We start from the raw sequence: 71,265 nt of genomic DNA on the forward strand, positions 1-71,265 counted from the left end.
TTCCACTGCCTCAGGGCTTGCTGATCATCTCACCACGGAAAGGCTGGGTCTCTGAAAGGTAAAAGAGGGGGTGCGATTTCTAGAGCTAAGAGTTAAAACTAAATGCAATCAAAGTCATAAGGACCCTTGGTTTCACATTCTATTCTTTATTCCTGGAATGCTCTTCCCAGCTCAACTTTCTGGCAGAATCTGACCTGTCTGTTCCACAAGCTGCAACTGAAATGTGATCTCTTTTGTGAAGGCTTCCTTGATCTTCCATGTTTTCTTGGCTCCAGCCTTCTAGTCAACTGCGCAGCACCCTCCTCATCCTCCCTGGCCAGTTGTTGTTTATCCCCACCCCTTTCCCGACTTTTCTTCAGTTGACCCTTATTCTATAACTGACACTCTGCTAATATACACACATTATCCCACTGAATCTTCACGTCACCCTATGAGTTTGGTATCATTATTATCCCCATTTTACAGCCCAGAAAACTAAGCCTTAAAGAATCTAGGTCAATAACCAACATCACCCAGGATACAGGGTTGATGAGCTGTACAGTGGAGAGCCAATCGCAGGCCAACTAAAAAGACTTTTAAACCCAGTACTTAAGTACTTAGTATGTACCAGTTTAAGGGTTATAGTAACTCTGGGAGAGGCTTACTGAAGCTAGGCAGAGTAGAGATGAAATCTCTTTAGGTCTACGTGCCCTGATGTCCTAGAGGATGCGGTGACCTTAGGACAGCCCAATGGCAAATATCTGTGGCTTCTTCCATCTGAGACAGATCAGGGTAGGGCAGGAAAAAAACTCATACCTTTCTAAGTAGAAAGCAAAGCAAAGTTTCAGGTACTGACACTGCCTACTTCAACAATTCACACAAAATCCCTCGGCCATGCCTAGACAGAGGTCAAAGAGTCCTGGGCAAGAGTGACAGGCAGCAGGGAGAAAGCAGAGGGGGAGCAAATGAGGCCAGAGTTTAATCTCCAACTGCCACCTGGTGGTCAGCCTTAGAGAAGCAAGTGGATGAGGCTATGGTCCTGTCTTGGCACAAGCGGAGGGGCAGCTTTTAGCTACTCAAGGGAACTGGGTCTTGGCTCACTCATTCACTCATTCATCCATCTATCCATTCATTTCTTAATTTATTCAATAAAGGTTTATTATACTAGGTACAGTCTAGGCACTGAGAATGCAGCAGTGAAAACCCCAAAAATGTGTGTTGTCATTGAGCTTATATTCTAGTGGTGGGAGACAGAAAAAAATAAATATATGATATGGTTAAAGGGTGATGAATGTTATAGAGAAAAAGCTGGGAAAGCGGAGAGGTGGAGGCTTTGCCATTTTAAATAAAGCCTCACTGAGAAGGCAAAATTTGAGAAGACTTAAAGGAGGTAAGGGAGGTAGCCGGGAAGATGTCTGTGGGAGGACAGTCCCGGGATAAGAAAATAGCCAGGAAAGACCTTAAGGTGGGAGTATATGTGGTATGATTGAGGAGCAGTCAGGAAGCCCGTGTAGCTGAAGCAGAGTGAATAAGGGGAGGAGTAATAGGAGATAAGCACACAGCAGTAGGCAGGGATCACATCATGTGGGGCTCTGAAGACCTGTTTTATGTACTGAGTGAGCTGGGAAGCCTTGGGAGGATAACTTGCCCAGAATCACCCAAGCTAGCAAGTGGCAGTAGGCATTCTGTCTCAAAAGTCTATATTCTGCAGTACTGATAGGGATAGACACATAGACCAGTGGATCGCAAAATAGAACCCAAAAACAGACCCATACAAATCCATCCAATTGAGTCTGGACAAAGGTACAAAATGATGCAATGGAGGAAAGATGGTCTTTCCAACAAATTATGCTGGAGTAGTTGACCAACCAAACAAACGAATGAATGAACGAACGGACAGACGGACGGACGAACGGATGGATGGATGAATAAACAAATGAACAAATCTTGCCCTAAACTTGACATCTTATACAAAAATGAACTCAAAATGGATCAGAGACTTATATGTAAAACATAAAATTATAATAAACAATAAACTTAGAGTTTGTGATCAACAGTTTGAAGGGAAAAAAAGTTTAGATACCCCCACTGTGTCACTTAACAAAAAAAAAAAAAACCTTAACAAATTTATGCTAGCATTCGTACCTGAAAAATCAGTTCCTTAATGAGAAGATCGGAACCACTTATGATCTGACATTAAAAGGGGACATTCAGGGTGACAATTAGTCTAACACTTTATTTTACAAATGGAAAAAAGGAGGCTCAGAGACAAGAGGCCATTTGGCCAAAGTCATACAGCAAAGGAGGATACTAGAAATAGAATTCTCTTGGTTCCCAGGTTCAGGGAGGATGATAAGGGGCTCAGCAGGGGAATCAAGACCAAGTTCCTTCATCTCTCTGAGCCTCTGTTCTTTAAATTCTGTAAAATGGCTAGTTATGAGTTCAAGTATGCGAACTACCTAGCCCAGTGCCTAGCACATAATTGGTAATCGATAAACTGTAGTTTCCCCTTTGTTGACAGAGGGGTCGCCATGCCTTCAAAGCCAAGAGGAACAGAGACAAAGACTGCAGCCACAGCATGGGGTCACCCTCACTTTCCTTCCAGCTCTCCCTGAGTTCTAGACTTCGAGTAGAGATTGATCCTGGTGTTATGCTACGGTAGGGCTGAGGGTCACCATGGAGATGACTGGGGAGGGGGATGAGACTTTCAGTTTCTATGGTGACAGCCTGAGAAGCAGGATATGATGTGGAAGAAAAGTTGCGGAGCGTGGAATTCTTTCCATGGAGATGGGGAGGGGGCTCTCTGAGGTGCACCCAGGGGTGGAGATAGAGGTATGGGAGACATGAAGCCAGTGATCCCCATGGTGAGGGTGGAGTCATCTAGGGAACAGCAAGAGGTGAAGCTTTCTATCTCTGATGCTAGGGGTTCGCTTAGACCAATTCACATGTTCCCCCACCTACCACCTGAATTCATCTCTCATGTCACCAGCACGCCTCCATACTTTGGGAAAGGCTGGGCCAGCATGTCTACCACAGCCAGTCCTCGAAGAATGTGGTGTCCTTCAATGTCGTCCCATTTCCCTATAATCTTGACAAGGTGCCATAAGAACTTAACTTTTGTTTATATCAACTAGCTTATGGGAAAACAGGTTTTATTATATGTAGTTTGGCTCAAAGTTGCAGAACCTATCAACAACATTAAATGAGGACTCACTGTATAATCTCTCTCAGAGCTACCATGGGGTGCAATTAAGAAGTTGTTTATCGAAGTTCTTCAGAAGCAATTGCTACACAAATGGGCATGTGGTAGGCCCTGCTTGCCTTTCATGATCCACGAGGGCAAAACTTTTGTCCATCTCATTCACTCTAGTGCCTAGAACAGTGTCTCGCACATAGCGGGCATTCAATAAACACATGTTGAATGAATTAATCACCTACATCTTGTTGCCTCCAACTCTAACTTCCAATATCGAAGAGCTTCAAGTTCTCTACATATGCTATCACCATTCACGACTCACTTTCAGCATCATCTCCTTTGAGAGGACTTCTATAAACCTGCAAGAGAGGCTCCCCTCCTGGGTGTTCCCATCATACCCTCCCTGTATCACTATAACGTTTGTTGTTAGAGCCTTTGGAACAAAGACTCTATATTTATATCCCAGCAGCTAGCATAGCAGCTGGCACATAATAGGTCCTCAAGAAATATTTAATCAAACCAAATACCTCCCCATTGCTTATGTCACATCCAGTCTACACCCTTCTGGCTAATTGCACATCCTCCATAATGTAAGCCAGCCTACTGATCCAATCTTAACTTCTTTTTACTTTTTTAGCACAAGTCTGTTACATGTTCATTTCCTATTTTGTTCTTCACTAGGTCTGCAATTTCCCCCTCTTTGGTAGTATTGTGCTCGCTGGAAAATGACTGCTTGGCTATTGCCCATGGGAACATAACATTCCAACAATACGCTTTCTGTGTCTATACTCCCGCTTGCACAACTGACCTGTGCGTTGACAGTTAGTAAAAAGAAGAAAAATAGACTTTTGTGTTCAGACAGAATGAAGAATGGGGTTTAGGGCTTAAAACCCCTGTACCTCTACATTTCGGGGCTGCTTAATTTGGGGTCTGCATACCCCTGGCAGACCCGGCTAGCTGAATAAAGAGCGTTTCCTATAACTCACTGGTTTCTGGTGGTCCATGTGTCTATCAGGGGCTGGAGGCTACAATAGTATAGCTTAGTGGTTAAGAGCATGGGCTCTGGATTCAGAGCTGGATTCAATGGATTTGGGTTCAAATCTCAGTATAAGGGAAGACTTTGGGGCCAGTTACTTTAACCTGTGATCCACAATTTCTTATCTGTAAAACACAACCAAATGGAGGAAAGGATCAGTGATATCAAAGACAGAAATCTAGAAATAAATCAAAAGGAAGAAGAGAGAAAGCAAAGAATGAAAAATAATGAAAGAGAAATACAAGAACTAGCTGATACCGTCAGGAGACAAAACATAAGAATAATGGGCATCCTCGAAGGGGAGGAAAAGGAGCAGGGATTAGAAAGCATTTTCAGACAACTAGTTGATGAGAATTTCCTAAATCTAAGGAATGAGCTGGAGCTTGGAATTCAAGAATTCAATAGAACACCCAGTTCTGTCAACCCAAGTCAACCCAAAAAGTCCTTCTCTTATCTGTAAAACAAGGGTATAGCAACACCTATTTCTTATGGCAGCTGTGAGGATTGAGAAAATACACATAAAGTACTTAACATAGTCACCTGGCAGGAAGTGAGCATTCGGAGAAGTTTAGGTATTATTATTATTTATTATTATTATTATGCAACATTATTCATTTAACTTTGAGTTCCTACCTAACAGGTGTCAGGTGCTATGCTGAGGTAAATACAGACATTTATGATACTCTCCCTGGTCTCAAGCAGCCCTCAGTCTATTTATAGACAGTTGTGAATAAAGAAAAGCATAGTTCAGTAGTGTCACAGGGAAATGGGTAAAGTGCTCTAAGAGCTAAGAGGAGGGCACCTACCTGCAGGCGAAAGATCAAGAAATGCTTCCTGGAGGATGTGATCCTTGAGTCAGGTTAGAAGTAATTAACAGAAATTATCCAGGCAGACAAGGGAGAGGATAGTCCAAGCAGAAGGCACGACCCATCTAAATGCATGAAGACCCAAGACAATATGACAGGTTCGGAGAACTAGGAGAGTTTGCTAAAAGTAGAGCTTAGGATCCATGGGGGAAGGGCAGAGGAAGGGTGTCAGTATCAGATCAAAAAGGCTCTTATAAGTCAGATATGGAGTTTGGTCTTTAATAGAATGCCTGCTCAGTGCCAAAGTTATTCCCCCCATTCTTAGCAAAACGTACCATTTGATTGTGTGTTTACCTCTTTCTTCCATTGAACTATGGGCTCCTTAAGGGCTCAAACCCTGGGTCATGTTCTTTTAATTCCCAGCACCTAGCATTCAGATAGCGCACAACGAATGTGGAAAGAGGGAAGGAAGGGACTTCTGCAGAGTCACGAGGGAACTCAGTAGCAGATGTAGGGCTCAAATTCAGGTCTCCAGAGTATTTTTAAGTGCCGTGCCACATTCCTCAGAGTTGGATATAGAAGTAGGGATCAAAGTCTTTCATTTAATGCAATCTTCCTTGTATCGGCATTTTTCCTTTCATGGTCTAATGAATTTCTTGACACTAGTCAGGCAAATTCAGATATCAAAAACACTTAGTAAAGATAGTTTGAACGCTAATGATTAAGTAATTATTCCACAAATAATTTTTGGTAAATTACAGCCTGCTCTTGGCTTTACACTACACAAAATTTGATTTCATTCAATGCTACTTGATGGTATTACAGGTGTAAATAACAGAATATTACTCGCTCAAGTAAAAAAACAGCGGTAGATCATCTAAAGCTGACCAAAGGTCTAAACTGCCAAGCACCTCACTTCAGACAGGCAGGAAAAAGTCTACTTAAACATTTCTCTGATAAATCGTACCATATGTTATCCAAAGTAACAAATCCGTGTTCAGATCAGTAGGGGACAGAAGAACACCTATCACCTCTATCAGAATCATATAAAGAAATACTTAAAAGGTCGTGTCAGTTCTACAGTTATAATACATTATTTAAAATGCTTTCACTATTCTCCTGAAGTCTAGTTTCTCTCCATCCCAACTCACTCTATATTGTTGCCCAGTCAATCTTAGCTGTGTGACCTTGGGCAGGCCACCTAACTTCTCAGGGTTTCAGTTTCCTCAACTGCTAAATGAAGGAGCTGTGCTAGATGAATGCTTTATATACTGTTACTTAGAGCCCTTGAGTCTCTCAGAGGTGTCTTGGTGTCTACAGTGCCACTAAGCAGGGAAAAGATGGGCCGAGTTGGCAGGCTTCCGTGTACCCACTTCAAACACAGGAGCCCTTGTAGAAAGTAAAATTTGGTTTGGAACAGGAGTTCTGCTACTACACAAAGCTTAAGTACTATTATATTTCCGAGATTTCTAAGGGCCCTCCTAGTTTCTCTAAACTAAGATTTCATAAAACTCTTCTATACACAACTAAGATTTAATATGATAAAGAGTTTACATGCAGAAACACAATAAAAGACATTTTGATTATTACTTTTCTCTAATCACTTTTTAATCTTGGTATCATCTCTAAACAAGATGCAATGCAATAATTCAAATGACCATTCAAATGCATAATATACACTCTGAAAGTAATTGGAAACTCCCGTAAAGACTGCCATTTTGAAAGCCATAGAAAAAATGGCTTACAAAGTTCAAGACCAAATTCAAACTGTGTGGTTTTTTTTTTCCTCTTAGGCAACCGTAAAACTATGTCTCAGTCCAAGCAAATGCACGGGAACAAATTCTCTTTAGTGTCACAATCGCTAAATTTCCAAGTCTCTTGCACAAGTACTATCTTCGTCCTTTGTATTCCTGGCCAAAGATGACCCTGAAAGTTGAGTTTATTGGAGTAGGTGCTAGAGCCTCAGTCCCTCCTCAGCTTCTGAAGTGCGATGTCGCAAGGGGAGGTTTATTAGCATCATCTGGGAAGCTTCTCCAGCCCACACTTAAACCCTGCTCTGCTCTCCCTCCCGCGAAGCCCCGTTTTAGCTCAGGGCTTCATTCCATGCCACATAAAAGGTCCTATGTGTCTTCTAAAATCTTGCTCAATTTGAGGTCGATGAAGTAGAAAACACCCGAATTTAGGAGACGCTGGCTTTGTCACAACTGGTTGGGCGAGTCACTTCTGTGGTGTCCTTTATTGTCTTGTACTTGGTTTTACATAAAAAAAAAATTCTTCTCAACTATAGTTTAAAATATATTTAGTTTGAAAGCTTATTTTCTAGGGCAGGCAGTATGCATTCTACTGAAATGTCCTAGGACAGCTCGGAGTGTGTCCTAAGGTAATCAGTATATATTTATATCGATTTATTCAAAGCAACGACGAGCCTTCTTTCAAGGTTCTGGAATTATATTTTTACATCAGCACTGTCCAGTAGAAATATGTGAGCCAAAAATGTGAGACTAATATGTCAAGTTCTCTAGTAAGCACAGTAAAAAAAAGGGAAGACGCAAATGGAATTAATTTTAATAATATATTTAACGCAATTTATAGAAAAGATCTGCATTTCAGCAATGTAGTCAGTGTCAGAAGGATTGAGCTATTTCATATCCTTTTTTTCGTAGTAGGTCGTGAGAACCCGGTAGGTTGCACATTTCGACCTCGCGTCCATTCACAACAGCCACATTGGAGCGCTCGGCAGCTCCGTGTGGCCGGTGGCTACATAGTGAACAGTGCGAGCTCCGCACAGCCGGGCTGCTTTCCAAAGGCATCACTTGCTTTTCTACTCCTGTAACGACACCGAGCACCTAAGAAGTCGCAGGCACGGGGCTAGCCCGGCCGGAGGGGCGAACAAAGTCATCGGACGCCTTTGTGTAAGGCGGGGGGAGGGGATGTGTAAGTCTCTCCCGGTAACTGGGGGTCGTAGGGGCCCCGATGGGGGTGCACGGACAATGACTCGGCGGGGGGAGCGGGGCAAGGCAGGCGTCACCGAGGAAGCGACGAGGAAGGAGAGTGAGTGTGAGTGTGTGAGTGTGAGCGTGACGGGAAGGGGGCGCCGGGGAGCACCCCGAGCTGCAGCCGCGGACGGGAGCCGCGAGGGGGGCGCCACGCGCACGTGGCGCTCAGGTCCCCGAGCCCGCGGAGCGCGTCGCGGCTCCGGCGCCGTCACAGCCGCGGAGCCCGCCAGCCCGGGGCGGCGACGAGGGCCGGGGCGCGCGGTGACGCCCCGCCGTTGGCCGCCGCGCCCCGCCTGTGACGGGTGAGTCCCCGGAAACGGTTGCCGGGGCGGCCGCCGGCGCCCCGAACTCCTCCGGCGCCTGGGTAACAAAGGGCCGGCGCGGCCTGCGCCGCGGCCCTTCCGGCCGCCCGTCCCCGCCGCGCGTCCCCGCCGGGGCCTCGGGGCAGCCGGCCGCCGCGGGCGCCGGAAGTGAGCGCTCCCGGGCCCCGCCTCCGCCAAGATGGCAGCCGCCGAGGACGACGAGCTGCTGCCGCGGCTCCCCGACCTGTTCGAGACCGGCCAGCAGCTTCTGGACGAAGTGGAAGTGGCGGCGGAGCCCACCGGCTCCCGGGCTGTGCAGGACAAGGTGTCGAAGGGGCTGGACCTCCTGAAGACGGCCGCCGAGATGCTGTCGCAGCTCGACCTGTTCAGGTACGGGGGGCGGGCGGGAAGGGCCCCGAGGGTGCAGCCCCCGGGCCCGGGGTGCGGGGCGGGGGGGGCCTTTGTGACGGGGCCGCCGCCGCCGCCTTCACCGCCCGCGCTCCCCTTCCTCGCCCCCGCGGAGTCGCTGTCCCGCGACTCTGCTCCCCAGGGACCCCTCCTGCGCAGCCCCCGGCGTGGAAGAGCGTTGAGGGAGGTGGCCGCCGCCCCCCGCGCCCCCCGCGCCCGGAGCGAGGCCCGCGGTGTGCACACCCGGCCGGGCTTCACCGCCTCCCCTCCCGCTCCCCGCAGCCGAAACGAAGATTTGGAGGAGATCGCTTCCACGGACCTGAAGTACCTGATGTTGCCAGCGTTTCAGGGAGCGCTCGCCATGAAGCAAGTGAACCCCAGCAAGCGTCTGGATCATCTGCAGCAGGCGCGAGAACACTTTTCAAACTACTTAACCCAGTGCCAGCACTATCACGTGGCGGAGTTTCAGCTGCCCAAAGCCAAGGACAACTCCGCTGAAAATAACACGGCCAGTTCCTCCGTGGCCTATCCTAACCTCTTTGCTATGGCAGCTCAGAGACAGGCTAAAATAGAGAGGTGGGTCGGAAGCTGTCATTTCAAGACTGTCCGATGAACGGCAGTGCTTTTGGGCGGTGGGTGCATGTTCGCTTTTGGGGGAGGACAGTGCTCTGTGTCACTCTTAGTTCTTAATGATCATAGCCCCTGGTGAGAGCAAGCCCTCCTGAGTTTTTCGAGAAGCCTCTGCCTTTGTCATGATGATAGTCCCTAATGCTCAGACCCCTACTACCTTACAATGGGGAGCAAAGTGTCTCCCCGTCCCACATCACAGCTGTCATATGGCACAGCAGGCAGATGGCTGAAGGGCGCAGTATCTTGTAGCGATAGCCCATTTACGGTCCTTTGATTGAGAAGCTCTGCTGTCCCAGTACTGGATCAAACGTCCTGTCACAGCTCCACCGCGTGACCGCGAACAACTTGCTTATTCTCAGTTTAGTTTAAGGAAGCAGTCAGTGAATGTGCCTAGGAGCTGCACTAGACACGGGGGGTACAACGCGAGCGTCAGTATGGGTGGTCTCTGCCTTGCAGGAGCCTCCTGTTTGGTGGTTTGGTGAGGAAATGAGACACAGAAACAGTATCAATATAAAATGTGATAGATGTTACAAAGTACCGTGAGGACAGACGGAGGCAGCATCTAACGGAACAGGGAGCAGGAGAGAAGACAAGGCTCCCTAGAACAGGTGACTCCTGTGTAAGGATGACTTGTGTAAGGATGAACAGGAATATAATCTAGAAGAGGAAGGGGGAGCATTAGCCAGCAGTGAGCGTAGCATCAGTAAGGGATGGCACTGGGGAGCCATGCTGGGGTGAGGAGCAGCTGTAGGCGATCAGGTGATGTTTGAACGCAAAGGGGTGGCATGACGATGCTGACGACTGTCATAGCGTGCAGACCTGGGGGACAGCCTCGTTGCCGAGACGGCGGGAGGGGCTTGCACCCCAGCTCTACCATTCAGTGACTCTGACTTTGGTTAAGTTGCTTCATCTCTCGTTGCCCTCATTTCCCCAGCTGTACAATTGGATAATAGGTCCTTTCCGATACAGAAAAAGCTTAGCACAATGTCCGAGTCAGGAAGCACTAGAGTCAGCTACTGCTACATCTTTGCGATCGATGTAGGTTGTGGAGTCAGAGAGCTGGGTTTGAGACCCAGCTTTGATTATAAGCGGTCAGACTTCGGGTAACTTATTTAATCTATCTGGCCTCAGATTTCCTCATAAGTGAAATCTAAGTAATGGTAATTATCTCAGGGTTAAGAGGCATCATCAATAAGATAAAGCATACAGTACAGCTAAGCACAGTATCTGGCACTCAGTAAATATTTTATAAATTTTACTGTTAGGCCGTGCTAAAGAGCCTAAACTTTAGCTGATGATCGCGGTCCACCGGAGTTTTTCTTTTTCACAAAGAGCAACATTTCATGTTGCATTTCAGTAGCATCCTGTGGCAGCTAGGAAGCACTGTGAGGGACAGGATTAGATCCCATTCGGTCACGGAGGTGATGAGGCCTCACTCCGTCAGTGGCAGAGGGACGGGGGGATGTGTTTATTTAGGAGCGTTGACTCTGCAGAAAACCTGATGATCAATTGCTTGTGGGAGCTGGGGTATCAGGAAGGAGCAAAGGAGATGGCCGTGTTCCTGACTCAGCTGGGCGGCGGTGGAAATCGCTAAGGTGGGGAATGGAGGAAGAAGATTATATCTGGGTCGGGGAGAGCACGACTTTGGGACCGAGGCTTGGCGCCTTTGCGAGGTGCCTAGGAGACATCCACGTAGACGTATCTGGTAGCGTGAAACTTGGGAGACGCCTGATCTGAAAAGCTCCAAATGTATTTGTTCACTTGACAAATGTTTATGGAGCCTTTCCTGTGTGCCAGGGACTGTGCTAGGTCATGGAGAACCAGATTAAGTCTGCGTCTTCATGGAGCTTTTATTTTGGTGAGGAGACAGGCAGTAAGATAGTAAATAATGGCGTGAGTTTAGGTGGTGAGGGCTATAAAGAACAGTAAAGGACGCTTAGGGGCTAGTGAGTGACTAGTAAAGTAGAAGCTAGGTAAGTAATGAGTCTCGTTGTAGATTTGCCGAATGATTTCGGAGGAAACGGCGTAGACTGACAGGGAGTGGAGCACTAGCAGAAACCCACGGCAGGAGCGTGAGCTACGCACAGGGAATGGGGGACGGTTGGCTGCGGTGGGCGGAGGGCTGCGTGAGGAAGCGATGCGTGTGGAAAACCGAAAGGGGAGAGGCAGAAGGCCACGTCCACGTGTCGCAGCAGTACTTCAGCTGGGAAGACGTGATCAAAATGAAGTGACGGCTCTCAGAGGTACCGCTTTTGAAAGAAGCATTTACGTAGAAAGCAGATTGTTCGCACCCTTATTTCCTTCTCGTAAGTCTTCCCTCCCCCACATCATGACTACGTACTGAGGCCATCCTGCATCAGACACGCAAGCGGTGCATCCCCTCTCTCTCTCAAAACCTGTTTCTCCTTGCATCTTCTCTGACCCCATCTGTGAGGAGTAGGTATAAGTCTAGTTGATTAACGTCACCTCCATGCTTTTGAAAGAAGTAGAGAAGTAGAAGATAGGTAAGTCAGGAGTCTCATTTTTGATTTGCTGAATTTAGTCCCCAAAATGACAACTGGATAGCCAGGCCCATAGACAGATGGAGATGTGTAACTAAAACCTGGGAGACAGTTTTGCGGCTAGCGCTCAAAATTTAGGAGCTCTGGTGGGTGTGGATAGTTGCCCAAGGAAAAACGGGTAGAAAGAAAACAGCCAAGGATAAAACCTTTGCGGGCAAGTTAAGGGAGGAGGATGGGGAAGGAAGGGACAGTCAAAAGCTATAAGAGACTTGACAAGGTACAGGAAGAAGTGCCTATAGGAGCCTGGGGAGGAGGGACAGCAGAAGTCGTGTCCCGTGGAGGCTTCTGCCTACCCCACTCCAGGAGCTGTCATACAACTTTGTGCTACTCATAGCTGCGTAATTCTCGAGAGCTGGAATTCCCGAAGGTCAGGGACCTCGACCAGTTGCATCCTTCGTATCCTGACTGTGTTACCGCATCCTTGGTGCCCATTCCAGACCCGGGCTCACGGTAGCTACTCGAGATGTTGTGCGGGGGCAGACAGAGTACTCACCAGGAAGATGGGAGCAAAATGGGGGAGCAGAAAGGGCCTGGATTTTGGAGTCCAATCTGGGGCAACCAGTCCAATTTCTACCACTTAATTGGTGAGGTGTCATCTAGCCCCCCAGCCTCAATTTTCTTATCAGCTATCAATATGTGTATTATATCGCTGCTTACAAAGCACTTTCATGCTCCATTTGACCCTCTTAACAATCGCACAAAGCAAATGTTACCCCACTTTAAAGATAAGGAAATGGGCTTTGAGAATTGACTTGTCCAAAGTTCCATAGCTGGTTAGGTGGCCAGGCTGGGATGGAAACCCAGGTCTTCAGACTTTCAGGGAGTTCGAGGATGCTCACACACACACACCCCGAAAAAAAATCAAGCACCTCTGTCCGTGGGCCTCGGGTGAAGAACCCCAGGCATCCGATTCCAAAGGCCCGGAGGGGGCGGTCAGGAAGCACTATTGCAGGACACTTGGGGACCACGGACATTCCCCTTGAGTCCTCTCTTTCCTTTGAGCCTTTGCGTCCATCAAACTGGCAAATCCTGTCTGTCGCAGATTTTAAATACATCCATCTCTCGCCACATCCCTGTTTCAAGTCACTTGTCTCCCCTGGATTGCGGTCGCCTCTACTTCCACCTGTGCTTCCCAGTGCCCACAGGCCACAGGCCACACAGAGCAGCCGGAGGGGCCCATATAAAAAAATGCGTTCATGTCACTGTTCCTCTCCTGTATTCTAGTCCAGCCTCCAACGGCTTTTCCATGTCACTCGGAATATGGCATTTGTTCTCTCTAGCCTTCTACAAATTCTGGATGTGGCTACCTGTCTGACCTCTTTCCCATCATTCTTCACTGCACGCCACCCGTCCATGCACTTGACCTTGCTCTTTGCTTCTTCCCAGCACTGACCACCATCTGTCTCCTTATCTGTTCCGTTTCGTCCACTCCCGCTAGAATGAAAGCTTCGGGAGAGCAGGGACTTTGTTGTATACACAGCAGTGTCGCCAGCACTAACAGTGCCTGTGACATACTAGGTACTCAGTAAATATTTGTTGAGTGAATGATAGATGATAGAATGCGTCCTGCCAAGGGCAGGCGGGGCTCTCATGAGTCTGAAAGCAGAATGACTCAGAGAGCTGGGAGCGTTTTGCCCAGCAGAAGAGATGATTATTTGTCAGGCTGTTTCACAAGGAATTCCTACATTAATGGCGGGTCATTGACCCCTAAGATTCTGTGATTCTCTGAAACCATAATTCCCAAATGGCCATAGTGCGATGACAGTGAGTGCCCAACCTAGGAAAGGCTTATGGAACAAAATTGCTGAGGCACTCCCATCTCTAGAGACGCCGGGAGGACTTGCTCAGACCAGGTTCTTTCTATATTTTTTTCTGGCTTCGGAATGTATTTCTCAGCCCCTGTTGATCCCATCCTTGCCTCGTTGCCTTGAGAGAATGGCCTCGGCGGCACGTTCTGAGGCCCAGACTGTGTATTTTTGCCAAGGCAGCAGTCGGCATGCTGACTGGTCACTTACAGAGTGAAAACCTTATCGCGACCGTTCAAAAGAGCATCTGCGTTTCTGTGGAACAGGTACAAGCAGAGGAAGGAGCTGGAGCGGAGGCTGGCCGCCCAGAAGGCCGCCGTGGAAAGTGGCCAGGCAGACGACGAGCAAGTGCGCGAGTACTACCTCCTTCACCTGCGAAGGTGGGTCGTTGTCAGCCTAGAGGAGCTCGAGAGCATCGACCAAGAGATGAAGATCCTGAGGGAGAAGGACTTGTCAAAGGAGGTAAGCCTGGTGCTGCGCCGCCTGGCGGGGTCCGCAGGAGAGTCGTGGAGTTCAGGGCGCTGCCAGGCGTCTGGGAGACCCCCATTCCCATGGAGACCAGCGAGGCAGGCCGCAGGCACGCCGGGGTAGCGCTCTGTCTAGCGGGCAGCCGTGGGCCCCAGCGCCTACCTCCCAGAGCCGCACCCGCAGCCGTTTGTGATTTTGTGACATGCCACGGGGGAGGGAGACGTCCGAAGCGCAAATGGCATTCGGCCGCGGAGAGGCATGAGGAGCAGAGTGCAGCTGGGCGGGAGAGAGGAAAGCGTAGGGAGAAGACGGAACGAGCAGGCCGAGGTCGAGCTTACAGCGCGATGCATTCTGGGCACCTTTAGGTCACCCAGGTATGACACCCGGCAAGGACAGCTGCGTGCACACACGCAGAAACCCGGGGTACACAGCTTTGGCTGTCCGTGGGTCATAACCCAGAAGTCTGGGCTCAGTTGTGTTCCGCCCCCTAATTCCATTTGCACCAATGAGCCCAGGCAATGTCACCTCCTCTGGGTAGCATCAGCCCGGTGCCCCGTGTCCAAAGTAAAAGACCGAATGTTAGCATTCGAGGGCCGTGTGAGCTTGAGCTCTCTGCATGAGTGGTTTTCACACATGGTGAGGCTGGACTCTTCCAGGTCCTCCCCTGCTCTCTCCTCTGTCACTGCTGTTTTTTTAATGCCCTCTCATGTGGTGACATTGCTGAGATGGCCCTAGAACCTAACGAACAGCTTTTCTTCGAGCACACTGTTTCATGTTTCATCATGCCCCTGGACAGCCAAGGCTCCTTGCAACATTTGTTCGCGCCTGTGTGTGAAAACTGTGAACCCAGTGTCTCCTCCTCGCACTTGGGAATCCCTCTTCAGACGTACCGCAGGGGGTTCTCGGCTGCTAATAGCATAATCATGTTGGAACGGGGGGTGTAGAAGAAGGCTCTTAATTCAACTTCAGCACTGCAGGCCAGGCCGAGGAGAGGGGCCCCAAATTAGCTCAGGGGGTTTCGATGGAACATGGAAGAAGGCTTTGGAACCTGCTTTGGAGGGGAGGATTTTAAAGCCGAGTAGTTCTTTAGTCACAGTGACATGAGTCCTGGGAGGGCTTCCGCTTCCTCTCTCTTCACCAAGGTCCTCGGGCATCCTCAGAAGAGCCACACAAGCTCCAGCATCGGTATTCTGCCGCCATAGCTCAGAGACTGATGTGTAGGGAGGGAGTGAAGTTTGAATCCGGGGCTTTTCGAGCACCAGAAGCCTGAAGAGCCTGCGTAGTGGGGTGGGCCAAAGGCAAACGCACTTCTAACGTTCATCTCCTTTTTAGGCAACACCTTCTCCCTCATCTCGTCAGGACAGGCCTCCAATGAAACCCTTCATTCTCACTCGGAATGCGGCCCAAGCCAAGTAGGTAACACCAAAAAAGGGGGTTGCCTTTGCAGGCCCCTTGCTTTTGCAGTCCCTTGGTAGTGTGGGACAGCAGATGGCTTGGGCATTGTTAAAAGGGCTTGGCTTCACCTGGGAGGCTGTTCTTTCACAAAGGGCTGTTACGATCTCTCTTAATTCCTTCTTTCTTCCTTCAGCATATTTCTCTCACAAACTTGAGCTTAAAAAGACACTCAAGAGAGAGGCAACAAAAATAGCGAATTAGCTAATTAGCTGAAAACAGAAAGAAGGAATCTGATGGAGAATTCTTTCCTATTACTGCCTATAGCTACAGTTCTCAAAAGTACAGAGTCACCTGTCTGGCTTCGCAAGATGCTTTTACATAGGATGGCCGGAGAGAGTCCTTCCTCTGCGTGCCTTTTAGACCCACCAACTATAAACACCCCTATCAGAGTCACCAGTGCTCTGTGGGACATTGGCCTCTGGGACCCCTTATTGGGAGGTGATCCTGGGCTATTTATCTTGTCTTGAAAGCGCTTGACTTCAGCGCCCCTTCCTGGACGCCTTTTTTACACATCCTCACAGGAATTTGCACAACTCAGAAGACAGCTGGTTAGGGGAGGAAGGATGAAATAGACACAGGCTTTGTCACTGAAAGGAAGAGGCTTTTTAATAGTGCTATTTATGTTGCGTTTTCTAAATGCACTGTGATCTTGCAGAGTATTTGGAGCTGGCTATCCAAGTCTGGCGACCATGACGGTGCATGACTGGTACGATCAGCATCAGAAACGTGGCGTGCTACCAGATCAGGGGATAGCCAAGACATCGTCAGGTATGGGGGGGGGGTACCTACGCTCCCGGCCCCTTACTCCCTAGTGCTTAAATGCAGGCTGAGCATTATGGTCCTTTAGGAGCAGAAGTAACCTGGACAAAGATTCGGAGCAGCAGAAAGATTCCAGGCAGGATTTTATTTCATTTATTATTAAAATAAACAGCAGGTGATTCCGGGAAGACAGGGGTGGAGGGGCAGCGTAGTTTTTGAATCTCCAGATATCACGGCATAAAAACAGACCGAGCAGCTAGATGGCAACACCAGAAAGCCGTGGGTAGCAGGGCCACGTCTGGCAGGGGCAGAGCAGCTCCTGCAGATGACAATGGCAGACTGGGCAGACCGTAGCAGGCACTGAGAGCGATCAAAAGCAGACAGAGACCAGAGGGCAGTCAGCACGCAGAGGAAGGAGTGGTACTTGCAGCTTCTTGATGGCGGGCACTTTGACTTCCCGTCGTGTTGGTGCCCAGCTTGGTGATCAGATCATGGTAGATACGCGGAGGTGTCTGGGGGAGAGAAGGTTGGAGAAGGAGGTCGTGAGAAAGATGGAAGTAATATGGCATTAGCAGAAAAAGCACAGACGGACCCGAGGTGGCCGGGTACTCCCGCCAGCTGGCGGGACGTCATCTAGCCCCTCTGAGCCTCATTAGGGAATTGCAAATGAAAATAAGAGTGATACCATGACACCCCTGTAAGAGCGGCCAAAATCCAAACACTGACAACACCAATCGCTGGCGATGACATAGAACCACAGGGCCCCTCAGTCATTGCTGGCGGGATTACAAAATGGCACAGCCACTTTGTAAGACAGTCTGGCCGTTTCCCACAAAACTAAACATACTTGTAACATATAATCCAGCAGTTGTGTTCCTTGGTATTTACCCAGATGAGCTGAAAAGTCCATGTAAAAACCTGCACACAAGCGGGTATAGCAGCTTCATTCCTAATTGCCAAAACCTGGAAGCACCCAAGCTGTCCCCAGTGGGTGAGTGGAGAAACAAAGCGTGGTCCACCCAGACAGCGGACTAGGATCCGTTGCTAAAAGGAAATGAGCTCTCAAGCCATGAAAAGTTGTGGAGGAACCTCAAATGCATATTCCAAAGGGAAAGAAGCCAATCCGAAAAGGCTACATACTGTATGGTTCCAACTCTGTGACATTCTGGAAAAGGCAAAACTATGGAGACAGTGAGAGGATCCGTGGGTGGCAGGGGTCAGAGGAGAAGGGAGGAGGAAGACGGGAGCACGGAGGGCTTGCAGGGCAGTGCAAGTAATCGATCTGACACTGCGATGCTGGACACACGTCATTAGACATTGGTCCAGACCTGTAGATCCTACACCACCAAGCGGGAACCCTGATGTCAGCCAGGGGCTCGGGGCGAGGACGTTGCATCCATGTAGGTTCATTGGTTATAACAAACGTGTCGTCCCATGGGGGACGGTGATGGTGGGGGAGGCTGTGCGTGCGTGGGGGGGAGCAGGGGGTGTATGGGAACTCCATGCGCTCTCCACTCAATGTTGCTGTGAGCCCAAAGCTGCTCTAAAAGTATTTTTACAAAATAATGCAAAGAGACAAAACTCAACCATCAGGAGGGAAATTAGGAAGGAGGCAAAAAAGAAGGAGCAGAGGAAGCGAGAACAGGTGAACAGGAAACCGGCAGCAGAGCAGTGGGGCCCAGGCCAGCCACACCAGGAACGACTTCAAACCTAAGCGCGATAAACCTCCAAACTAGAAACCAGAGATGATCACACTCAACTGCGTGCTGTCTGTAAGAGATGCATTTTAATGATAAAGATGCAGATCGATCGACAGTCAAAAAGTTGAACAAGGTATACTATGCTAAAAGGAAGCGTAAGGAAGCAGCAGCAGCTATCGAGATGCCACGTAGACTTCAGACAAAAGGTGTTACTGGACATTAAAAGGGCATTTTATACTAATAAAAGGCAATTTATCAGGAAGATAGCAATCAAACATGTTCACGCCTAATAACGAGCTTCACATTACACGAAGGAAAAAATTGGCGCAGTTTAAATGCAGAAATGGACAGATCTGCAATCATGCTTGATTTTAGTACTTTTCTTTCAGTACAGGATAGAATTATGACACAGAAAGCGAGGAAGGACACAGAAGACCTGGACGACACTAGCGACCGACCACCTTAAGCTACTTGACATGGAACAGTATGTCCAGAACTGCAAAATCGACTTCTCTTCAACCTCACATGGCAAATTCACGAAGGTAGACCATATTCTGGGCCATGAAAGAGGTCTCCGTAAATTTAAATTTTCAAAGTTTAAGATCACACCGAATGTGTCCTTTGATCACAAATGGAATTAAATTAGCAATCCATAACAACATACTTAGGAAATCCCCAAATATTTTTTAAATCAAACAACATACTTCTAAGTAACCTATGGGTCAAAGGAATCACAAGGAAAATTAGGAAAGATTTTAAACCGAAAGACGATAAAAATACAAGATCAGAATTCATGGGGTACAACTGCAGCAGTGATGAGAGGGACATGTGTAACTCTCAATACTTATATTAGAAAAAAAAAGATAAAATCAACAACCTAAGGTCCTACCTTAAGAAGCTGAGGAAAACAAAAACAAAAGAAGCCCAAAGTCCACAGAAGAAAGGAAACAATAAAAATAGAGAATCTGGGGGCATCGTGGCGATAATGGCACCCGAGAGGTGAGCACGTGCGTACCCCAGGACCTGGTCATCTCCCTCCGCGTCCACGAAAGGCTCACGCGGGAATATTCATAGCAGCAGCATCTGTAATAGCACAGACTGGACGCTGCGCAAACCACATACCCAGTACGATGGGTAAACTCATTTCGGGATATCCACACAACGAAATCCTGCTTAGCAAACAGGTTGAACTACCGTTCTTCCGCCAAAAGTGACAAATACAGCTGAATTTTATAAACATAATGCCGAATGAAAAAAAGCCAGACACAAAAGAGTATATTCTGTATGAGACCATTCCTATGAAGTTCGAACACAAATGAAACTAGTATTTGTTAGTTAAAAGCCTGTATGATGTTCGCCTTTACTGGGGAGGGAGGGGGTTGTGAATGGAATTGGCCCTGAGAGGGACTTCTGAGGAGTTACTCCTGTTTTATATCTTGATCTAGGGACTGATTTCATAGATGTGTTCAGATGTGAAAATTCCCCGAGCTGTACTATGGTTTTTTCCCACATGTATGTCATACTTTAATAGCAAAAGAAAAAACTCGTGGGCAGTATTTACAATGAAACTGGGTGACAGTGTATTCCCATGAACCTCAAGATAAAAACAGGTAAATGGTCCAGAGCCACAAGATCAACTAGTGATTGGTATCTCTGTAAAGAAAGCAGAAAGCGTTGACAGACTGTGTCAAAGATCTGACACCCAGGAGAATTCCAGAACAACAAGCAGGTGTTCACTATGAAACGTAGCCGTCCAGTTTCAGAACAAAACTGTCCAGGTCATCAAAAACGAGGAAAGTGAGAAATTGTCACAGCCAAGAGGAGACAAGGAGACATGGTGACTGAATGCAATGTGGTGTCGTGGGTGGAATCCTGAAACCGGAAAAGGACATTAGGTAAAACCCAAGGAAATGTAAATAAAGTGTGGGCTTTAGCTGTTCGTAACATGTGACTGTTGGTTCCTTAGTTGTGACACAAACCATAGTAATGGAAGAGGTCCACAGGACAGGGTAGGGACGGATGTGTAAGGACTCTGCACTGTCGTCTCAAGTTTCCTGTAAATCTAAAACTATTCTGAAATTTAAAAGTTTAAGTATCCTTTTAGAAATCATTGCAATTGGTTGAACCCCATCAACTGTTTAATTTCGTGAGTTCATAATTATATTTGAAAACAAAAACTGTTCAATTTCAGAGGATAAGGAACCCACTGATTATCTTGGAAAGCAGTAAAGTAAGGGAGCCGAGCACTTCTCTTTTCTCCTGGGTAACTAAGTAGCAGAAGGTGAGGGGAGGCCTCTTTTTAGAAAAGCATTCTACGTCATAAAAGCGAAAATAGGAGTATCGCCTCTCTGAAAAGTCCAGAAAATTCATGAATCTAGGCGTTGAACATCAACAGCTGCTAACATCACAACACACGAGACACCAACCTTATGTGCCACCCGATGAGAGAACACAGCAGCACCTACACCCACACCGCCGGCGTCAGCCCAGACTCAGACCAGGCCTCGGGGTGAAACTTGCCGAGCTGCGGAAATACAGGAAAACACGTGCAGACAGCAAAATCCAAATTCGGGGAAGCTGCAGTTCAAGCGCCCCAGTTTCTCCAAGAGATATAAGCTGTGAGGACAGGGATGGAACAGGGCCCTTTAGATTAGAAAGACATCACCGTATCTTAAGTGGGCAACACTAATGTCAAGAACGTCACGCTGAATGAAAAGTCAGACACAAAAGACAGTGCCGGATTCCGTTTCTGTGAAACGTCCAGAACAGGCAGCTTTGCAGAGAAAGAAGGCCGATTAGTGGTTGCTAGGGGCTGGGGACAGACGGAATGGGGGCTGACTGTAAATGGGCACAGGGGACATTTGCGGGGGGAGGGGGGTTGACAGAAAACCCTTTGATGGGATGCTGGTGATGGTTACACAGGTCTACTTAAAGTCATTAAGACGTGACTGTACAGAGGGACAGCTGGTGTCTCGGGTTGCACACCCAGGTCTCGAAGCTGTAGAAACTCCAGGAAGTTCTAGTACAAAATGTGGTGCAGGGTCCCCTGTGGGCCAGAGGGACTGTGAGTTGGAAGATGCTCAGGGAGGAGGTTTTGGGACAGGCGCAGATAGTCAGTCCATTTGTAGACCCAGGTAGAGGCTATAAAGGGTGGGTGGGTGTGTGTTTCCCAGTAGTCTTTATTTTTCCAATAAAAGCACCTTTTGAAAAGAAGAGCAGACTCCTAACATGCTAGCAACGGGCAGGGCCCCAGACGTCATTCCGTGCCATAGTAATGAGACCGTTTCCTGTGGGCAAACTCAGGGCCACCAGGAAATGCTCCTTCACCTCAGGAAAGAGAAAATGAATGCAAAAGAGGCTCAGCAGTTGGTTCAGCCTCTTTTGGGTGTGTAGCTGTAACGGGACACGGCTGGAGAGAAAGTCGCCCGCAGTCCCCACTCTCTGGCACATGGTGAACTATAAATTCAGAAATGCGCTCTACTTGGGTGTTTTGGTATGCTGGAGTTTTTTGTGGTTGGGTTGGGTTGGTGGGGGTGGGGTGCTGGCCGCTTTAGCATGAGTTCTTACCCAAAATTGAATGCATCCTGGGGGGGCAACTTTTTTGGTTTTGCTTCTTAAGAAAACCCCCCGGAGCAGCCGTCCTCCCTGGCGTTGGCCATGTCCCCACTGCGTGCGTGAGCACTGTTCCCGCCGCGGCGGAGTTCCCTGTGCTCACCGTATGTGAATGTCCCTCGGGTTCTCACCTCCGTTGTCTTCTTTTGCTACCTGGGCAGAGGTCAGAAAAGCAGCTCGGCGACAAGAAGAGCTGGACATCAAGGAGGACGAGGAGGACGAGGAAACACTCCAGCGGGCTCGGGAGTGGGATGACTGGAAGGACACCCACCCTAGGGGCTATGGCAACCGGCAGAACATGGGCTAGCCCCCCAGGAGACGGGGCCGGGGGGCAGCCTTCCCCCACCTGGGCTTCCGCTTCGGCACCCCCGCGAAGGCAGAGACGCCGAATCTGCCTCACGCTCAATAAAGTGTCAAGCAATTACGAGTGTGTGCGCACCCTGGTTTTAGCATTATCATGCTCATCGTGGTGTATTCTGATTTCTTAAGTGGAAAGAAAAGAGCACTAAGAAATGACTGTATAATTACTGGCTATGATGAATTCCTAAAAATAAAAGTCCCTTCGATGGCACGAGTCTACAGAAACAGGCATGGGATATCGGCTGTGTTTTCATGGGAAAGGGGGTTGGCTGTGGGTCCCCAGGCTGACAGAGACAGCCTGCTTGTCGCCCTTTGACACTAGCCGGGCTCACACTCTTCCTGCCCTGGCACTGAAATAGCCCAACACAACTTGGCGAGGGGCCAGCACAAAAAAGCCAGGACGTTTCCTGCCACCCAGCACAATTTTCAGGAATTAGAGCTGTCAACGAGTGGGCCATAACAACCCTACCCACTGGTCCTTGGCCAGGAGGAGCAAGCGATCGGGCGCTGCGAGGGCCATACTGGGTGTGGCTCTGAGGCCAGGGCCTTTGCTCATAGGACACGCAGCTCGGGCCGGAGCGCAGCTCGTAACTGGGCCACGTGAGCCCAGCTGGCCCTCCCTGCCTGTGCTGGGCAGTGCCTGGCACAGCCCAAGGTGCTGAATCAATGCAGGGAGCAGGCGAGAGAACCCACATTCACAGCGCAGCCAGGCCACTGGGCCATCTGTGGAACAAAGGAGCATTCCTGCTGAGGTTGCTAAGGACCCGCTTGCCCACACACAGAAGGGAAAAGAGTCTTTAAGTGGCGCCTACACTAAATATTGTTCATTCCCTGTGGCTGAGACTGGGAACCGCCAGGGGCGGTTCACACGCATGCCCACCTTCCCCTCCTTCCTGTGCCCCAGAGCAGAGGACACAGGTAAACGGTGTAGGCTGTGACCCGGGAGCTAAGGCACGACACATGCTGACTTCCCAAATGCTCAGGTCGCTCAGCTCTTTACTGTCGGTGCCTTTACTCCATCTCTCACCACCCTCGTCCCTCACTGTCCCTCTCACCCCCTGCCTCTGAGAGGAGACCACACTGTGGCGTGTCGCCCCTTTCCTAATTCTTTACTTTCAACTAACTTCAGTGTGTGTGTGGGATTCTAGAATTCTTTCCGCACTCTCCGCCAAACCCTCTTCTCAGTGCAGGCCTTGGTCTCCCCCAACTTGGGGGTATTCGCCCTGTTCTGCATCAGAATGTGCCATGACCGTCACTTTGCTGGTCACTTGCAGTCATGCCAGGCACTGGATGTGGAGGACGGGGTGGCACAGATGCCATTGAAAGGTGCCTACTTTCTACAGTAGAGACATGTCCTCAGCTCTTGGGTTGACACCCTAAAATAGCAGAAATGATGTGTATAAAGTGCATGCTTTTGTTCTCTGCCTTCGGTACACTTAGACTTTCTTTTGAGAGGAAGATGACTCAGCCTTCCTGTTCTAGCTTCTGCCAGCTAGCTTAGGAGAGGGGCTGGGGGAGACTTTGTCCCCTGCTGGTTATGGGATTGTAAGTGTGATGAGCAGGAGGCAGAAGACCCAACAATACACTGGTGCGCTGTTCAAAAAGGACCTTTGACCTGGCGACTTCCGCTCCTGCCCTTGAAGCTCCACTGTGAGCTCATTCTCAAAGTGGGCCAGGCTGGGGTCACCCCTGTGGTCCCTGTCTGTTTAATGGTGGGACTAGCAGAAGATTCGGGTTGTTTCAGCCCCGTTACACATTCTGGTGTCTACAAAGCAAACTAGATGAGCTGGGTCTGAATCCTGGCTCTAAAAGTTGCAAGCTCTGTGCCCTTGGGCAATAAAGCTTCTCTGAAATGTTCCTGGTTCCTCCATGTCTGTAGATGAGCTGTCTCATGAGGGTCGTGAGAATTCAATGCATAATGCAGCCATGATAAAAGAACCAAGCAACTGAATAACTCCTTTCTGGTCATCTGAGCTCTGTGCCTACAGTCTGTCCACCAGGAAGCAGGGCAAATTGACAGGTCTGAGGCCTCTCCTGTGTACCAGGCACTGGACCCGGCACTTTCACATACTATGAATACGATGACCCTAAGAACGGGGTAGCATTGTTCCATGATACAGGTGAGAAGACAGGCGCAGAGAAGCTGGGCGATTTCCCGAAGTTCACGCTAGTAAGAGGCTGTGCTTCGCTCATCATGTGTGTGCTTCCCAGTTCCTTGTGCTTTTAGTTATATCTTAAAGATGCTGTAAAAGAGGCAGAAGCTTTAAAGATCCAAACCCAAACCACCACTTATACATCATCTGAGCTCTAGAAACTCCTTCTTAGCTGACTCACCAAAGCAAAGGTTATTCCAGCTCCCCCTCCATTTCCCCCTCAGCTGGGGAATAAGAAGACAGAGATGGTGAGCAAGCCCGTCTTCCTGTCTTCCTCCGTTCTCCTCCCCAGTTCACTGTGCCTGACTGCCTGAAACTGAAAAAGAACCAGCTTCTGTACGCCCACCAGAGCAGGGCCTCACAGGGTCCTAGAGTGAGCTGGGTTTGATGGACACAGATGTGAGGACTCGGAAGCTTTCACCAGATAATACTGCTTCATCGTTCACAAAATGCTTTCGCATATGGCACTTATTTCCTTCTCACAGCCCGTCGGGCAGGTGATGATGTCTTCATTTGACAGAGAGGTAAACTGGCTCTGGGAAACGAAGAGAGGCACTTACCTCAGTCACACAGCCACTAGGTAGAACACACACGCATACCAGTGTGGCCAAAGTGGCTGCCCTCGATAGTTCTCACCTGGAGGCCAGTTTGATCGGGCAAAGGTGAACACTGAGCACTGTTTCTTTTCATTTATCCTTCGCACTCTTGTTCCTCTCCACTCCCCCTGTGAGAAAGATAGGGCAGGGGACTAAATTTGTTGATTTCAGGCCCAAGAAGTATACTTAAGAGGCCTGAGTAGAGTCTCAATTATCGGGGTTCTGCTACTCCCTAGCTGTGCGATCCTGGGCCACCAAGGTCACCTGCATCTCTCCTGTCATTTAAAATAACTTGAAAAGAGAGAAGCATTTGATATAAACCCATGTCTCGGTGCCAACGAAACTCCAAAGTCCCCCTCTGCTTACTCTGGGCCTCCAGTTTGCTGATCGGAACCACAGACACATTGCTACCCAGTTCTGGGACACCCTACAACAAGCTGCTATTGTCCTCGTTCTCTCCTTGCCAAATAGTCCTCTGGAACACCTGCACAGCATTTCGTCACAGGTAGCTTTTAGCCCATTCATCCAAGGTCCAGTTTAAGGGGGCAGAGTGCACTCGCATTCCAGAACAAGGACATGTGGCCTCTAACCCCAGCTGTGTCATGACGTTGGTCTCTCACAGGCACAGGAGACAAATGTCCTACTTACACCACAGGCCAGAGTGTGGAGCAAATGAAATCAAATATCTTATAATACAGGGCACAGGAGTGAAGAGTAAGAGTAGCTGTTGGGAAGCTGCGGAGACAGAGGGCATGCATCGTTTATCTTTTTCAGCGTTTCTCAACTCTATTTTTATCCCTGCCCATCTAACGTTTTCTCAGTCTATCTTCTATACATCACCACAGCGAAAACGTTTGTGAAGTGCTTTTCTTTCTGTGCTGAGATGCCCCACGAAGGAGAACTAAGAACCAGTTTTCACTTATCTGCCCACCAGGCCACCTTTGACAAATGTACATGACTTAGGCCAGCCTATCCCATGATGGAACCAATAAAAATAATAGCCATATAGGTCCAGGGTAGGCGCTGTGCATTGAGCACCTACTATAATCTAGGAGCTTTATGTTACTTCTAATTCTCATCACAACAGGTAGATAGTATTATAGCCTCAGTTTGTAAACGAGGAAATTGAGACTCAGAGAAGTGCTTTCCCAAAGATCACTCAGCCCTAAGTGGTCGAGCTGAGCCTGCATTCGGGTCTGCGCGACTCCCAAGGCCGCTCCGGTCCACCACACTGCCTCCCTGGGAAGCACAAAGCACAGCGGACACAGGAACTTGGGCAATACACCCCAGTGGCACACTGCTCTGGGGACAACCTCTCCCCCAGTCTGACTGGGGGAGAGGTTGTCCCCAGAGCAATCCCTCAACCCACGCGTCCCTCTTCCCAGTGCCAGTCCCGCCCTGACTGGTCCTTGTCCATGTAAATATTTTAAACCCTGCACTTTGACCTCTCACTTAGGGGTTCCTACATATTTTCTAAGCCAGTCGAAGCTCCCCTGTGTCCACCAGGCCTGGCCAGACGACTAAGACCAGACCCAGGCTATGAGTGCGTGAGGCTCGGCGGCCAGGGGCTGAAAGAAGGGTCTCTCCCTTCAACACTCAGCAACAGACACCAACCACCTCTGCTCCCCTGGTGCCCTTGGCCCTGGCAGAAGGACTTCTCACCAGCTTTATGTAACGTGCCTTTTCCTTTCCTTGTCTACCTTCTCTCTGGGCAAGCTACACCCACCTCCAGCTTCCTGAGCACATGTGCGCTGTCGACTAGCGCTAGCTCTTGATGAAAAAACGGAACTCGATGGTCCTGAAATGAGCTCATCGCATTCCCCACCCCACCCCCCACTCCATCGCAGTTTCTTAGATCCCCATCGCCTACTTAGTGCTTCATCCTGAGAATCTCAGCATTGTTTCTGGCTTTTTCCTCCTGACAAAGCCAGCATTCAATGTTTGTGGAATGAATTACTGAATGAATGAGTGCCATCATGAATCACTCTTCTTCATCAGGCAGATTCATAATAATCCAGCCTCTTTCTTTTCATATTCAAACAACTTTACATGAAAGAAAACCCAGAATCTCTCACCTTAAAGCAGCCATCGTTTCTCTCTCAGACCTTTCATCCTAACACTGAAGAAGAGATCACATTTTTACAAAGTGTACTCAGTGTAGGGGTCTGCTTTATATTCTGCCCTTAACGTATCATATACTGCCTTCTAATCACTTTAATGACTTTTAATGAGTGTAGATTAGTTTATAATGTTGCTATATAATACCTTACTTAGCCAGCCTCAGATTTTGAACATTTGGATTCTTTCCAGGTTTTTACTGTTTGTTCCTTTATTCATTTAAGTAAAAGACATCATTTGCTGTGCGTGCTGAAAATATCTCTGGAGGGGGTGGGCTGTTGTGTTGTTAGAGGCCAGGAGTGGGAAAGAGACTTTTCACTGAATTCCCTAGCATCCCTTTCCAATTTTGAATTATGTGAATATTCTGACTGTTCGAAAACTACACACACACACACACACACACACACACACACACACCATAAGCTTACCAAGCATTGCCATGGAAGCTGGGTGTACAGGTGGGAACCCAGAGGAGAAAGCGGCAGAGAGTCTCAGGGAATGATATTTTTACTAAACCTTGAAGCCTGGGCTGGAGTTGGTCAGGCTGGTAACAGACCATTACGGGCAGAGGCCCGGAATAGGAAAAGGTGCTTCCTGTTTGGGGAAGGAGGCTGTATCTGGTGTGCTGCGAAAGTGGTAGGCAACTGTGAGTTTCTTGAGATTTTCAAAGAGGGCAGAAACCAGTGTGGACACAGTTCTGGATGCCAGGCTCTGAGCTCTGAACTTGACCCCAGAGGCAATGGGGGATGTTGAAGAGTTTGAATCGGGGTGCATGCTAAGAGCTATGTGCGACCGTAATCCTATAGCAACAGCAATGAAGACCAAAGGAAGGGAGACCAGTGGGGAACGGCCTGCTGACATCCAGGAGACAGTGGCAAGGGCCCAGATAAGGGGACCAGCTGTCCCTGTCTGCCTGAGAACATCCATCTTTCTCTTCCATTCTTCTCCTTCCTTTGTTTTTCTGTCGCTCCTTAGAAACTTCACAGCTTTCCAGCTTATCTCAGACCCTCGCCCCCCTCTATTCCTTCTGGTCTTTCCTGGATTGCCTTTTGTGCCTTTTGTGCCTACTCTATTTCTCCTTACTGCATATCCCACAGTACCCCATATGGGTAGCCAGGATTACGTCTACCTCACACACTGGACTGTGAGTTTCTTGAGGGTTAGAATCACGTCGGCCTTAAATGTTTGTGAATGAAATTGGCAGACCTTTTGGGCTTTTTGGCTACCTTTTCTCTGGCACTGCTTACTCTGAGGCAGCTAAGCTTTTGCTTGTTGGTCGGTTAAATTGTAATTGGGAAATCACAAGTGCTGGCTGTCCATGGTTTGTCTGCTGGCCTACTTCTCTTCTTCCCGCTTTTTCTATATTCCTTGGTATTTACACTTGTCCATTTGGCTCAAGAGAGCTGCAGCTCAGACAGCATGCTCTCTATTTGGGGGAGAAAGGGATAACCAATCAGGGTCTCGGCCCAGCCCTGCCAGTCCACCTTGCTTGAGGAACCAAGAGATCTGACCTCCTTCATTTGTCACACAAGAATTCACTTGAGTGCCTACTCTGCAGGCCCTGAGCTGAACATTAGGGAAACAAAAATGAAAACTGGTCTGTTTTTGCCTTGCCTCTGACACTCCGTGTGATACTGGGTCCTTTCTAGGCCTCTTCCATTTACCAACATATCCAAAAAGTTCCTTAAGCTCAACTCTGAAGAGTCATATTAGTCAGTCTAATATGGGGGATGGAGAGGAAGGCAGAATTCTGATACTCTCCCTGGAGAAGGCTAAGGAATCAATATTTCCTTACATTTATGGGACACAATGCTATTTGTGTATTTGATTTTCCTAGCAACCCTTTTGATTACATTCAAAAGACTTTTTTTTGAGCACCTTGTATACCCTCAAGGTCTTGTGCTGAGAATACTGGCCTTTTCTTTTAGGGCCATTAATCACAAGTTCAGATGTTTAGACTTTTTTTTTTGCGTAGACATTTTTGGTGATTTGTTTGTTTAATCTGTCTCTTTTGCTAGACTGTAAGTTTAATAAAGTCACAAGTCATGTCCATCCTCTTCCCCACTAAATCCTCAACACCTACAACAACACTGACTGGCAAACAGTAGTTACTCAATAGATAATTACAGAAAGAAATACGGAAGTCTGAGTCCTGGGGACAGTTTTTAACTTTGCAGCCTCTTACCCTGAAACCTAGATGTTCAATAGACATTAATTGAACTAAACAAATAATAACAGGAAACACAGAATGCCTACTGTGTGCCAGGCCCTCTGCCAAGCACTTTACATTTACTCACTCATTTACCCCTCAGAGCAACCCTATGAAGTAGGTACTGTTATTATTGCCATTTTACAGATGGATTAAACCAACGTAAAGAAGTTAACTAACTTATAACTAGCAGAGCTGAGATCTGAACCCAAGCTACCTCTAAACTCCATGCTCCTGACCAGTCCACTGCCTTCCAACAGTGAATGCTCAAACTGAGATCCAGAAAGAAAGAGCAATTTCCAAAAGTGTCACAGGAAGAACATGGTGAAGCTAGGACTAAAACCCAGGTCTGCTCCCTGTGCAATGCTTTTCCCGCACTATATCATACGGAATCGGGCCGCTGATACAGAGCCCCTGGGAATACAGGCACAAGGAGAGATTTGAAAGGTCTAGATATTCATGCAAAAAAAAAAGACCATAGTCACCTACGTGGCAGCCAGCAGAAGACAGGAGGAAACAGAGAGCAGCCACTAGGGCAGAAACAAATGTGGTCACCAGGTCCCCTTTCTTAAGCAGTGAAAGGTAGCAGGTTGCTTTCGGAGGTCCTTTTTGAGGCCTAAGCCCTTCTCTTTTCCTGCCTTAATTTATCAGGGAATCTCCTCCACATACACACACAGCTAGAGCCACCCCAAGACCATTTCTGCTTCTTTGCAATTGAGCATGCATATAGAAAAAATAATATATATTAGGGAGATTGGATAGTACTATCTGAAACCTGATGTATATGCAGGAAGCTGGGGCGGAGCACAGAAACAAGGAATACTGGAGGAAAGGTTAGGTCAACCCTAAAACCTCCAACAGCTAAAAGGACTCAGTGATAAGAGATTAGAGCAAAGCACCTGTAAGCAGCTCAGCTTTAGAGGCACTGGCCTTCTGTTTGGGCTTCTTGCCACAACGGAACAGCACCATGGTCATGGCCTTCGTCTCCAGACTAGATGTTCAGGAGATCCTCCAAACCCTCTCTGTTATGCTGTGGATACCAGTCTACGTATTTCTAGGTGAGTGAACCCAAGGAGCTGGAGAGCACATGGCAATAGGCCAAGAAAGAGTCCAGGAATCCCCAGATAAGGACTGTGCCTCCTCATCCAAGAAGTGGCTACTGTTGAGTTCACTAGATTTCTCTCCTCCCATTTGAGGGGCATGAAGGCCAGGGGTGAGGCTATGGTGGATCTGGTTTAAAGATCACCCCAGCATTCTCAGGTCTGCCCCCTCTAGTTCAGAGTCATATTCGGGGTCTGGGGCAGAGGTGGTGGTGGCTTCTAGAGCTGGTGTTACTAGGTAGATATAAGATTATTTTCCAGGATAAGACAATGGTAGGAGAATTCTAGGAAATCTGAGGGCTGCCTGAGTGACTCATAGACAGAATTTTGAGAAAGGCCATTTGTCCGGTGGATTCAGGTCATGGCAGCCATCGGTGCTGAACAAATGGGCTGAGAGCTTCAAGCTTTTCCCAACCAGAAAGCAGGGCTTTGTGAGAAGCCAATTACAGGGGCAAATTTGGAAGCTGGACTGGGAGAAATGTCATCCTCAGGGGTGAGACATGTAGGAGGCAGCCTATTCTGATCCACAGAAGGCTGTATGACCGACCCCTTAAAGCAGAAGTTGTTGTTTTTTGTTTTTTGTTTTTTTTTACCAGGGGCCCATGGACCTCGAATTCATGGTGGGGGAGGGGTGGGCAACTTCAAATTTGAATAGAAAAAAATACCTCATTATTTTCACTAATTTCAGATGGAAATATGAGTATAGGCAACAAACCACAGAAGTGTTAGCAGTACCTGTGAACTCGTCAGTAGTAGACATCACATAGATTTGTATATCATATGCCAGTTGATGCAGGCATCTTAACATTTCATTTATACTTGCGACTGCTTCAAAATTCGTACAGTTATTAGAATACCATTCAGTCTGGTTATCAATTCATAAATCAAGAATCCCATGTTACTATATCACATTTTTGTAATGTTTTGATAACTGTGTTTTAAAGTGATGAGGTTTCTACATGTAAGTCTGTGTTTTATCTTGTGCATTTAAAAATATTACTCAGAGGAGGGTCCATAGGATTCACCAGATTGCCAAAGGACTCCATGGACCCCAAAAGATGAAAACTTATTGAGCCTTATTGAAATCAAATCATGCCAAGCTCTTAGTCCATCAATGGCTTGACTCTAGCTATAGTAAGAGAAGGAGGTAATTTTTCTATAAACATATTTGTTTCTAGACTTTCATATTTTCTTCATTTTCCTTTGCGTTTATCTTAACTTCCTCATAAAGACCCCCTTTGAAAAATTCCAGCCCCTATCTAGGAAAGTGAGGGGAACAGGAATGTCTTCTACTCTCCAATCTACTCCACTGCCTTCTCCCAGAAGAATCTTTCAAAAGCATCTTTGATTATAGCTCTTGGGCTCAAAAATAGTTGCTGGTTTCCATTGCCTACTTGATGAAACACAAATGTGTTAGTCTGGGCATTCAAGGCCCTCCTCCACTCTCTGGTTCTAATCCTTTTCCAGCTCACCTCCCTACTCTTCCCCTATGTGAAGCTTGTATTCCAGGCAATCTATTCACAAAACAAACAGGAAGGGTACTCCCCGACTCCTTCACCTCTGCTCAGGCTATTTCCTCGACTGGAAATGGCCCTGATTGCTCTTCCTGGACAATCCAGGGACAACTCCCCTTTTGAGATATTGCTCAAGTCACAGCTTCTATGCAACGTTTTCCACACAACCTGTGACAACATCACCTCTGAAAGTTGTGAAAATAAGTTGGATAGCAGCCCTTATATTCTTTGTCTCCTGTACCCAATAAGCTCCACTACTGTGTTAACCATTGAAGAAAGAAAAAACACATGATCATATCAATTGATGTTGAAAAATCATTTGACAAACATCAACTTCAATCATGATAAAACTTCTCAGAAAACTAAGAATAGAAAGAAACTTCCTGAACTTGATAAAGAGCATCTACAAAAAAAAACACAGCTAATACCATACTAATGGTGGAAGCTTTATCCTTAAGATTGGGAGCAAAAACAAGGATGTCCACACCTACAATTTGTATTCAACGTCATACTAAAAGTTCTAGCAAGGGCAAAAAGGCAAGAAGAAAAAAAGAAAAGCATATAGATTGAAAAATGAAATATAAAACTGTCCTAATTCACAGATGACATGATTGTGTACAAAATCCTGAGGAATGTATTTTTAAAAAATCCAAGAACTAACAAATGAGGTTAACAAAGTCATGAGATAACATATAAAAATCAACCACATTTCTCTAAACTAAGAGAGAACAATTGAAAATAGAAATTTAAAAAACAATACCATTTCAACATTTCCAAAAAAAATGAAATGAATATGAATAGATTTAACAAAACCTTTATAGTATCTGTAGGCTGAAAACTATAAAGTGCTAATGAATAAAACTAAAGACCTAAAATTAGAGACATACTGTATTCATGAAGACTCAACATAATAAAAATGTCAATTCTCCCCAAATCAATCTATAAATGTAATGCAATTCAGATAAAATTCCCAGCAGAATATATTAGATAAGAATTTTACATAAATATTGAATTCCCCAAAGTGCTATTTCTTTTGAAAACACACACTTAGGTATTTCGGAGCAAAGGGTTGGTATCTCTGCAGTATATTCCCAAATACAAACATATATTTTTATATTTAGAGATAAATAAAACATAAAATGTTAACAATTGGTAGATCTAAGTGACAGTTACATGGGATTTTATTTAAAAATATTGCAATTTTTCTGTTGCTGTAAAGTTTCTTTCATAATAAAAAGCTTAATTTAAAAACTCCTACCAGGAATTTTTATAGACATAGACAAGCTAATTTTAAAATGTATATAGAAAATCAAAGGAAGTGAAACAGCTAAAACAATTATGAAAAAGAATAAAGCTGGAGGAATCACACCTGATTTTAAGACTTAATATAAAACTACAGTAATCAAGACAGTGATGTATTGGTGAATGAATAGACATAGTGATCAATGGAACAGAATAGAGAGTCCAGAAATAGATCCATACAAATATGGTCAATTGATTTTTGACAAAGATGCAAAGCAATTCAGTGGAAAAAGATAGTCTCTTCAACAAATGATGTTGGAGCACTTCAAAATCCATATTTTGTAAATAAATCTTGATCAAAACTTCACATTTTATTTAAAAAGTAGCTCAAAATGGATCACAAATCTAAATGTGAAACATAAAACTGTAAAACTTTAGTAAAAAACATAGGAGAAACCCTTCATGATCCTAGGTTAGGTAAAGAGTTGTTAAATTTGACATCAAAAGCACAATCTGTAAAATAAAATTGAAAGCTTTTGCTCTATGAAAGACCCTGTTGAAAGAATGAAAAGATAAATACAGACAGGATAAAATGTTTGCAAACTTCATCTCTGATAAAAGACTTGTAACCAGAATATATAAAGAACTCTCAAAACTCAATGATGAGAAAGCAAAAAATTGAAAAATGAGCCAAATATCTGAACAGACAGTTCACCACAGAGGATATACAGAAGGCAGATAAGCACACGAAAAGCAAATTAAAATTATGATGAGATACCACACTACACATCTAGCAGAATGGCTCGGCCATCTTTGATACAAACTAAATTCAGAGCTTACCTAATGTGAACTTCCTCCTTGCCGATCCACTCCAAGAATCCTCACTTGAACATAGACAAGATGTTGGAAGCATCTCCTGGTGTCAAGACCACAATATCTAAGGAAGAGTAACACATACATACACTCAAATGGTTGTTCTTCATCATTCTTGACATGATACTGATAACACTCAAACAAGCTCAGTCTGGCAGGTTTGCCCTCAAAGACACATGGTCTCCCAAGGTGCCTGCAATTCAAATAGATTCCACTAAGGGGATGGTGTTTATCCAGGTAAGGTTCTTGCTAGACTACCTACCTCTAGGATAACTGAAAGAGATGAGACATAAGGCACATAATCAACATTCTATGCCTTTTAACTAACATCTCATTTAAATGATATAAACGCTGACTAAACAGTAATCATTTGAGTTTACCTATTCCTGAAAAGACACAACATCTGTTTATCTTTCAGCTCATCTACAGGTGTTTGTTAAACACCTAATGTGTGTGAGGTGCTGTTCTAAATATTGGGGGTACAAACAAAATTTCTTTGAAGCAATATATAAAAGAAATGATACACTTAGAGTCCCTTTAATTAATAATTATTTTTATTTAACTTTGAGTTTTCTTCCGAAGCTTACCCAGCAAAATGGCTCTCATCTTTCATGAGCGTCAGAGGTAGTAGGACTTTCATTCATGAGCCTTCCCATAAAATTCCTTCCACCACTATCTCTTATTTAATTAGCATGCTTACAATAACCATCTCAGCCAGCACTAAGGTTTCTTCTACTCCACAACATGAGCTTTTAAAGAAATGTCCATTCCATGTTTTTCCTGTTATTTTCATCTATGTCCAAAATGAGAGCAACAGACCTGCTAGTAGGTAACTCTTGAGTTTCTTCCCCTTCTATGAAATTTTATCTATCGTGATGTGGTTACCTGATCAAAGAAATCGTTCCCTTAGCTGGGTCTTTTTTTTTATTCAAAATATGTATACTTAGCCCCTTTCTCATGAACGCAGATTTAAAAATGGAATTCAATTCCCACTGCTGTCAGATGTGTCACATTTTCATCTCACAGCCTGCTGTGGGCCTTTGCTAACAGATCATTTCCCCCCTTATGAACCTTTGAGACATTTTGAATGGGACAAAATTGAATGCAATAAAGCAATTTCTAATTTGTATTTTCCTCTCAGCATCTGACAGCCTGTACACTGCAGGCAGCCCCTCTCTGCTGGAATGTGCTGCCTTAGCAATTCCACCAAGGATAAAAGGTCAAGCTTTTAGGAAAGACTTCTGAGGTTCCAGAATGGGGATGCCAGCCACTGACCCAAAGATCTGTACTTTCCCCTTGCCAAGTAGTACTGTGTTTTGACCCTAGCCGCAGGCCCTCTCTGAAAACATCATGGTTCTGCTATTTCCTCAGTTAAGATCTCAGCCATCAGGAGGGCCAAATTCAGGGAATCAGCAGTCAGGCTGGACCAATACAGAGCTGGGTGGGGGTGAAGGTGTGTTAACCTTGAAGAAAACTGAATGGCATGAACCCTTTTTATCTCCTCAGGAGCTATTCCTGTCTTCGTTTTACCTTACTTTCTGGTGTTCACTAAGTTTTGGGCCTTGTCTGTGATTACCTTTGCCTGGCTCGTCTATGATTGGGACAGTCACAGTCAAGGTAAAGGACGCGGGAAGAGTGGTGGTCCATGTCTGTACCAAGGATGGAAACACGGGTTGAGGGAGGTGGAGGGAGAAAGTGGGAGAGACAAAAGGAGAAGGGGTGGGGAGAGGAAAGAAATGGAAAGGAAAAGAGAGGTGGTGGAGAGGAGGAAAAAGGAGATGCTAAGGTGGGTAAAGGAAGGAGAAGGAGAGAGGGGCACAAAGCTCAGCAGAGAACAGCAGTCTCTTCCAGGTGGCCCAAGAAGAATGAAAATACTGAGGCTTCCAGGCAGGTGCCCAGCCTTACACAACCTTTCCAGTTGGCTCCAAAGGAGAAAGGGCTTCCTATGACTTCTTGGGGGTTGGATTCAGGGACAATACATAGAGCTCTGTGCCCTGGAAATACAGAAGTATGAGGAGGAGGCCCCTCCTGTGATCTGAGGGCTGTAGGAAGAAGAATTGGCAATATCTTACCTGTTCTTCCTTTTTTTTCTGTACCTAGGTGGTAGGCGTTCAGATTGTATACGAAAGTGGACCATCTGGAAGTATATCAAAGATTACTTCCCAATAAAGGTGACTACCCCTTGCTCTGCATGCATTCAGTTCTTGTTGCCTAGATTGTCCCTCCCCACTCATTTCTATGTTTTCAAAGGTTTTGGTGACCAGTAGTGAAGGTCAAGCCCCAGAGGCATAATGCAAAGTAGGGGCCCAAGGTGGATGGGCAGGTGAGGAGATGGATGGATAGCAGCCTTTCCTCATAGTAACATACCCAGGTCCCCCTCCCTGAGCATCATAACCCCTGGTAATCCTATGACAATGATGACATCCTAATGGACAGGAATTTGGGGCTCCCTAAGGGAAACACAGTCTATCTGCTGGATTTGAGTCCACATGACCTCTCTTCTTCCTATCCACTGTTCTGACTCTATCTCCCTCTAATAGCTGGTGAAGACTCATGACCTGTCTCCCAAGCACAACTATATTATTGCCAGCCACCCCCATGGCATTCTCTCTTATGGTGTCTTCATCAACTGTGCCACTGAGGCTACTGGTTTTGCTCAGATTTTCCCGGGCATCACTCCCTTTGTAGGGACCTTGGAAGGAATCCTCTGGATCCCAATTGTAAGAGAACATTTAATGTCAATGGGTGAGTATGCAAAAATCATTCCATTCGCTAACCTACCTCAGGGCTTCAACCCCAATATTCCCTAACAATCACTCCAATTCTCATTTCCTGCTGGGAGAGTGCTTAGTAGAATATGAGTCTAGAACACCCTGGGTCAGTAACAGGAATAAGTGGCTAAGCATCTGGAAGGCGGGCTTTGCTTGGAAAGAAGGGTAAGTTACAGGAAAACATAAAGGTTGCCAGGAATATGTTCAGAAGATAAAGGAGTCTGGAGTACAGGGTCAAAGCCAAATATCAAACCGAAATGTAGGGGAAATCAAGCATGAACAGGGAAGTTCAGATGCATCTTTTCTCTCTTCTGCTTCCCATCTTTGCCCCGCACTTACCTTCTATTTTCTCCTGGGATGGTGAAAATTGGCTCCAGCCCTCACTCATTGAGAGACACTGCTACTTCGGGTTCATACCAACCTCAGAAAAGAGGACAACCATCCTCTGGGATGCTAGTGGACCCACCAGGCCCCTCCATATAAATGCATCTTACCTTTTAACATTTGGCTCTAGTTGTTTCCTGGTATCCAGAAAGATGGATATTCATCCAGAAAGAATGGCATTTGTCACAATACCCAGGCATGCTCTAGGGAGGAAGCAGGTTGGTGATGGCTAGTCCTGATCACCCTTTAGGCAAGAACTATGGTGGGTCTCCAGTGTTGTTGGCCTGGAAAGAGTGGGAGATGGATGTGGTTCATGATTAGAGGGGGAAGGGATGAGCTTAAATACTGTCGAGCTAAAAGGAAGTAGGCAGAAGAACTCAGTGTTGCCCCAAATGTGGGAGCACAGACTCCTCCCCCAAGGCAAAGTTGCTGGCCCTAAGGACCAACCTAAGACTAGGACTAACCAAAGATGTGGAGGTCAATCAAAGACAGAAGAGGAGAAACAATGATAGTCAGGAAACAGAACTGTCCCAATCATTAAGATCTCAGAGGAACCCCTTCCCCCATCCTCAAGTGCTGACTTTGTTATTCTACTTGACTCTTTGTTTTCACAGGTGTGTGCCCAGTGAGTAAGATGGCCTTGGAGTATTTGCTGACCGCCAAAGGCTCAGGCAATGCCGTGACTATTGTGGTGGGTGGAGCTGCTGAAGCCCTCTTGTGCCGGCCAGGAGCTTCTACTCTCCACCTTAAGCGGCGGAAAGGTTTTGTAAAGATGGCACTGAAGACAGGGTGGGTCCCTAGGTTCTGGTGCCCTATTGTCAGGATGCTCTAGGTCCTCTATAGTACCTCTCCAGAATGGTGATAAACCTGTTAGAGGGAGCTCTCTCTTTATTCTGATTCTCTCTACTCCCTCACATGATACTTTAAAGATGTTTGGGCCTCCAGACACATTTCAATGGGCATTTTTTTACTCAAAGTTGGAGAAAGAAAAATAGACTTCTCCCCATTAGTCTGGCAGGCTGGGGTCTGAAGAAGTGCAATTTCACTGTATATTAACCCATTAACTGTTAGGCCCAGAAAACCTACCCAGGACAAGAAGGCACTAGGCTTTATGCTGTGGGGATTGCAAAGATGGATAATACATGGTTACAGCCTCCAAAGAGCATATAATCTAAGTTGAAAAACAGAATGCATTTGTTCAGCAGTTATTGACTACTTACTGTGTGTCGGCCATGGTACTAGGCATTGAGGATATAAAAATAAATATAACCTGGTCCTCACTTTTAAGGACCTCAGTCCAATAGGAAGGACAGACATATGCACATATAATTACAAAATATGTCCAGAGGCCAACCACTTGCCATCTTAACTGCCACCCCCTGGTTTAAACTATCATCACCCCTCCTCTGGGTTATTACAGTAGTCTTATAGGGGGCTCTCCCTGCTTCTACCCTTCCCTCCCCCACATCTAAGAGTATACTCTCAACTGTAGCCAGGATGATCCTACTAAACGTGAGTCAGATCATTTCACTACTCCAAATGCTCCAATGGCTCCCATTTCACTCAAAGCAAAAGCCACAGTGTTTACAATGGCCTGTAAGACCATAAATAATCTGGTCATTAGCTACCTCTCTGATCTCATCACCCACTGCACTCCTCCTTGCTCACTCCATTAGAGCTACACTGGCCTCCTTGCTGTTCCTCCAATAAGCTGCATGCTCCTGCTTTAGGTCCTTTGCTCTAGCTGTCCTCTCTGCCAGGAACACTATTCCTATAGATAATTGCTTGGCTCATTCCTTTACCTCTTCCAGGTCTTGCTCAAATGTGTCTTATCAATAGGCCTATCCTTACCATCTTGCTCTGTTTTTCCCATTGCACTTATCATCTTCTTACATATCATCAATTTTATTTCATATATTGGTTTTTTGTTTGTTATTTTTGTTGTCTGTATTACCTTAATAAAAGGTAAACTCCATGATGACAGAGATTTTTTTTAAACCATTGTATTCACTATATATCGTCAGGGCTTAAAACAGTACTGCCACAGAGAAAGAACACAAAAAATATTTGTTAAATGAATCACATGATATAATGGAGATATGTACAAAGTGCTATGAAAGCAGCAATTGATGGAAAGAGTTTCACCCAAAGTAGAGGTTTCATAGGTGCGTGACAACTGAATTGTGAACTGAAATCTTAGTAGGAGTTGCCAGTAAGAACAAAAAGGAAAAGGAACTCAGAGGACCTACACCATGTCAGGCACTATGCCAGGCCTTTGAGATTCAAAGATGGACAAGACATAGTCCCTACCTTTGATGGGCTTGCTGCCCACTGGGGGAGTCAGCCAGGTAAAGAGACCACGGAACGAGCTAGGACGGTATTAGCACAGCGCAAAGGTAGGCATACGTGAAGGGCACCTAATCTCCTTTGTAGGGGAAGGGCTGGGGTTGGACAAAGAAAGTTCCTTCAAGGGGATGAAACTGGGGCTGAGCCTTGGAGGGAAAAATAGAATTCACCTTGCGAAGACAGAAGGGGCACTTCTGACAGAGGGAGTGGGATGTGCCAAGACCACAGGGGTGGGAGAACTTGGCACCCTTAGCATGGCAGAGCGAGGAGAGGCAGCTGGCTGCTGGGCACCGCTGGAGCACAAAGGCCATGCTGAGCAGCATGCTGTGAGGCCAGGTGCTCTGGGAGAAGTTTTAAAGAGAGGAGCGATGTGTCCATATATGCAATTTAGGAAGACCATTCTGGATTCTGGGTACAATAAAAGGCAGTCAGGTTGCCTGAGATTAGTTTCTTCCCATCGCAGGGCAACGTGCAGGGTTCATTTGGGAGGGTGGAGTGTGGCAAGAGTGAGATATAAGGCTGGAGATGCTTGGGTGCTCAGGCTCTTGTCCTACAAGACAGGTTGTAGGGGGGTTGCTGGGGGGTCCTCTGAAGGGACTCACGCTTCTTCCCTTTTCTTCACAGAGCATACCTAATCCCTTCCTATTCCTTTGGAGAAAATGAGGTTTACAATCAAGAGACCTTCCCTGAGGGCACGTGGCTAAGATTCTTTCAAAAAACCTTCCAGTCCACAATCAAAAAAATCCTGAACCTAAATTTCTGTACCTTCCATGGCCGGGGCCTAACTCGAGGATCCTGGGGCTTCCTGCCTTTCAATCGGCCCATTACCACTGTTGGTGAGCTTCCCAGTATCTCTGGACCACTCTGGTCCTTGATTCCCCCCACCCAATCATACATCAAGTCTCAGGGAACTTGACACACAACTGGGATGGGCGATGGGGATTCCAGTGGGTATGACTGAGGGCGGGTGGAGAGGACAGCTGAACAGATAAGAGCTGTGGCCATACACCTTGTGGGACAGCTCAACAGCTGCCACGAGAGCATCATCATTCATATACATTTTTTCAGATCTCACTGTCTTCAGCATGTGCGAGATTACGTATTTGGAGAATGAATATGGGACAGAATGGGGCTGGAGCAGAGGGAAAAACAAAAGACGGGGAGGGTCCCAGATACTTTGTCTTAGTATGTGGCTGCTTCTGAGGGATGGGTAATTTGAGGTGGGAGGGAGCTCTGATGCTTGTTTCTTCTTCTCTATAGTTGGGGAGCCCTTGCCAATCCCCAAGATTAACAGGCCAAACAAGGAGACAGTGGACAAATACCACACACTCTACATCAATGCCCTGCGCAAGCTGTTTGACCAGTACAAAGTTCAATATGGCCTTCCTGAGACCCAGGAGCTGACAATCATATAACGGGAGCTGGATTCCTGTACTACTAAACACCCGAAACATTGAGGAATCCAAATAAAATCACATGAAAAGAAGAATTTGGGGAGAGGGGAGGATCTCACAGATGAGAAAGGAGGCCAGCCAAGCCGGAAAGTACTTAAATGAATCAGGTTTGTGGGAAGGAAGCAGAGGAACAAGGGAAGACTGGGTAACGACCCAGTTTAGCTAGCAGAGTCTTGTGAGTCCATAGATCTTTTTTGCCCCCTGACTCCAGCCAACTCTCTGATCAGAATAAAGAGAAGCCAAAGAACACCATGCCCCTTCTTCCCAAGCCTTTGTGACACTGTCACTATTTAGGTTTAGGCTTAGAAGCCTTATTGAGAACATGGATGGTTTGTTTCCTCCTAGGCTCTTTCCTTACAATTTGGGGACCACTACGAGATAAATCAGGAACCTGAACAATGTATTTCTGATCCGAGCAGACAGAATTCCCTGTTGTAACACAGTTCTGCACTTGTAAAACATTCCCATGCAGTCATGATGTTTCTTTTATAAAAATAAAGCTCTGTATCCATAGAGCTGGATATGACTATTTCCTATTTACTCTATGGTTCACTACTGTACTTCTCTCAAACTTGGCCAGAAACCTGGTCTGTGGAAAGCCATTTTCCTCTTTTTCATCCACTCTTTATATTGTCCCTGGCAGAAAATGTGAGGTAGAATCATAACTACTTCACAGTGTAGGAGATAGGAGCAGAACCATGCAAACTGACATAGGTGTGATCAGGAGAGATGGCCCTGGATTAAATGTGGAGGTGTGGGGGTGGAGCCATGAGACCATGCACTAGCTGAGAGTCCACTTTATGTCAAGTGCCTACTGTGTATTAGGAACCATGCCATCATTTCCACAAACTTTGTCTCTTAATGCTAACGCCAGCCCTGGGATATTGCCATCATCTTCATTTCACAGTAGCTAAAATCCATAGAGGTTAAGTAACTTGCCCAAAGACACATAGCTTTGGATAGAAGAAGCATTCAAATCCAGGTCTTACTAATTCCAATCCAAAGGTCTTTCTAATGCACCAACCACCACACCTCCCATTCCTCATTTCTTGGAGACCTATTAACCAGCTTCCTTCTCCTCAGTGATGTCCCATGGCACCCCATTTAAATTCATAACATTGGGGAAAAATGACATGGATTCTATTCAGAGTGGTCCCAGATTAGGCCTCAGGGAAAATAATTTATTAATTTAAATTTCTTTTTATATCAAAAGAATGGAATTGAGAGTCCAGAAACAAACCCATACATTTATAGTCAATTGCTTTTTGCCAAGTATGCCAAGACAATTCAATGAAGGGAAAGAATAGCCTTTTCAATAAATGATGCGGGAACGATCATATACTCATGCGGAAAAGGATGAAGTTAGAATTTTACTTTAACCGAACACAAAAATTAACTCAAAATTGATCAAATCCCTAAAATGAAAGCTAAACTATAAAACTCTTAGGAGAAAACATAGGGTAAAGTTTGCCAGCCTTGGATTTGGCAATGGTTTCTTAGATGTGACACCAAAAACACAAACAACAAAAGAAAAAATAGATAAGTCAGACTTCATTAAACTGAAATACTTTGATGCTTGAAAGGACACTAACAAGAAAATGAAAAGACAACCCACAAACTAGGAAAAATTTGAAAATTTTAAGAGTCTGATAAAAGTTTAATATCCAGAAAATATAAAGAACACTTACAACTCAATGACAAAAAGACAATTCAATGAAAAATGGGCAAAGGCTGAGTAGTCTTTCATTGTATATGTAGATGCATACCATATCTTTATCCATTCATCAGTCAATGGTCATTTAGTTTTTTTCCATATTTGGCTATTGTAAATAATGCTGCAATGAACATAGGGGTGCACATATCTTTACAAATTAGTCTTTTCATATTCTTTGGATAAATACCCAGAAGTGGAATATTTGGATCATATGGTAGTTCTATTTTTAATTTTTTGAGGAACCTTCATTCTGTTTGCTATAGTGGCTGTATTCATTTACATTCTCATTAACATTATATGAAGATTCCCTTTTTTCCACATTCTCTCTGACACTTATTGTTTCTTGTCTTTTTTAAAGAATAGTTGATACACAATATTACATTATTATATCAATTCAGGTGTCCACTATAGTGTTTTGACATTGTCATACCTTACAATATGATCATCTCACTATTTCTAATAATCATCTATCTTTTTCATGATAGCTTTTGTAACATGCGAGGTGATGTCTCATTGTGGTTTTGATTTGCATTTCCCTAATGATTAGTGATGTTGAACACCTTTGAATACCATCTGTTTATCTTTGGAAAAATGTCTATTCAGACCCTCTGTCCACTTTTTAATTTGGTGTTTTTTTGTTATTGAGTTGTACAAGTTCTTTAGATATTTTGGATGTTAACTCCTTATCTGATGTATTATTAACAAATATATTTTCCCATTTGGTAGGTTAGCTTTTTGTTTTGTTAATGGCTTCTTTTGCTGTGCAGAAGCTTTTTCATTTGATGTAGTTTCATTTGTTTATTTTTGCTTTTAAGATGTGACACACACAATGGAATACTACTCAGCCATAGAAAAGATGAAATCTTGCCATTTACAATAACATGGACAGACCTTGAAAGTATTATGATAAATAAAGTCAGAAAGAAAAATACAAACACTGTATGATTTCATTCACAAGTGGAATACAAAAAAAATCATGAACAAACAACAAAAATATAAAAACAACTTTACGGAGGCAGACAAAAGCCTGGAGGTTATTAGAGGGGAAAGGAGTAGAGGGAGGGTGAAATGGGTAAAGGAGTCAACTGTAGGGTGACAGGTGAAAACTAGACTTTTGTGCTGAGCACAATATAGTATATGCAGATGTCAAATTATAATGTTGCACGCCTGAAATGCATATAAAGTTATAAACCAATGTTATGTCTATAAAAAAAGGGGGCAAAAGATTTGAATAGACCTATCCATCCTTATAAAATATACAAATGAAAAGGTGCTCAAAATCGTTAACCATTAGAGGAGTGAAAATTAAAACCACAGTAAGTACCATTTTGCACCCACTAGGATGACTGTAATAAAAAAACAAAAAACAATAACAAGTATTGATGAGGATACGGAAAAATTGGACCCCTTAGACATTAGTGATGGAAACGTAAAATGGTTCAGCCCCATCGGAAAACAGGTTGGCAGTTTCTCAAAAAGTTAAACCTAGAGTTATCATATGACCCAGCAATTCCACTCCTAAATATATATCCAAAGAATTTAAAACACATGGTCACACAAAAATATGTACACTGATGATCACGGCACAATTATTTATAATAGCAAAAATGTGGAAACAACCCAAAGGTTGATTGACTGATATATGGATAAAACAAATGTGCTGTTTCCATACAATGGAATATTATTCAACTCTAAAAGGAATGACATACTAATACATGTCACAAGATGGATGAACCTTGCAAACGTTATACTAAGAAGTTAAACAGAGAAGGACCAATATTGTGTGTTCTCACTTATGAGTGGAATCTTTTTTTTCCCTGTCTTTTGTTACAGGGTTTGTTTTATTATTTTTTCTTTTATTTTTTAAATTTATTTATTTTTTAATTGAAGAAATGACTCAAAATTTTTCCCCATCTACCTCCCTCCTTCCCCCTCCCCTCTGGTAACCACTAGTCCATTGACCATGTCCATGAGTCTCTGTTTGTCCTGTTCCTTTACTGCTTTTAGGTTTATATCCCACATATAAGTGATATCATGTGATTCTCAACTTTTTCTGTCTGGTTTATTTCGCTTAGTATGATTATCTCGAGGTCCATCCATGTTGTCTCAAAGAGCAGTATTTCATCTCTTCTTATGACCGGAGTGTAGAATCTAAAGAACAAAATAAACGGACAAAATAGAAACCAACTCATAGATACAGAGAACGAACTGATGGTTGCCAAATGGGAAGGGAGTTAAGAGGTGGGTGAAAAAGGTGACAAGATTAAAAGATGCAAATTTGCAGTTATGAAATAGTCACAAGGCTGAGAAGTAGAGCACACGAATATAGTCAATAATATTGTAACAGCTCTGTATAGTGTCAGGTGGTGACTAGATTTATTGGGGAATCACTTTATAACTTAGATAAATGTCTTACCACTATTCTGTACACCTGAAACTAGTATAAAGTAATATTGAATGTCAACTATAATTGAAAAATAAGGGGAAAAATATGAGTGATTAAGTTTCTCTGAGTTTTAGCCAGTATTTTGCATTGTCACTTTTTTATTTTAGTGATTCTCATACATGTATAGCGATACCTCATTGAAGTTTGAATTTGCATTTTTGTTTTGGGTCAGTCTCAGCCTATCCATAGCAATACTACCAGTTAGAAATGCCTGGGGGCACTGACCTGGGCCCATTCTACTCTAGTATGCCTCCAGAGACATTTGCCCCATTAAAGCCAGTTATGGCTGGACCAGCTTTTGTGGTTCTTATTATAATTGGATGATACACCTCAGTAACAGAAAATAGGGAACTTCGAAAAAACAAGGTTTATTACTCACAGGTCCTGAGGATACATGGCATGTCAGGGGCCACATAGCAAGGTCACAGGAAGAGAGAGAGATCATGCGGACCTGGGATTCTATGCTTATTGGGATGAAGGGTGGGGTACCTAGTGTTTCACCAGTTCATGCTTTATTGGTGAATTTAAAACTTAAGAGTAGAAAATAAAGCATGGGAAAGGAAAAGTAGGGTCACTCAAAAGGTCAGTTATCTAGGTCACCCAGGGATTTCTAAAAGGGGAACCTAATGGGCTGAGTAGCCTGACTTTCTGATTGTGTAGCTGGCAATATGTTTACTTAAGATGGGCATCTTTAAAATGAATGTTTTGGCAATCAAAAGCTCAATATCAGGCATTTATACAACAATTTTTCTAACAGCTAACAACATTGTACATCTTTCCATATGCTTATTGACTGTTTATAAACCCTCTTCAGCAAAATAGCTCATATCTTCTGCCCATTTTCTAATTTGATTGATTAGATTGTTTTACTGTTGAAGGTTCTTTATGTAGTTTAGATTCTAGTCTTTTGGTGGATATATGGTTTGCAGATGCTTTCTCTCAGTCTATAGCTTGTCTTTTATCCTTTGAACAGGGTCTTTTGAAGAAAAAAATGTTTTTAGTTTTGGTGAAATCCAATTTATAACATTTTTCTTTTGTTAATGTATCAGTTTACTATTGCAACTATAACAAATTACCACAAACTTAGTAGTGGCTTACTACAACTAATTTATTATCTTACAGTTCTGGAAATCGGATGTCTAAAAATGGGTCTGACTGGATTAAAATCAATGTGTTGGCCAGGTTGTGTTCCTTCTGGTGGAGAAAACACATTCCTTGCCTTTTCCTGATTTTAGAAGCTGTCCACATTCCTTGGTTCATGACCCTCTTTCAGCAAAAGGATCAGTCCAACCTCTGCTTCTATTGTCATATTTCCTCTGACTCTTACTTTTTCACCTCCCTCTTTTAAGAGCCATTGTGATTACATTAGGCTCGCATGTATTTTTCAGGATAACCTCCTCATCTCTTAATAACATCTGCAAAGTCCCTTTAGCCATGTAAGGTACAAATTCACAAGTTATAGGGATTAGGATGTGGACATTTCCGGGCAGGCACTATCAAAGGAAACCCACATTTTCAGGGCCTCCACAACAGAAACCACTGTTGTAGCCACCAGTCCCCGATAGACACATGGACCACAGAAACCAGTGAGTTATAGGAAACACACTCTTTATTCAGCCAGCTGGGTCTGCCAGGGGTACGCAGACCCCAAATGAAGCAGCCCCGAAATGTAGAGGTACAGGGTTTTTAAGCCCAAAATCCCGTTCTTCATTCCGTCTCAACACAAAAGACAAGCAGTGTCTGGGAGATGCCTCACTCCTTATCCTCTAGATCTCTCACACCATATGACATATACAGATCATTATAGCATGTCCTGTTTGTAGAGGATTAGCAGTTCAACAAATGTGTCCGGCTGAATTGCCTCGGGTTACTCAGTACTTTCAAGCTATGACGACACTATTTCAAGCTTTCACTATTTTAACAAATGTGGATGACATTCTTACTATGTGACAGGCACCATTCTAGATGCTGAGATTATAGCATTGAATAAAACAAAGCCCCTGCCCTCAGATAATTTATATTCTAGTTGGGGGAGGTAGATTCTCAAGCAAGCAAGCATACCATCAAATACTGATAAGTGCCATGAAGAAAAATAAAGCCAATAAGGATCAGTGTGTGAAGTTCTATTTTAGCTTGGGTGGTGAGGGAGACCTTCCTTGGAAAGGTGTCACTTGAACAGAGGTCTGAATGAAGTGAGGCAGCCAGTCATATTAACATTGGGGGTAGATCAGTTCTAGCAGAGGGACCAGCAGGGGAAAAAAAGCCTGAGAGGGAATCTACTTGGCAGATTCTGGGAACAACAAGGTTGCCTGGGAACTAGTTGGAATGGTATGAACAGGTGGACAACGGAAGAGGTGAGAGAGGTAGACAAAGGTCAGATTAAGTAGGACTTCATAAACCAATGTGATTGATGTCTTTGGATTTTCTGCTAAGTGAGATGAGGAGTTGTTGGAAGGTTTAAAAAATTTTTTTATAAAAAATTTTGTACTCAAAACTAGAGAGAATAGTATAATGAAACTCCATCAACTTTTGACCTAGTTTCAACAATTTTCGAGATACTGATGTTTGCTTCATCTGTTCCAACTTTTCCTTTTTTAGCTGAAGTATTTAAAAGTAATTTCACCCTTATGTATCTCGTGTCTAAAAAATATGACCATATTTTTACATAACAATAAAACCTATTATCAGACCTCAACAATTGACTCTAATTCCTTAGTATCATCTAATACTCAGTCCACATTCTAATTTCCCTCATTGTCTTAAAAATGTTTTTTTACAGTTGGTTTATGACATCTCATAAATTATTTTAATCTAGAGAAGTCTTCCCTCTCCCCTCTTCCATTTTTTTCATACCATTGACTTCTTGAAGAAACTAGATTATTATCCTGATGGTGTCTTTTAACTTGTTCCTTTATTCCTCCTATTTCCTGTAAACTGGAAGGTAGCAAGAGGCTCATTTATACTCAGGTACAACTTTCGCACTCATTCTAAGATTGATCCAAGTGTGGGTGGTGATAGCCTGATCTTTTCATTGTGACATTCCACATCGACCTTTCGCTTCATGGTTTTAGCAATGATGATCATTGCATGATACAATTATTTCATCAGAAGCTGTACAATGTTTTTCTATTTCTATAATTAGGCCACACATATTAGTTCACATAATGCGGTATATCAACAAGTCTTACTTTTAACTCTACACTTTCTAACCTGTACCTTCCCTCTCCCTCCTGGTAAGCATTTTTGTTAATTTGGGTGTGTGTGTGTGTGTGTGTGTGTGTGTGTGTGTGTATAAATTTGTAGCCCCTTTCCTGACAAAAAGTTGCATTATTGCATATGCTACTCTTATTATCGTTTTTTACTTAAATATATCCTAGAAATCAGTCCATATCTGGATCTCCAGATCTTTTTCATCATTGAAGGAAGATCTTCCTCATCATCGGTTCTGAGCAGGCTTAGAAAAAGTAGATTTTAAAAGGGCAAATACCAAAGCAAGGGCATTATTAAGAGGCTGCTGCAATAGTCTAAGGAGACATGGTGACAAGCCATCTTGGATCATGTAAGTCAGCCCAACACCATAGGGATAGAGGGGCTTGGGTCCCTGACACCTCACAGTGTCTGACAGAGAGAAATAGATCTTTATTTAAGCTACGTTTTACTTTAGATCTCTGTCATATGTAGTAAACTTACATCCTAACTAATGCAAATCATTCTGGTTCTAACATGCTCTAATTATGACGACTTGGAGGGAATACAATTACTTCTTGTCTTCAGTGTATCAGTCATTTAACCTTGAACAAAGAAGAGGCTAGAGGGTATCCCAGGTAGGGAAAATAGCATGGATGAAGTTCGAGAGGCTGTGTAATTTGCCCTTTATCTCATATGCGATAAAGAGCCCCCGAAAGTGACAATAGGAATTTTCAAAAGATTAAATGTGTAGTAGTACAGAAAGGAAGAGAAACCAGAGAGGAGACCAGAATACGAACCCAGCCTTAGGCCTTGCTTCCACCCAACGGGCAGTCATTGATGACCCAAAAGAACTTATTTCCTTAATGATTTACTATGACTAACCATATTACCACTTCTGAGTCCATTTCCTACTATATTCTCTACTTGTTACTTAACTCCGATACAGCTGCACTGATCTGCTTGCTGTTCCTTGAATACATAAACAAGCATGTTTCTGCCTCAGGACTTTTGTATTTGCTGTTCTCTCTGTCTGGAATGGTTGCTACCCTAGATAGCCACTTGCCTTCCCTGACCGATCTACCTACTTCCCATACTCCTTACCATGGTTTACTTTACTTCACAGAATGTGTCACCACTTGGCATTATATTATATGTTGTTTTTTTGTTGTCTTCCCTCCTTGGAATATAAGCATCATGAGGACAGGGACTTTGTCTAGCTCACTGCTTTAACCCCAACACTTAGAACACTGCATAAAACATAGCTGGCACACAGGAAATATTTGTTGAATGAATGAACGAGATATAAAACAGGTTTCACTGAAGTCCTTCTACTAGTACTTTACTTCAAGGAGTCTTAGCTAAAGAAAACATGAGGTGACAAAGGTAAGGAGGGAAGGGCAAGAATGGAAGACAGCCCTGCAACTAAAAACACAGGGGAAGAAGCTTGTGGAGATGTTTAAGTTTTGTGTAACTAAACCTGCTATTTTTGAATCCCTGTCTTTTTCCCAAAGTTATGAAAAATCTTTAAGAACTTTTAAACTTTTGGAAGAAAATATAGAAAAATATCTTCGTAACCTCAGAGTGGGGAAGAATTTATGAAATTACACGCAAAAAATACAAGGCTTAAAGGAAAGGATTGATAATTCGACCACGCAAAAATTAATAACTTTAAAGAATCTCTTAAGAAAATGAAAAGACAATCAACAAACTAGGAAAAACATAATTCATTGAGCCAGCGTCATTTAGCGCCTACTTTGTGCCAGGCATTGTTAATGGTTCTTAGGATAAACCAGTGAACAAATCAAAACCAAATCCCTGCCCTTGAACACCATTCTATTGAAAATCTGCATGTTGATTCCACAGGCCAGGTACCATTCTAAGGACTTTAGATATATTAATGCTTTTAACCAGAACAGTAACTCTATGAGTTAGGTATTCCACAGATTAGAAAAATGAAGCTTAAAGAGGTTAAGGAAACTAAGATGCAGACCAATGAATTGCCTGAGATTACACAGTTAGTAAAGGGTAGAGCTGGGCTTTGAACCCAGCCCTTTCTTCAGACCCAGTCATCTCCTTGGAGAGAGAAGTCGACCCTTGCTGACCTGGTCACCTGGTCCCTGGACCTTACCCGGGTGAATGGAGGCTTGAGGAAGCACTCCACCTTCTGTACCAGTAAATCCTAAAAACTGCTGGGAGAGAGGAACTGAGCCACTGAAAGGGCTGCAGGTAAGTGAGGATTTCTGATCAGTGACCTTTCACCTAACATTAAAAGACCTAGAAATTCTGCCCAGATAGTGGAAGAGGTATGTCAAAAACTTAATGCTTCCTCCATAAGAGAAGTCTGGTTAAATGAATCATGGCTTATCCATACAATGAAATCCTGCATATAATGTTATAGAAGAAACTTGACATAAAAAATATTCATGATATACTGTTACATGAAAAGGCAGCTCAAAAAAACAGCATAAATAATGTGATTCCATTTTGGTTAATTGTACATAATAACTAATCTTTATTGTGCTTGAACTATGAACATATATATGAGCAAGGCACTGAGTAATTACAGTAATTATCTTCATGGCAAGCCTATAATATAGGTAGGTATTATGCTCATTCTTTTACAGATGAGGAAACTGAGACATAAAGAGGTTAAGTAATTTTCCATAGTTCACTTAAGTGGCAGAGCTGAGATAAAGGCGTAGATATGCTGAACTAAAGAGCCCAAACTCGTCACAGTGACACTATATCTATGTCTATATTTGTACAAAAATGTCAAGAAAGAGAGATACCAGGGTGTTGACAGTTAACAGTGGTTATTTCTGAGTGGTGAGATTATGAGTGATTCTTGTTTCTTTTATGCTTTCCTGAGTAGTCTGAGATTTTTGTGATTTACATGGCTTATTTTTATAATCAGGAAAAACAATAAATCAATTTCCACTTTGAAAAAAGCAAACCAGCCACTGTTTCCAACCGATAGGCAGAAGACAGCTGGGGAATAAAGAAAGGAACTTTATTACAAGGGCTCTGGACATTCCTACATGGCCCAAGCATTGCCAAGAATGACTAAACAGAGAGTGCTTCTACATATTTTTCAAATGCCACAATGTATACCTATAGTCCTTTAGCTTATCATGTATTTATCAATCAATGGATATTAAACATACAACTATTATCATGTGGAAAGACGTGCAATACATTTTAAGCATTAAAATACAAAAGCAAAGGAAGGGATCTGCTGCTAAATGGAAAAAAAATATATGTATGGATCAGGTCTCTGTAGTTTGAGTGTCTTCTCAAAAACTTACCTTTTTTCCAGTGGGTCAAGAGGAAATAGATGGGGGAGAAACTGAAAAAAGCATACATTATTGAAAGTTAACCAACCAAGGATGAGAGAGAATGGACAGGGAGTTGAAGTAGGCACAGAAATTTCTATTATGAACACAGAATGCTAATCTCCCCCTGTATTACCACGGACTAGTCTCAAACCGCAGCCACGGGGATGTCAACACTTACATAGGGCAGAGATACTGCAATACTTGAATATTAACATTTGCTGAAGGGCCAGGCTTGTATCCAATCAGCAGAAACATCTGGAGTATGAAAGGCCCCAGGTGTAGTGGAGGCAAATTATACAGAACTTTCTTTTGTCAAACTGATTCATAGATCATCGCCTGACTTCCCTCCTCTCATTCTTCTGCTCCCCCTTTGTGATGTGTCCCTTGCCCTCTATTTCTATGCAATCTCTTGTCCCCCACTCAAGTACCTAGGACATACTCCTCCATAGGACTCCTGTGATCTCATTACCCATAAGAAACCACCCTGACCACTGACTTCAAACTAAGATACTGAGAGAAAGAGAGAGAGAGAGAGAGAGGAAAGAGAAGGGGAGAGAGAGAGAGAGAGAGAGAGGGAGAGAGAGGGAGAGAGAGAGAGAGAGAGAGAGAGAGAGAGAGAGAGAGAGAGAGAGAGAGAGACTTAAGAGACATAACATCCAAATATCCAAATATAATCAGTGGACCTTCCTTACTCGGATCCTGATTCAAATTAACCAACTATAAAAAGACATTCAACTATGGACTGGATATTAGATGTTATTAGAGAATTATTAATTTTTAAGAGTGATAGTGGTATTGTTATTATGGAAAACTTCATATTTCTGTAGATGCATAGTGAAGTATTTAAGGGTGAAGTTAAATGTCTTAGAATTGCTTAACAATACTCCAAGAAAAAAAAGATAAATGAAACAAGTATGGCAAAATATTAATAGTTTGAAGACGAACAGAAAGACAAACATCATTGTATTCTCTAGTTTTGTGTTTGTTTGGAAATTTTTATAATAAAAACTTCAGAGAGGTGGTCAGCTCCAAACCAGGCTGCCTCAGGCCAACAGTCATTCTCACCTAATGTCAGGTGCTCTGCTCCCCACCAGCCATCTCCCTGAGGTCACAACTCCTGTAATCTCAGAGTTATTTGCAAGGGGTACTTCCCTTCTCTATATCTCTGAGTCACTAGGACTACTTGGTAATCCTTGTCTTTCTCCATCCTGATGTCCCAATAATCTCAGGAGAAGAATGTCAAAGGGAAGATAGGGCAGTCCTTGGTACTCAGAGCCTCCTCCTGCAGTGAGTGGGCAGGATAAGAAGAAAAGAGAGCAGGTGAAAACCCCTTGGTCACTAGTGAGCGAGCTTCCAGAGACTGGTGGCATCTTTGGTTGGAACACGGTTCTAGGATCTTCACCTCTCTCAGGCTCCTGGACATCATGCCTTGTTTCAAGCAGCCTAATCACTTCCAGAGTCTGGTAGTTCTGCAATGGCCCTTGGTCTACCTTGGTTTATGTGAGTACTGATCTAAGAGTGCATGGCAAGAGACCATGGCTGTGGCCAGGTCTGGGGTGAATTTTAAGCTCATGAAAAGTTTTATCTCTGGCCTTTGATCATCTCAGATGGAACTACAGAGTAAAGGCAAGGAGTCTCGAGTTCCATCAGTGCCCTGGAAAAGGAAGAGACAGAGCCCCAGGGAACAGAGAGGACAGGCAAGGAGTATAACAGGGTCATGATAGATATGAGTAGTAGACCTAGCTAATTTCAGCTACTTCCTAACCTTCACTGTTTGGAGAGGGGAAATGAGGCTGAGGGAATTGGCATGATAGGTCCATAATTACAAGTGAGCATGGGGAGTGGAACAGAGGAAGCACTGGCATCAGACTTGAAGAAGTATAGCCTATGTTTGAACCATAGAGTTTTCCCTTTGGGAGGTAAGGTGGTAGCATGAGGGAGACAAAGATAATGGAAGCAACGGTAAAGTGCAAGAGGATTCGAATGGTAGATAGGAAATAGAAGAGGAATGCAGATGCTGTGTGCATGGGGTCTGTGGATATATGGACAGTATATGGGCAAGGGAGGGTGGTCTACTGGCTTAACAAGAGTTCAGGGAGGGAGACCAGAGGGACAAGATGATAGATGAATGGAAGTGGAGGGAGAAGCTGGTAGCAGGTAGGCAGCAGGAGTAGAGGGATGTTGGGTGGGCAGGGAGGCAGGCGGACAGGGATAACAGGTAAGCAGAGAACTAGGGCTGGTGTGTGGTAGATGATAGACGAAATGTTGGAAGGACAAATAGACATAGATGGTGGATGGAAAGGAGCTGAATTATGCAGAATGTCAGGACCAGAGAGAGGCTTGAGTAGTTCGGAGGGCTACTAATGGGGCTGTACACAGTCGAGTTCTACTGGTACCACAAACTTGGTCTGATCTGCTCCCTCATCAGTTTGGATTGTGCAGCCATTGTTCATTTGCCTGCTGTTTACATCTTTGTGGCCTCTACCAGCCCTTTACTTTGTCTGGTTTTTCCTGGACTGGAAGACGCCGGAACAAGGTAAGACTCATGAACCTAAACAGAACAGGACCTAATGATGTTCAGTCTTAACCTGTAGCTAGGGATTCCCACTCACCGTGCCACAGGCTTCTCACCCAATTTCTCAGAGCCACAGGAGCTGGGCCAGCCAGGACTGTCCTTTCCCATCTCTCTAGCACAGCCATGATTCCTCCATGCTGCTAGGGAAGCCTTGGGTGAGTGGGAGGAGTGGGCTTGGCACACACAGACATGATCCCCTACTAACATTTCTGTCTCAGGTGGCAGGCGTTCCGCCTGGGTAAGGAACTGGTGTATCTGGACCCACATGAGGGACTATTTCCCTATCAAGGCAAGTGACTCTTCCTTAGTATCCCTCACAGTTCCCCAAATACTAGGCATTTATGCCAAATAACTAAGGGTGTCTATAAGGAAAATGAGCATCTTGGAGAAGTCTCAGCGCAGACTAGATACACTTCAGAATCCGACATTGCTACTGGGCACTTGTTACTCTGCTAGGACAATTTGGATGCCCTTCGCATGACCTGCCAGATGCCATAGGCAGAAATGCAAATACAGTTCAGTTCAGTTTAACAAACACTGAAAGCCTACTCTGTGCCACGTGTTTGGGATACAGAGAAGTGAGTAGCATACCACCCTCTGCCATCAAGGAGCTCACATCTAAAGGGGAGGACTGACAACTATTTATGGTTTGGTTCAAGGTATACAGTCAGTTCAGATGGGGGTAAGGAAAATTTTCACAGACATGGTGATATCTAAGCAGGCTTTTCAAAGTTCAATAAAAGTTCCTTAGGTGGGCACTGGAAGGCGGTGGGGAGAAGTACCAGGAAGAGATTGTAGAAATGTACTGCTGTGCTGCTCCTATGAACACACTTTGGAGTTGATAACAAACACTGCCCTGATTTTTAGAGCAGAGGCAGAGCTTGCTAACCTTTTTGACCCAACGGTACTCCTAGAAAATGATACCATGCCATAAATAGTCAAGAGGCCCAGCAGTTCAGCTGCTCCAGATCCTACCCAATTTCCCAGGGCTGAGACTGTTACCTCAGCCCATAGAAACACACTCATGGCCTATATGTTGAAAAGCTCTGCTTTAGAGAGCACCCTGACTCATGACGTGTCTTCAGCCTTGCTTCGCCATGTGATCTCATTTCACCGCCTCTGTCCTTTCTCTCCATGGCTGCAGATCCTGAAGACTAAGGACCTGTCACCTGAGCAAAATTACCTCATGGGAGTTCACCCCCATGGACTCTTGACCTTTGGCGCCTTCTGCAACTTCTGTACTGAGGCCACAGGCTTCTCAAAGATCTTCCCAGGAATCACTCCCCACTTGGCCACACTGTCCTGGTTCTTCAAGATCCCCTTGATTAGGGACTACATCATGGCCAAAGGTGCTTCTAACCACACTTACTGCAGCTTCTGGCCCATTCTTCTGCTTGGAGATACACCTTTTTAAGCCCTGTCCTCTACCTCTCAACCCCCTCTCACCCTCCCCTCCCCTGTTCTGGAGCCAAACTGCCTAGATTTGAATTCCAACTCAGTCACTTACTCTGTGGTCTTACCACAAGCTACTGAACCTCTATTGGTCTCAGTTTCCTCATCTGTAAATTTGTGCCACTGCTGCTAATAGTGTGACCTCAGATGTGGCTGATGATAAAATGAGGTAATACAAGTCAACAATTCAATATAATGCCTGCCACAGAGTATGTGCTCAATAAATAATAGCTGGTGCTATTAATAGCAATAAAGGAAAAGAAAGGGGTAGAATTATAGTTGGTATTCAGAAAGTCCTTCTGGTTATCCCACTGAAAACCTTCCTAATCTAGTTTTGACCCATTGCCTACTGCAAAGTGGAAATATTGCCTCAGAGTGTAACATGTTGTATTTGCCCACAACCTTCTCTTCTCCGCACAATCTGTCCTATCTCATTGACTCTCCTCCTGGGACCCATGAGGACAGAGGGCACACAAACCAGCTAGTGAGGAGTAGAGTAGAGGGTGTTCCCTGCTAGCCTTTTCTCCTGTCCTGATCACTTTGTTCCTGTTTCTCTTCCTTGCTTCTCTTCAGGTGTGTGCTCTGTGAATAAGCCAGCCATTGACTACCTGCTGAGCCATGGCACTGGCAACCTTGTGGGCATTGTAGTGGGAGGGGTATCAGAGGCCCTGAAAAGTGTGCCCAACACCACCACCCTCCTCCTCCGGAAGCACAAGGGATTTGTGCGCCTAGCCCTCCAACGTGGGTAGGTATTCCTCCTGGGACAGAGGTGGGTGGCCTTCTCTAAGAGGCATGACCTAATAGGCCATGCCAATATGAATCAGACATAAGGATTCCCCTCATGGAACTTACTAGTGAGTAAGGGAGCTGGCCACAGGATTTCAAAAAGGTTTAGGTTATATACCCATTCTGGGCCAGCTGGACCAGTTCCCAGCAAGCCAAACCAGAAACCAAGATTCATGGGGAATTGGCTAGAGCTGCAAAGTGTAGAGATAACTCCTACATTATCTCTATCAACATCAATATCTACATCCGACTGTTAACACTAAGTGCAAGGGGCAGTACAATATGCTCAGTATGCAGTAGGATCTGGAGACCGGGGCCTGATGGAAAATCCTGGTTCCATGACTTACTGTGCCCAAATGTTCTGCCCTTTAGAATGGTTACTCAACTATTCTAAACCTTCGTGTTTTAATCTTTATGATGTGGCTACTAATAGTTGTACCTACTTGGTAGCGTTATTGTGGGGTTTAAATGAATTCATGTACATAAAACACCCACCATGTGACTGACACACAGTAAGCAATAGATAAATGTTAGCCACTCTAACTCAGGAGTACAAGGCTGAAGCTGTTGGGTGCCCCATCAGGTAAGCCAGTCTGCTCACTGGACACAGGGACAATTGTCCTACTGCAGACTCAGAGAAGACAGTATTTCTTCTAAGGACCTTGCTCGAGGGGCCTTTTCATCAGTTTGGAGCAAACACAGGGTCAGCTATTCCCCTCCCTGACACCCGCTGGAAGATTTTTTTATATATGATGTGGGTTTCTGGGAACCTCTGCCCAAACTCATCTTCCTTCTCTGAACCCCCATATTTTGCCCTGTGATCCTGACCCAGAGACAGCACTGTCACTGACCTTGAAAATTTCAGGACAAGAGACAATACATCATGAAGCCCTCTTTAGTGTAAGAAGAAATACTTGATGCCAAAGGGATTTCATAATAGATGGGAACCTGGCCATGAACAAATGTTCTTCCTGGGTTGTTCCCACTCCAGATTTTGTTTGAGAAATTGGGGTTTTCCTACAGGGTTCATCTGGTCCCCACCTTCACTTTCGGAGAAACCGAGGTATATGATCAGGTGGTGTTCCATAAAGACAGCTGGATGTATAAGTTCCAGAGCTACTTCCGCCGCACAGTTGGTTTCTATTTTTGTATATTCTATGGACGAGGCTTCAGCAGAGACTCTATTGGGCTTCTGCCGTATCCGCTACCTATCATCACTGTGGGTGAGTGCTGCTCTCAGCCCCAAGGCCACCTCAGCTCTTGCTCAACCTCCATATCTGCCCTCCCTGCCCCACCACCACCAAAGAAGGGGATAGCAAGAGGGGGAGAAGCTAGGAGTTAATTTGGGATGCCGGAGGAGCAGGCCCAGGAAAGAGGAGGAGGTTAAAGGAAGAGGAGATTCTAACACTTGCCCTTTCTCTTTTCCTGTCTCTTCTGGCAGTCGGGGAGCCTCTGCCACTGCCCAAAATGGAAAATCCAAGCCGGGAGATGGTAGAAAAATACCACACACTCTATATGGATGCTCTGTCCAAACTGTTTGACCAGCATAAGACCCAGTATGGCTACTCAGAGACCCAAAAGCTGGTTTTCTTGTGACTGAAGTGGCTGCATGCTCAAGAGCAAGTACCTCGGAGAGGTGACTCATTGCTGCTAACCCAAAGAGGGACAGGGAGATGAGGGGCTATGTGTGGTAGCGGAGGGCACTAGGGACTCCTTCCCTGCCCAGAGCCCTTGCACTTCCTGGTCCTGAGGAGCTGCACTCACTCATTCCTCTGCCAGAGACATCCTGAGGCCCCCAGACAAAGGTGTGCTCCCTCCCCATTCCCTACTGGCTTTCCCCTCAGAACCCAAACACCCAGGTCCTACAGGACTCAAATGACGGTCAAACAGCCTGACTTTGTTGTTGCTGTCTTAATGCATTTTTAAAAGCAAGACATATTTTGCATACCATAAATTTAACTTGTTTAAAGTATAAAATTCAGTAATTAGTATTCAGAGTTGTGCAACCACTACCACTATTTAATTTTTGCATTTTTCGTGACCCCTGAAAAAGAAACCCAGTTCACATTACCAGTCATTCCCCATTCCTCATTCCCCCATCTCCCCACTAATCCACTTTCTGTCTCTTCAGATTTGCCAATTCTGGGCATTTCATGGAAATGGAATTACACAATATGTAGTCTTTTATAACTGGCTTTTTTTCTGTTATAATAACATTTTCCAGGTCCATCCATGTTGTACCATGTGTCAATGTTTCATTTTTTTTAATGGCTGAATAAAATTTCATCGTACATACACACAAATTTTATTTATTCACCAGTTGAGGGACTTTTGGGTTGTTTCCACTTTTGAGCTATTACGATGAATGTTCTTATAAATGTTCACGTACAGCTTTTTGTGTGGTAATCTGCTGTGTCCAAATACAAAGGCTTACCTTACGTCCACATCACTAAGCTAACAAGCATACCTTTCGGATAGATCAAAGGCATCTTACTCAGGATGACTTTTCAGTTGGCAGAGGTATTCTACATAGGTCGCTTTGTCCTCATGATGGTCCTCTAACACTATAATCCCAAGGTATTTTCTACCTTTCTGAGTGTGTACTATGGGGAATCCACTTTATATCTCTGTTTTAAAGGCTTACTAAGTTTTGTTTAAAAGATTTTCTTAAAGCTATATTGAGAATTTTAAAAGAGTAAATAAAAACACAGATGTCTCTTCTTTCACAAGGCAATCAACAAAAGACTCACTTAAAAACACGACAATGGACCAAAAGTTAAAAGATCATTTAGAAACTCATACAATTCAATAGCTAATAATAATAACAACAACAGCAACAAAAACAACAACAACAACTTAATTTAAAATCAGGGCAGAGGACCTGAATAGACATATCTCCAAAGAAAACATATAATTGGCCAACAGGTACATGAAAATATGCTCAATGTCATAAATTATCAGAGAAATGCAAATTAAAACCACAATGAGATATTACCACATACCTGTTAGAATGGATATTATCAAAAAGACAAGAGATAAGTGTTGGTGAGGATGTAGAGAAAAGAGCACGCTTGTTCACTGCTGGTGGGAATGTAAATTGGTGCAGCCACTATGGAAAAGAGTATGGAGGGTCCTCAAAAAGTTAAAAATAGAACTACTTATGACTCAGCTGTCCAACATCTGGGTATATATCTGAAGGAAATGAGAGATTTCTGCACCCCTATGTTCACTGCAGCATTATTCACAATAGCCAAGACATGAAAACAACCTAAGTGCCCATTGATAGATGAGTGGATGTAAAATAAGTCAAAGACAAAAGCTGTATGATCTCACTTATATGTGGAATCAAAAAAAAAAGCCAAACTCATAAAAACAGAGTATAGAATGGTGGTTGCCAGAGGCCAAGGAGTGGGGAAAGTAAGGAGATATTGGTCAAAGGGGACAAACTGCCAGTGACAAGATGAATATCTTCTGGGTATCTAATGTACACTGTGGTGATTACAATGAATAATTATTATATACTTGCAAATTGCTAAGAGAGTAGATCTTAAATGTCCTTACCACAAAAAAAGTTGTAATTATGTGAGGTGATGGATGTGTTAACTAACCTGATTGTGGTCATTTTGCAATATATAAGTGTATCAAATTGATATGTTAGATATGTTATACACCTTAAACTTACACCATGTCTTATGTAAATTATATCTCAATAAAGCTGGGAAAATGGGGGGAAAGACCATTTACACTTTCTTTTCTTAACCCTTAAATATTAGGTTTGTGTGGGATCCCGCCCTGTTCTCTCAATTTTACACTGTTACAGGTCTAAAATATTTGTTTCTAACCCAGATTTCCCTCACAAGTAATTTCCTTCAAAACCAATGTATTCAACTGACTAATCTCTAACAAGCACTTTAACCTCAACACAGCCAACACCATGTAAACAAACTTGCCCTCCCAACCTCACATTTTATCACCAGGTCCTATCAATTTTACCGTCTTAGTATTATTCCAACCTCTCCTTCACTGTCACAATCCAGTCAAAGCCCTCACCAATTTCCTAAACTAGTGCTATTCCTTCTAGTAAAGTCCTCTCTAATTAATCTATTCATCACACTGCTGCCAGGTGGTCTTCCTAAAGCTTAAGTCTGATTTGTTAGTCCTCTGTGTAAAATCCTTTATTGCTCGTACAATGCTCCTACCAGCATATCCTAAATTACGTTCTCAGTACCACTAATGTTCCATAGATGTTAGTGAAATATTGCACAGTAAAAAATGGTTCTACAGTTAAATAACTGTGGGAGATGCTGGATTAAACCAAGTCGTATAGATGTATTTAGTGAAATGTTTTCAGAGTCTTTACTATACTAAGGGGCATCATGACCACCCGAGAGGGAATATTTAGCATTTCCCAAACTCATCTGACAATGGAACCCTTGTTTCAAATAATACCTTGTTTCAAGTAATTCATGGAACATTTATGGTTCTTCTAAATATAGTCTTGGAAATGCTTATCTTGGAAATATAGGATAAAGTTCAAACTCCTTTCCATGGCAGAGAAGGCTGCTGGTAATATAAGTGGCTGATTTGATATGAGTGCCTGTAAGATTTGGAGAAAGCTTTTTAGAAGTTGTTGGTGCCAACAAGGTAGATCGAGGCTCATAGTGTAACTAAATAAAAGGGGAATTGATTTGAGTTGTTCTCACCTATTTGGGTTATCCAGGAAACGAGAGCAGAATCTTTCCAGAAAAGAATCTAAAGAGCACAGAGGAGAACAAGGCTATACTGACGGCCACTTGCTCCTTCTCAAAAATTCATTTCTCCCATATCTCTTCTCCCCACCCTCACCATCTACCGCACAATACAATCTCTTGGTCTCCTCTCCCTCCTCCTCCCCTCTGCATATTTTCGAGATCCTCTAATACTCTAAGGTTTTGCTCCATACTCTGGGAGGAAAGAAGGGGTTTCATAGGAAATTTCACAGAAGAAAGGCAGTAAAAAGATTGTCAGGTCATAGAGGTCAAAAGTATGCTTTTCAATGAAAGCCTAATAACCTAAATAAGATAACAGGAAACTAAATAAAGGAAAAACTGAAAGAAATTTGAGGAAAAAATTAAACAGAGTAGAACTTTGGAATTTACGGATTTCATCTAGCTTCAACAATCTACAAGTATGTATCACTACACTGAAGCTCCATGAGCACAAGGGTTATAAGTGTTTTGCACATCTCTGTATTTTGACCCCTTAGCCCAGTGCCTGGCTCATTGTGGGGCTCAAGAAATATTGTTGAGTGGATAAATCCAGAAGGTCCATGACATGTGAGCAATTTCTAAATCTGCTAAAACAAGTGACTTAGCAGTAAATAAACTGAACTTTATCAAAACATAATCTTGGTTTTCACACTGTCTACTCATGGTTAATACTATTAAGGGTGTAAAGGAAAAACCTGAAATTTTCGGTTATACCTCTACTGCAGTTATGAATGAAAATCATATGGTGTCAGGATGTATGCTTTGCAATGTCTTGCAAGGGTCTGCTGCATAATGTGATTGGAGATCTCAACACTTAACTATCAAAATATGACATATGAAGTAAAAAATTGATTTTAAAAAGTATGGAGCTGAATAATACATAGCTAATGTAGGCTAGGATGTCAAACGATAAGACCATGGTGAGCAGGACAAGGAATTACTTTCTTTTCAGTGCACGTGAATCATTCACAACTATAATTTTAGTATTTGAAATTGAAAATGCTCTTAGTAAATAAAAAAGGCAGAAGTTTTACATACTATAGTCATAGGAGGCTACTTAGAAATAAATAATACATATAGAATTAGAGTCCCCAGGTGAATAGGAATTAAAAAACTTCTCCAGAAATGAAATTTACAGACAATAATAGAATATGTTAGAGTAAACAAAAAATACATATAAATAAAGCATACAAAAATGTATGAAAATAAAAAATGTTCTTGAAACATCTTGAAGTGTCAGAAAACAAGCACGTGCTCAAGAAAACAAAAGGCTGGCTGCGCAGTTGAAAATAATAAAATAATTTAGGCCAACTGTAATTGAAAAATAAAAAAAATACATATTTTTAGAAAAATACCTGGTGGGGAAAAGAAACAAACAAAGAAACAGAAGGATGGGGACATGTCATAAGGACACAGAAGCTACCTGGAAAAGCTCTCAGTGCCAAAGCTAGAACAATTTGAGCAACAAGATAAATAATATAGTATTGGACTATTTATTATTCAAAGTATAACATAAATATATATGAGTCCATGCTGATATATATAAACGATTGAATAAATGAACAGATGATGGCAAAGGGACAAATCTTCCTTACAGAAGAATTACAAATAATGTATGTAGCTACTCTCCCCTCCAGAAGGTGGAGCTTAATCCTCTCCCCACTTCCAAGTGTGAGCTAGGCTTAGCAACCAAAAGCCAAAGAATAGAGTATGGAAAGAAAAAATAGTAACTTTACAGTGGAAAAAACAGGCAAACGCAATCTAAACTAACTAACCAAGGTTAACAACACAAGCGATAATCCAGTCTAATTATGAGAAAACATCAGAATTTCTCAAGCTGAGGAACATTTTACAAAATACCTAACCAGTCCTCCTCGAAATCATTGAAGTCATGAAAACAAAGAAAGACGAAGAAACTGTCACAGACTAAAGTAAAACATGTCGACTAAAATGCAGTGTGGTTTCCTGGATGGGATCCTAGAATAGAACCGGAATGTTAGTGGGAAAACTGGTAAAATACAAATAATATGGAGTTTCACCAGTTGTAATGTGCCAATGTCAATTTATTAGTTTTAACAATTATACCCTGGTTATATAAAATGTTAACATTACGGGAAATTGGGTGAGTGGTATATGGAAACTGTGTCACCTTTGCAGTTTTTCTATAAATGTAAAACTATTCTGAAACAGTTTATTTTAAAACTTTATGAGTTGATGCCAAACTGATACTGAGAGGTATACTCATCACTTTTAAATATTTTTATTAATAAGAAGAGAAAGAGAAATTATATCCCTACTTCAAAGGTTTAAAAAGTGAGGCTTCTAGTCAAGATGGCAGAGTTGGTAAAATGCTGTATGCTGTGCTCGCCTCTTCTCACGACCACATCAAAATCACAGCTAAACTACAGAACCATCACTGAGAATCGCCTAAAGTCTAGCTGGACAGAAGTCCTATAACTAAGCACACACAGAAGAGGCCACCTCAAGACTGACAGGAGGGGCAAGACACGGAACAGGCTGGCTGGTCCCATACCTGTATATGGCAGTTAAAGGCGAAGGTCCCCCCAGAGGACTGAGGGGTCCTGGCCCCACACCAGGCTCTCCAGCCTGGGGCACCAGTGCCAGGAAGAGGAGTCCACACCACCTCTGGCTATGAAAACCAGCAGACACTATGTCTGAGTGAGGAGAGGGTTGCAGGAGTCACAGATGCTTCTCTTAAATGGTCCACATGTACTCACCGCTGATGGACTCGCTTGCTCTGAGCTCCAGTGCTGGGGAAGCTGCTCAAAAGGTCCCAGGGACACATAGAGTGGGGGAACTGAGTCGTCTGGCTTCAGAACAAGGGCTGAAGGGGTAGCTTGCTTCCAGATAAAAGTGTGGCAGGAGCGACTGTTCCTTTGATGAGCCCTCCCCCACCCAACGTAGGGATGCAGGCAGCTACAAGACCCGTGCCTCCATCAACACATAGCTAATGCTGGTCTCCCTGCCAAGGTGATTCCCTGAGATCCCTGCCCCTCCCAATGTGCGGGCCCACCACAAGCCACTTCCAGTGCCTTTTCCATACAAATGGCTTGTCTGGGCTCCTGCAGCGACTTTCCTAAAATCTCTGAAAGGCTCACAAACCCCTACAAGCAGCATCTGGCCTCAGGTGTGCCCTGTGCTTCTAGCTTGGCAGCCCCAAACCTGGCACTAGCAGCAGCTGCCTCAGCTTGCCACTTAACCTCTCCCAGATGTATCCGAACCCAGCACAGGTGGCTACCACTACCAATCATTTTGTAGGTCATACCAAGTGGTCCAGGCAAGGCACAGGCTTCAGCCGAATTTGGCCTGTGGCAGGGTCCCTCTCAGAAGGCCCCAGCCTGCACGCCCAGTGGCCAGTTTCAGTGGCATACCACCCAGGGTCACATCTAAGGATGACTCATCCAAAGAGCAGATAGGGCAGACACCAGAGCCCTGCTTAAGTGAATCCTGCTCCGAAGGATGTGTGTCTGTGTTTATTCACAACTTCATCATCACCCAGAATTTGTATGTGATAAACAATTATGTGATTTCATGGTCACCATTATATCTAATCAGCATAAAGTCTAGTATTTTGGACAGGAAATGTTATTTGGGTATATTATTAATGTTTCAAATATAGATGAGTGTTCTAAATATAATTTGAAGTTAAAAACTTCTATGCTTTATACATTGAAAACCTGTCAAAGTACAAATGTATATTATATACATTTATATATACAACTATATGTATAATTGAAACACTTAATAATTAATGGTAATTGTAAAAGCTGTTAATTTTGTGCACAAAAGCAATTAAGATCTTTCAAATAGTTACCTAAATATAGAAATAGACTGACAGTTAATGTGAACATTAAGGGAGAATGTGTTATCTAGCTAGCTTTAGAAAGAATGCTTTTGGAACCAACAAATGTTTTTGAGAACTTTAACCATAAAGATAAAATTATGTCTCAGTCATAATCCTTATAGAACTGTTTAATGTACTAGTATTCACAATATTAAAATAATTTTTAGAAACTATATTTAAATTTTAGTTATCTAATTCCATTTGGGCCATGAGTCATGCTCTTCCAGTGACCACAGCTGAAAGTGAACATTTACTTAACATGTCAAATGTGCAAAATAGTGCTGAGATGTTATAATTCCTGCACTGTTGATTTTAAGTTGCAATAATACTTATTTTTATGTAAAACTTTAGATTTATTCTTATATCCTAGGGATTCATGATAAAATGAGTAATAATATTTAACTTTGTCCTGAGCTTCAGTTGAATTTTGACTTCAATGCTTGGCCATTCAACATTTGGTCAAAATAGGTCTACAATGCTTCTTGTATGTGCAAATAAGAAAGGATCTGAAAGGTTATACACCAAGGTATGAATAATGACTCTAATTTTCTTTATGGTGGTATTTACGTTATGGTTACCCATTATCCCAGTCTTCCTTATTCACAGAACCCCAACTTTGAGGCAGCAATAGACCCAACTTGCCATACACATAGCCAGGGTGGCCACATGACCTCACTCTGACCAATGAGATTTAAGCAGAAGTCTACTGGGTGGAATTTCTAGAGGGGCTATTGTTTTTCTAATAAAGAAGTACAATTTAGTTTACCAAATCTTTTAGCCCTTTGCCTTACGCTCTTACCCTTTCTTCCAGCATAGAACACAAACAGGGTGCTTGGAAATTGAGGAGCCATTCTACAACCATAAGGATGAAAAGCACACACTATAAAAAATGGCGAAGCAGGGATCTGTGAGGATTATCTTGAGCAGCTACATCCACCCTTGAATTGCTTACCTGAGTATTTAAAAACAAAAACAAACAAAAAACACCTATTTTGCTGAGCTACTGCAATCGAGTTTCTCTTACATTCAGTCAAATGCAGTCCTAACTAATACACTCTACCTCAAAAAAGAAAAGTTTACAGGAAAAAATATTTTACTTTTTATTAGGAGAAGGGATCATTGTTCTGATTTTAAAAGCAAGGGGATTTCCCACAAAAAGAAAAGTACTTTTCTTTTCTTTTTCTTGGTCTATATCTGCTTATGGTGGAGGGCAAGAGACCTATGAAAGCAGAAGACATAAGTAACTCCTTCCCTGTGATCAAGTAGGACCAAGATGTGAGATTTCTCTTATTAGAGCAGCGTCTCCTGAAGTGCATCTTGGCATAGTAGCTTCTTGAGATGCACCTCGGGAGAATAAAAGAAAGAAAAGTTTCCTTGGTCATTAAGTTTGGTACATAATGTATATAGAACCCCTTCCTCTTAGAAATTCACAGAGGACATTATGATGTTAAAAGCTCTGGATAAACCTGTAGTAAAGAAATCTGCTTAACATTGTTTAACCCAACCTTTTGAAAACTTAGTAACACCCATTACTATCCTGGAACGTGTGTTTTGGGAAACTGCATTAGAGACATGAATAAAGACAAAAATTTGTAAAATCAAACTACTTTAAATCCTTAAAGAACCAGAGCAATGGCTACCTTCTGGAAAGGAATCCAACAAGTCTAAGTGGGTAAAAAGAAATACTGTATTCACATTGAAAGTGAAGGAATATTGGTGTAGTAAAGGGAATGAGGCTTACAGCAAGCAATAATTAAATATCAATGAGAAGTACATAAACTGAGCAGGTGCCAGCAGTGCTATGTCCCATGAGAGGGCATTACTTGATTTTTCTCTTGAGTTTTCTAAGTACATCTGGTTTCTTCTTTCTAGCAGTAGATCTAAGAGCATGACTAAGTCTTTAACTTGTGGTACAAAATTTACAATAGTAACCAGCCAGCCCCAAGAAAGATTTAATTTCTTACCTTCTCTTAGAGAGTTCTCACAATTTAGTAATTTTCACTTTCACTCAAGGAAGGGTCATTTATCTTCTTCCCACTTTGTGACCTAAATACATAAACTCTGGCAATAAAACATACATCAAGGTGCTCTCGTAGACTCATTTTTTGGTTGTGTTCCAGTATTCTTGTACTTTTTTTTGGTGACAAGCCACAACTCAGCTCATGCTAGGAATCTCAGCTCCAAAGGTTTTGGTAAGTAACTCCATTCACTGGGTTATTCTTAAATATTTATGGAGAGACAGACACCCAGGAGCTCAAAGGGGGAAAGGAGTATAAACGCATGTGAACAGATCTTGATTACAAAAGCTATTCGAGATCAGCCTCTTTAGTTAATGTCATCGACTGATATCTTTGTATGCATAGATCCAGGTTGGCAGGAAGTCAAGTATTTTTTATTATCTTCCGAGTATCTCATCCTCCTTGAATTCTCTTAGGCATTTGACACTGTTGCCTACTTTCTTAATCTTCCCTTTTCTCTTTTGGCCAAAGGTTTTTTTTTAAATAACTTTTAGAAGTCCTGCTTTTTTGAAACTCTCTTATCCCTTGATATAATTCCAGAGTTCCAATCTGTTTCCTCTGAATCCATCACTATGGTCATTTCTCAGTGATCAGTTCTTAGCCTTCTGCTTCTCACACTCAAGGGTTCATTCTTTGTCATGATCTTAACTATCACTTCCCAGCAGCACCAAATCCAAATCTAGAATCCTGGTTCCTTGTCCAGCTACACTAAAGTTGAGAACTGTCGAAAAGTGGTTCCTGCACACAGGAATGGTAAATGATATTCCTTCATTTATTATTCCATTGACACTTCACAAAAGCCCTGACAAATAGGCATTGTTATGCCCAATTTACCAATGAGGAAACCGAAGCTCTGAAATATTAAGTAACTTGTTTGAGATCACACAGCTAGTGAGTAACATATCAAGGATTTAAACCCAAGTCTGGTCATCTGACAAGAATTACTTCGTATTTCTACTACTCCTTGTCACCTCCTTCACCAAAATGCTGGCTTTTATCACATCAATGCAGGGGAACAGAGTTGTAGGGGATTATGGGATGAAGTAATAAACAATGTGGAGAAGAAACGTTAAACTCAACTATTGGCATGTACTCATTCAGCAAATATTTATTAAGCAAATGGGATGATGTGATGACAATTATTTGTATTTGCTTAGATCTCTAGATTTACAGAGCCTCACCACAATCTGAAGTACTTAAAGCTGAAATTATGATCCTCATTTTCCAAATGATCAAATTTGTGGCTCAGAGAGTCTGAGTGACTCATTCAAGTGACATACCTGAGCTTATTGTATAACCAGGGCTCAAATTTGGGTCTTCTGATTTTCAGTCCTATGTTCTTTCCTTTCTATCATAGTAACTCAAGGGGTTTACAGGTGGGAACTCAAAATATACATAAAGTGCTATATAGAAATTCAAGATAATCACGTAAGTAATATCAAAAAACAGTAAAAATTGCAAGTGTTTGATACAGACAATAATTACTATAGGAATGACCAGGAAGTTCACTGGGTAAGAGTCAACAGAGAAGGCCTCAAAGAAGAAGTGGGAGATAAGGCTGGCCTTGGAAAATGGGTAGGAAAAATACAGTGGGGGAAAGGAAAGATAAAGGTGCAGAGGTGAGAAAGTGCAAGTCTTATGTAGAGAAAGAATGAGGAGATCAAATTAGCTGGAGAAGAGAGATTTGTATTGGGGAAAAATAAAAAATAAAACAGAAAAGGCCCTCTTGAATTTCCGACTAAAGAATTTCAACTTGTCTTGTAGACAGTAGGGAACCATGAAAGAGCTTTTAGTAAGAGAGTGAAACTGTGAAAGCAGCGTTTGGGACAATTAATCTGGCAATATGCATTGTATAGGATGTGTTCCTGTAAGGAGAGACTGGAGGTAAAGAAGACTAGTGAGGAGGCTGGGACAGTTAGTCAAGAATAAGGTGACAAGAGTCAGTATTAGAATTGTAGCACTGGGATTATAAAGGAAAGCCAATTGTAAGTGACGTGATGAAGAAAGAGATGCCAGAATCCTGTGAAACAGGGAGGAAGAAGAGTTGAAGTTGCCTGAGAGTTTTCAAGTCTAGGTGACGGGGAAAGAGGCCATGAACATAAATGAGCAAGACAGGCAGGGAAACTGGTTCAGGGAGTTTAGTTTTTGACATCTTGAGTTGGAAATAACAGTGGAAGAGCCAAGTGAAACTGGCCAGTGGGCAATTAATGATATAGAGGTGGAGTTTGGGAGAAAGTTTGCACCTCAAACTGAGTTGGCATGGTGTAATGGAAAAAATCTCTGGGAATCAGGGGACCTAAGGTCTAGTCCTTGCTCTGCCACTAATTTGCTAAGTCATGGACAAGTCATATCTCTGGGCCTGTTTTTTCTTGTGTAAAGTGAGGGGGGTGCCAAGGCCCTAGAAGATTTCTGAGGTACTTCCATAGACTATGAGTCAACTGAATTGGATTCACATGCATATATGTTCTCTCCAAGAGAAATCAAGGGTCAGATGGGGGAAGGGATTGAATAATCCCTAAATGCTGTAACTAAGACAGAACTTGGGATTCTGTTCACTTTAGGGAGTAAAAGATGAAGACAGGCCAGCAGAGAAGAAGTAATAGGAGATAAAAGTAGGAAGACAGAAATTTTAGAGAAGGGGGATAAAATAAGGAACTAAAATTTAAAATACTACAATAAACAGAAGAAATATTTTATCAAATATGACAAAGGGTTAATATGTATGTTAAATAAATAATATATTTAGATGTATAAGACTGCCAGTAAGATGCCAATTGGAGAAGGATATAAACAGACAGTTCACACAAAAAGAAATGCAATTAGTAAACATGGGAATGTGTTCAATCCCATGAGCAGTCAAAGAAATGAAATAAATTAATGTTTACACTATCCAAAAATATTTCTTATCAAGTTTAGTGCTAGAGCTGCAAGGAAACTGGAACATTCAGGTGTCATTGTGGTGCAAAAAATTTGTGCAGTCCTTTTGAAAATCAAGATCCATAAAAATGTTCATCTCTTTGATCTGGTAATCTCAGTCCTGGGAACTTGTACTAGGAACAGAATTACAAAAAAGAAAAAAGCCATATGCATTAAGATGTTCAAAGCACAGACAAATTGGCCATCGCCTAAATGTACAATAATAGTGGAGTAGTCAAATGAAATATAATCTACTGATGGATGTAATTTTATGCTGCCATTAAAATGATAAATATGAAAGACTGTGTAGCACAAAGAGAGTATTTACAATAAAATGGGTTTTTGTAGAATTTAAAAATACATGATTACGCTTATATAAAATACATATGTCTGTATTATACAAACTGAAAAAGCATAGAACATGAAAAAAGAAAATGATTGTCTAGGGATTGAAAATATAGATGAATATTTTCTTTCGAAATTTCCTTTAATGTCACAGTGGAATTTTTTTAGTGTTATTTTTATAAAAAAATTTTAAAGAGGATGTGCAACAGGGATATCCTAGAGAAGTCAAAGGGGATGAAGGTCAAGAAAAGATCGTTAAAGGTCTTGCTTAGGAGTTAATTTGTGTTCTTCTAGGTATAGAAAAGTGTAGGAAGGAAACCAGATTTAAAGAGTGAAGGGGTGACTTTGTGGTGAGGAAATAAGATTTATGGGACTTCTAGAAATGACAGAGAAATGAATAAGATGAATAGAATAGTAGCTAGAAGAGACAGCAGGATCAAGGTACCAGTGGTAATGCTTTATTTTTGTTTGGTTTTTATTATGTGTGTGTGTGTGTGCGCGCGCGCGTGCGCGCGCGCATGCACGTGTTTTTAAAATGAGGTGAAGAGAGATCAATAAAAGAACAAAAAAGAGGGCCACCTCATTCTGGGACTGCAGGAAAGAAATGGAGAAAGAGAAGATAGATATAGAAGTCGAGTCATTGTAAATAAAGAAGATGGAAGTTGAGGTATCACATCTCAGTTTTCCAGGAAGCAAGGTAAATCTTAAGAGATCATGGGGTAAGATGAAATTGGGATCTTGAGAAGGTGGAAAAGACAGGAAACAGTCCCCCTGGAATGTTCACTAGGAACTCAGCAGGCTGAGAGAGATGGGGGCTTAGATGAAGTTCCAAGACATGAAGTTTCAGTGGGTCAAACCAGTTTTGTGTTCTGACTTCATCCGCATTCCCCTCCAGCTCTAAGAGAGAGAGAAGATTAGGCCAAGGTGAAAGTGTTTAAAGTTAGAGAGAGAAGGCAACATAAAGTAGCAGACCACAAAGCTTGGGCAGTTAGTCTTGATTAAGCATATAGGAGTTACACGGACCGAAGAAATGGAGGAGGCTG

At 43.6% G+C, this 71,265-nt stretch overlaps 3 protein-coding genes across 4 annotated transcripts; all 3 read left to right on the plus strand.

The window, feature by feature from the left end:
- Positions 1-8,288: 8,288 nt before the first annotated feature.
- On the plus strand, positions 8,289-22,302 carry IGBP1 (immunoglobulin binding protein 1). 2 transcript variants are annotated; one of them, XM_036227058.1, is made up of 6 exons: positions 8,289-8,705; positions 9,006-9,299; positions 13,986-14,181; positions 15,520-15,599; positions 16,298-16,410; positions 18,496-18,702. In XM_036227058.1, exons 1-6 carry the CDS (start codon positions 8,515-8,517, stop codon positions 18,498-18,500), a joined length of 879 nt encoding a protein of 292 aa, XP_036082951.1. In that variant the 5' UTR covers positions 8,289-8,514; the 3' UTR covers positions 18,501-18,702. The 2 variants fall into 2 exon arrangements, with proteins under 2 accessions (XP_036082951.1, XP_015988114.2); XM_016132628.2 differs by lacking the exon at positions 18,496-18,702 and adding an exon at positions 21,875-22,302 and having other exon boundaries at positions 8,300-8,705.
- Positions 22,303-30,116: 7,814 nt separating this feature from the next.
- Positions 30,117-40,794, plus strand: DGAT2L6 (diacylglycerol O-acyltransferase 2 like 6). Its single transcript, XM_016132614.2, has 7 exons — positions 30,117-30,207; positions 35,385-35,495; positions 35,979-36,049; positions 36,419-36,623; positions 37,648-37,822; positions 40,004-40,215; positions 40,640-40,794. Exons 1-7 carry the CDS (start codon positions 30,117-30,119, stop codon positions 40,792-40,794), a joined length of 1,020 nt encoding a protein of 339 aa, XP_015988100.2.
- A 12,112-nt stretch (positions 40,795-52,906) lies between these two features.
- Positions 52,907-57,926, plus strand: AWAT1 (acyl-CoA wax alcohol acyltransferase 1). The gene is made up of 7 exons (XM_016132613.1): positions 52,907-53,017; positions 53,946-54,053; positions 54,311-54,381; positions 55,237-55,441; positions 56,118-56,289; positions 57,354-57,553; positions 57,772-57,926. Exons 1-7 carry the CDS (start codon positions 52,942-52,944, stop codon positions 57,924-57,926), a joined length of 987 nt encoding a protein of 328 aa, XP_015988099.1. The 5' UTR covers positions 52,907-52,941.
- The last annotated feature ends 13,339 nt before the right edge of the window (positions 57,927-71,265 follow it).

Source organism: Rousettus aegyptiacus, unplaced genomic scaffold (genome assembly GCF_014176215.1).
Source record: "Rousettus aegyptiacus isolate mRouAeg1 unplaced genomic scaffold, mRouAeg1.p scaffold_m13_p_9, whole genome shotgun sequence".
NCBI classification, from domain to species: domain Eukaryota; kingdom Metazoa; phylum Chordata; class Mammalia; order Chiroptera; family Pteropodidae; genus Rousettus; species Rousettus aegyptiacus.

Excerpts from the sequence above, each read along its gene's own strand:
- IGBP1 (XM_016132628.2), top strand. The coding sequence starts at position 8,515 with ATGGCAGCCGCCGAGGACGACGAGCTGCTGCCGCGGCTCCCCGACCTG. Across the intron at positions 8,706-9,005 it reads TCGCAGCTCGACCTGTTCAG|CCGAAACGAAGATTTGGAGG; the intron begins GTACGGGGGGCG and ends CGCTCCCCGCAG. Across the intron at positions 9,300-13,985 it reads AGACAGGCTAAAATAGAGAG|GTACAAGCAGAGGAAGGAGC; the intron begins GTGGGTCGGAAG and ends TCTGTGGAACAG.
- DGAT2L6 (XM_016132614.2), top strand. The coding sequence starts at position 30,117 with ATGGTCATGGCCTTCGTCTCCAGACTAGATGTTCAGGAGATCCTCCAA. Across the intron at positions 30,208-35,384 it reads ACCAGTCTACGTATTTCTAG|GAGCTATTCCTGTCTTCGTT; the intron begins GTGAGTGAACCC and ends TTATCTCCTCAG. Across the intron at positions 37,823-40,003 it reads AAGATGGCACTGAAGACAGG|AGCATACCTAATCCCTTCCT; the intron begins GTGGGTCCCTAG and ends TTTTCTTCACAG.
- AWAT1 (XM_016132613.1), top strand. The coding sequence starts at position 52,942 with ATGCCTTGTTTCAAGCAGCCTAATCACTTCCAGAGTCTGGTAGTTCTG. Across the intron at positions 55,442-56,117 it reads GGACTACATCATGGCCAAAG|GTGTGTGCTCTGTGAATAAG; the intron begins GTGCTTCTAACC and ends GCTTCTCTTCAG. Across the intron at positions 57,554-57,771 it reads GCTACCTATCATCACTGTGG|TCGGGGAGCCTCTGCCACTG; the intron begins GTGAGTGCTGCT and ends CTCTTCTGGCAG.